The sequence below is a fragment of the Trifolium pratense genome, linkage group LG6 (genome assembly GCF_020283565.1).
Source record: "Trifolium pratense cultivar HEN17-A07 linkage group LG6, ARS_RC_1.1, whole genome shotgun sequence".
NCBI classification, from domain to species: domain Eukaryota; kingdom Viridiplantae; phylum Streptophyta; class Magnoliopsida; order Fabales; family Fabaceae; genus Trifolium; species Trifolium pratense.
Window position 1 is genome coordinate 10,076,440 of NC_060064.1, and position 70,641 is coordinate 10,147,080.

At 33.5% G+C, this 70,641-nt stretch overlaps 7 protein-coding genes and 1 pseudogene across 8 annotated transcripts; 7 read left to right on the forward strand and 1 right to left on the reverse strand.

Annotated features, from left to right (window-relative positions):
• The first annotated feature begins 2,200 nt into the window (after positions 1–2,200).
• On the forward strand, positions 2,201–3,583 carry LOC123891701. Its single transcript, XM_045941607.1, has one exon. It carries the CDS (start codon positions 2,201–2,203, stop codon positions 3,581–3,583), a length of 1,383 nt encoding a protein of 460 aa, XP_045797563.1.
• A 3,059-nt stretch (positions 3,584–6,642) lies between these two features.
• On the forward strand, positions 6,643–8,025 carry LOC123891703. Its single transcript, XM_045941608.1, has one exon. It carries the CDS (start codon positions 6,643–6,645, stop codon positions 8,023–8,025), a length of 1,383 nt encoding a protein of 460 aa, XP_045797564.1.
• A 3,059-nt stretch (positions 8,026–11,084) lies between these two features.
• Positions 11,085–12,467, forward strand: LOC123891705. Its single transcript, XM_045941610.1, has one exon. It carries the CDS (start codon positions 11,085–11,087, stop codon positions 12,465–12,467), a length of 1,383 nt encoding a protein of 460 aa, XP_045797566.1.
• A 4,179-nt stretch (positions 12,468–16,646) lies between these two features.
• On the forward strand, positions 16,647–20,017 carry LOC123892461 (probable jasmonic acid carboxyl methyltransferase 1). The gene is made up of 4 exons (XM_045942239.1): positions 16,647–16,721; positions 17,191–17,592; positions 17,709–17,963; positions 19,589–20,017. The coding sequence occupies exons 1-4, from the start codon at positions 16,647–16,649 to the stop codon at positions 19,952–19,954; spliced, it is 1,098 nt and encodes a 365-aa protein (XP_045798195.1). The 3' UTR covers positions 19,955–20,017.
• Positions 20,018–20,428: 411 nt separating this feature from the next.
• LOC123891706 lies at positions 20,429–22,093 on the forward strand (annotated as a pseudogene).
• A 4,742-nt stretch (positions 22,094–26,835) lies between these two features.
• LOC123889978 (xanthosine methyltransferase 2-like) lies at positions 26,836–31,027 on the forward strand. 2 transcript variants are annotated; one of them, XR_006802681.1, is made up of 5 exons: positions 26,836–27,074; positions 27,571–27,978; positions 29,322–29,576; positions 30,148–30,586; positions 30,711–31,027. XR_006802681.1 is itself a non-coding variant. In XM_045939511.1 (4 exons), exons 1-4 carry the CDS (start codon positions 27,000–27,002, stop codon positions 30,511–30,513), a joined length of 1,104 nt encoding a protein of 367 aa, XP_045795467.1. In that variant the 5' UTR covers positions 26,836–26,999; the 3' UTR covers positions 30,514–30,643. The 2 variants fall into 2 exon arrangements, 1 of the variants encoding a protein (XP_045795467.1); XM_045939511.1 differs by lacking the exon at positions 30,711–31,027 and having other exon boundaries at positions 30,148–30,643.
• Positions 31,028–32,147: 1,120 nt separating this feature from the next.
• Positions 32,148–37,750, forward strand: LOC123890232 (probable caffeine synthase MTL2). The gene is made up of 4 exons (XM_045939796.1): positions 32,148–32,314; positions 32,471–32,878; positions 33,323–33,577; positions 37,077–37,750. Exons 1-4 carry the CDS (start codon positions 32,240–32,242, stop codon positions 37,440–37,442), a joined length of 1,104 nt encoding a protein of 367 aa, XP_045795752.1. The 5' UTR covers positions 32,148–32,239; the 3' UTR covers positions 37,443–37,750.
• A 13,481-nt stretch (positions 37,751–51,231) lies between these two features.
• Positions 51,232–52,642, reverse strand: LOC123891194 (ethylene-responsive transcription factor LEP-like). Its single transcript, XM_045941037.1, has one exon. The coding sequence runs from the start codon at positions 52,411–52,413 to the stop codon at positions 51,589–51,591; it is 825 nt and encodes a 274-aa protein (XP_045796993.1). The 5' UTR covers positions 52,414–52,642; the 3' UTR covers positions 51,232–51,588.
• Between the last annotated feature and the right edge of the window lie 17,999 nt (positions 52,643–70,641).

Consider the following 70,641-nt stretch of genomic DNA (forward strand, 5'->3'; position numbering starts at 1 on the left):
ATATCTCTTTTTCTACTTAGCAATTGAGTCAATTCCTTTCTTCACCTACCATTACTCTCTATGAAACTGCTTGTAGAGTCCTTTTTATCTGAAAGGGACACCAGGTCGTGGCTTATTCTTTCCAAGACATTCAATTGCAACTTTAGGATTTGCAGATGCTGACTGGGCTAACTTTGCAGACACCAGAAGATCCACATCAGGATATTGTTTCTTCCTAGGGTCTTAGAAATTATGATTCTATATTTATATGTCTTACTTGAAATATATAATTATGTGCATTTTTTAACTTAAAGTTGCTTATAGCATTTCATTCATAATAATAAATTGAACACATGTAGGAGAGTAAATAGTCAATTTAGTCCCTAAACTATCATTCTATCACCAATCTAGTCCCTAAATTAGTAAAATCAACTAAAAAGTCACTAAACTCTACCCATCCATCAATTTAATCCCACAATAGAAAAAGCATAAAACCACTTAAACTAGTACATTCAACTTAAACCATAAAATAAACTTAACCACAATTTAAAGCATAATGCATTCTTGTAAAAAAAAAAAAAACATAACGCATTCATTCATTAACGGCGGTGATTGAGAGGTTTTAGTTGCAAGCAAAACGGCCACAGCCGGAGGGTTGAGAGCATGGTGGTTGGCGGCTAGTCCTTGGAAGTTTCCGTTGAAGGTTGAATGGAAGGAGAAAAGGTAGTTTTATTGTAGGGTTTTAGAGAATGAGTGATTTAAAAGAAAAGTTAAGTGTGAGGGACTAAATTGATGGATGTGAGTATATTAGGGACTTTTGGTTGCTTTTAATAGTTTAAAGACTAAATTGGTGAGAGAGTGATAATATAGGGACTAAATTGACTGTTTACTCACATGTAGGAATATAAATAAGAAGGGTTGTGCTAACATGTGCCCTAAGGGCACATTTTAAGGTTCATTTAATTAACTGATATCTCATTTAATTTACTTCAAAAATAGCAATAATCATCTTTATTAATTTAAAGATATGATTCACTATATTTATTACCCATTTTAAAAAATGCATAGGCAAAAATATGATACTTGCCAAATATGATGACGTGCTTGGTCAAAAAAAATTTCTACAAAACTTTTTTTTTTGTCAAACCTTTTTTTTTTTTTTTTTAAGTTGAAAAAATAATTAAATTATAGTAAGTATTATAAAATTCTAAAACATATTAGCAATTCAAAAGCTAAATCTGTGGCTATCCTTGCAAGAGACCTCATTGCGTTGCCTCTTAACGAACTCTACAGAAGTTCCTGTAAAATACATTAAAAAGTATTTAAGACACTAACAACCATTAATAATACTACATCTTGTTTGTTACTGTGAATGAGTAAACAACTCGTATAGAATCTAATTCATTGTACCAAAAAAAAAAAAAAAAAGAATCTAATTCAAAATCAACTATATCCATATGTAAATCTTTCACCCACCAATAAGGCTAATAACAAACCAAGCGCTTCCCCAAGTCCACATGACATAAACCCACTTAGTTTTTGCTAGCACAAATTGACACTCTGCTCGTCTCTTATATACAAGTGTCTATTCCCACTTTATTGAAATTTGACTAAAAATATGCATCTATGTTGTACTTGTATCAATTGGGAGCTGATTTCTGCCGTATGATATGATCATAATTTGGTTGCAGCTATGTTGTAGTACGTAGACCAAACCTGGTGTGCCGAATTCAAATTCAAATTATTTTTCAATATTGATATGACATTCATATGCCACATTTTTTGGGTATGTTACTAAGAGCATCTTCTTAAAGAGATGCTATTTTGGATATCATACATTACTAATAAATGGTACTTAAAATTGTTGTTTTGTAATTGTTCAAACCTAGTTTAGAAGTTAGTTTCATTTCAAGTTAGTTGGTTGTAACTAACTTGTTAGTTAGTAGTTGGTTAGTTGGTTACTTGTCTATCAAGTTAACCACCTATCTTTTGTTTTCTATAAGTAGGAGTTAGAATAAAGTGTAGACATCATCTCTTGTAAACTTTTCTGATATTCTCTAATCAATAAAACTCTTTTCTTTCTCCCTAAATTCTCTTCTTCTTCAATAACACAAAGTGTGTATGCTTGTTCTCCAACAAATTGGTATCTAGAGCCTTATGGTTCATTGTGTAGCATCACAAGATTCAGGTTCTTGGGTAAGATTGTCAACATTCAGAGGCAATGGCAAGTGGCAATGGTGGTTTACCCAACAATCTTCCAATTCTTGATGGAAAGAATTGGGAACGATGGAACAAGCAAATGAAATATTTGTTTAGATTTCAAGATACACTAGATGTGGTGATTAATGGTGTTGCAGCATTACCTACAAATGCAAATGCAGAGGCAAAAAACAATCACAAAGATTTGAAGAAGAAAAATTGCAAGACAATGTATGCAATTCAGGCTGCACTGAATTCAGCAAATTTTGATAAGATCTCTCATGCTGAAACATCTAAAGAAGCATGGGATATCTTGGTGAAGTATTATGATGGTGGAGAAAAAGTGAAAGCTGTGAAACTACAATCATTGAGGAGGCAGTATGAATTACTGCAAATGGACAACAATGAATCGATTGGATCTTATGCATCAAAGGTTCAAGCACTGGTTCACACCATGAAGAGTTGTGGTGAAGAAATATCTGAGAAGATGATTGTTGAAAAGGTAATGAGAACCTTAACCCCTAATTTTGATCATGTTATTGTTGCTATCCAAGAAGCTGGTACAGTAGCAGACATGAAATTAGAAGATTTGGTTGGTTCTTTAGAAGCACATGAATTGATGATTAATGAGAGAAAGGGTGTACAAGAATATGTGCAAGCGTTGAAAGCTCAAACATTCAAGAAGAATGGTGGCTACAAAGGAAAGAATAAGTCCAAGAATGCTTCACAAAACCAGCAGAAATTTGATGAAAAATCTGAATCCTTCAAGAAAGGAGGAGGAACATCAAATTCGAATCCAAAGAAAAAGGATAAAAGTCACATTCAATGTTACAATTGCCAGAAGTGGGGTCATTATGCATCTGAATGCAGATCAAAGAAGGCAAAAGACAGTGATGATGAAGCAAACTTGGTGGAAGAAAACTCATATGAAGGTAAAGGTGCTGTAACCTTCATGGCTGCTATGTCAGAAGATAAAATTGCTAGTGGAGCATGGTTCTTAGACACAGGGTGTTCCAATCATATGACTGGTCATAAAGACTGGCTGATCAAATTTGATGACACAAAGAAAAGCAAAGTGAAACTAGCATATGGTAGGTCCATACAAGCAGAAGGCACTGGGAACATGCTAATCAAGAGAAAGAATGGTAGTTCTGCCATAGTTGAAAATATCTTGTTTGTACCAGGTATGGATTGTAACTTGCTTAGTGTTGGTCAATTAATAGAGAAAGGCTTCTCAGTTAGTATAAAGAATGAAAACTTTGAACTCTATGATCCTGCAAACATGTTAGTATTGAGGTCACCTTTGGCTAAGAATAGAACTTTCAAAACTGTGATCAACAATGCTACAGTAGAATGCATGAAAGTTGTGTCAGAAGATAAACAAAATTGGTTGTGGCACTTGTGATTTGGCCATTTGAATTTTAAATATCTGAACCAGTTAGCAAGCAAGTAAATGGTAGCAGAACTGCCCAAAATTCAAATGCAAGATAAGATTTGTGAGGGTTGCTTAGCAGGCAAGCAAACCAGGAACGTTTTCAAAAAATCTTTACCATTAAGATCTACAAATGTTTTGGAAGTTGTACACTCAGATGTGTGTGGACCATTTGATGTAAAATCACTTGGTGGAAACAGGTACTTCATAACATTTGTGGATGAATTCAGCAGAAAAATGTGGGTTTACTTGATACAGTCAAAAGATGAGGCATTTGAGGTGTTCAAAAGATTCAAGGCTTTGGTAGAGAATCAATGCAGCAAGAGAATTAAGATTCTCAGAACTGATGGAGGAGGTGAGTATACTTCAAGGAGGTTTGAGTCATTTTGTGAAAAGAATGGCATTGAACATGAAGTCACAGCTCCATACACACCTCAGCACAATGGTTTGGCTGAGAGAAGGAACAGAACAATACTTGACATGGCTAGATGCATGGTGAAGCATAGAAATCTGCGTAAGTCATTCTGGGGTGAAGCTGTAAGTACTGCAGTGTATGTGTTAAACAGATGCCCTACAAAGAAACTCAAAGACAAAGTACTAGAAGAAGTATGGAGTGGCAAGAAGCCAAGTGTAAGTCACTTTAGAGTTTTCGGTGCATTGTGCTACAAGCATGTACCAGAAGCCAAGAGAAAGAAGCTGGATGATAGAAGTGAATCAATGATTCTAGTAGGCTATCATGTAACTGGAGCTTACAAACTGTACAATCCAACAACAAAGAAAATGATATACAACAGAGATGTCATTGTTGATGAAGCAAAGAGCTGTGATTGGATATCTGGCAGCAGTACAAGCAAGCCAGTGATAAGCTTAACTGAAGATGAAGCATCAGATGCAGCAGATGCTGAAGCTTCAGAAGCAGCAGATGCTGATGCTTCAAAAGCAGCAGATGCTGAAGCTTCAGAAGTTGGAACTAGAGCCAGATCATCAAGGGCAAGAAAAACTCCAGCCAGATTACAAGATTGTGATGTGGTAAATGATAATGAGGTAAATGAAGATGGTGATCTAGTACACTTTGCACTGCAAGCAGGAGCAGAACCTGTTAATCATATTGAAGCTCTGAATAACATGAAATGGAAGCAAGCTATGGAGGAAGAACTATGTGCCATTGAGAAGAATCATACATGGGAGATAGTCAAGTTACCATCAGGCAAGAAAGCAATAGCAGTAAAATGGGTGTTCAAATTGAAGCTCAACCTAGATGGCTCCATAGCAAAGCACAAAGCAAGATTGGTTGCAAGAGGTTTTCTGCAAAGAGAAGGGCTGGATTACTCAAAGGTTTACTCACCTGTTGCTAGAACTGAGACTGTAAGGCTGGTAGTAGCTATAGCAAATGCAAGAGATTGGCCTATGTACCATCTAGATGTCAAATCTGCTTTTCTAAATGGATCATTAGAAGAAGTAGTTTTTGTGACTCAACCTCCTGGTTTTGTGATAAAAGGTAAAGAAAACATGGTATACAGGTTGAAGAAAGCCCTATATGGTTTGAAGCAAGCTCCAAGAGCCTGGAACAAAAGAATTGATGGATTCCTTGTGAAACAAGGTTTCAGCAAATGCAAGTCAGAATATGGAGTTTATGTACAAAAGTCAACTTCAAGCATCATTCTTATATATTTGTATGTTGATGATCTCTTAGTAACTGGGAGCGACATAGCTAAGATTGAGAAGTTCAAAACTGTCATGATGACTGAATTTGAAATGACAGATTTGGGAGAAATATCTTACTTCTTAGGAATCGAATTTTTGAAAACTTCAAAAGGATTAATGCTACATCAAAGAAAGTATGCTGGTGAGATTTTGAAGAGATTTAATATGTCTGATTGTACCCATGCTATAACTCCAATGGAGACAAATCTTAAGCTGGAAAAGAATGAAAGTGAAGATGCAGTGGATCCTACAATGTTCAAACAGATTGTTGGTTCATTGAGTTATCTGTGCAATAGCAGGCCAGACATATGCTTTGCAGTTGGCTTGATTAGCAGATTTATGGAGGATCTTAGACAATCTCACATGAAAGCTGCTATGAGAATATTGAGGTACATAGCTAGCACACTAGATTTTGGAATTCTCTTTCCAAAGTCAGCAGTGAATGCAAAATCATAGATAATTTGCTATTCAGATGCTGATTGGTGTGGTGATAAAGTGGATAGAAGAAGTACCACTGGCTATTTCTTCAAGTATTTGAATGCTTCAGTTGCTTGGTGTTCAAGGAAGCAACCAGTAGTTGCACTTTCCTCGCGTGAAGCAGAATATATTGTTGGTTCTTATGCAGCATGTCAAGCCCTATGGATTAACTTAATGCTTAAGGAATTGAAGATCAATGTGAAGAAGCCAATTACACTGCAAATTGACAATCAATCTACAATAAACTTAGCTAAAAATCCAGTGCTGCATGGAAGAAGCAAACATATAGAAGCCAGATTTCACTTCTTGAGGGAGCAGGTGAATCAAGGTAGCTTAGAAGTAATTCATTGTGCTACTGGTTCACAAGTTGCAGATATTATGACTAAGAGTTTGAAGATTGACAGATTTTTGAACTTAAGGAATTCACTTGGTGTGTTCCAACTTAGATCATGATGTTGAACTTGTTGTATAGGTTTGAAAATTAAGGGAGCATGTTGTTTTGTAATTGTTCAAACCTAGTTAAGAAGTTAGTTTCATTTCAAGTTAGTTGGTTGTAACTAACTTGTTAGTTAGTAGTTGGTTAGTTGGTTACTTGTCTATCAAGTTAACCACCTATCTTTTGTTTTCTATAAGTAGGAGTTAGAATAAAGTGTAGACATCATCTCTTGTAAACTTTTCTCATATTCTCTAATCAATAAAACTCTTTTCTTTCTCCCTAAATTCTCTTCTTCTTCAATAACACAAAGTGTGTGTGCTTGTTCTCCAACAAATTGGTATCTAGAGCCTTATGGTTCATTGTGTAGCATCACAAGATTCAGGTTCTTGGGTAAGATTGTCAACATTCAGAGGCAATGGCAAGTGGCAATGGTGGTTTACCCAACAATCTTCCAATTCTTGATGGAAAGAATTGGGAACGATGGAACAAGCAAATGAAATATTTGTTTAGATTTCAAGATACACTAGATGTGGTGATTAATGGTGTTGCAGCATTACCTACAAATGCAAATGCAGAGGCAAAAAACAATCACAAAGATTTGAAGAAGAAAAATTGCAAGACAATGTATGCAATTCAGGCTGCACTGAATTCAGCAAATTTTGATAAGATCTCTCATGCTGAAACATCTAAAGAAGCATGGGATATCTTGGTGAAGTATTATGATGGTGGAGAAAAAGTGAAAGCTGTGAAACTACAATCATTGAGGAGGCAGTATGAATTACTGCAAATGGACAACAATGAATCGATTGGATCTTATGCATCAAAGGTTCAAGCACTGGTTCACACCATGAAGAGTTGTGGTGAAGAAATATCTGAGAAGATGATTGTTGAAAAGGTAATGAGAACCTTAACCCCTAATTTTGATCATGTTATTGTTGCTATCCAAGAAGCTGGTACAGTAGCAGACATGAAATTAGAAGATTTGGTTGGTTCTTTAGAAGCACATGAATTGATGATTAATGAGAGAAAGGGTGTACAAGAATATGTGCAAGCGTTGAAAGCTCAAACATTCAAGAAGAATGGTGGCTACAAAGGAAAGAATAAGTCCAAGAATGCTTCACAAAACCAGCAGAAATTTGATGAAAAATCTGAATCCTTCAAGAAAGGAGGAGGAACATCAAATTCGAATCCAAAGAAAAAGGATAAAAGTCACATTCAATGTTACAATTGCCAGAAGTGGGGTCATTATGCATCTGAATGCAGATCAAAGAAGGCAAAAGACAGTGATGATGAAGCAAACTTGGTGGAAGAAAACTCATATGAAGGTAAAGGTGCTGTAACCTTCATGGCTGCTATGTCAGAAGATAAAATTGCTAGTGGAGCATGGTTCTTAGACACAGGGTGTTCCAATCATATGACTGGTCATAAAGACTGGCTGATCAAATTTGATGACACAAAGAAAAGCAAAGTGAAACTAGCATATGGTAGGTCCATACAAGCAGAAGGCACTGGGAACATGCTAATCAAGAGAAAGAATGGTAGTTCTGCCATAGTTGAAAATATCTTGTTTGTACCAGGTATGGATTGTAACTTGCTTAGTGTTGGTCAATTAATAGAGAAAGGCTTCTCAGTTAGTATAAAGAATGAAAACTTTGAACTCTATGATCCTGCAAACATGTTAGTATTGAGGTCACCTTTGGCTAAGAATAGAACTTTCAAAACTGTGATCAACAATGCTACAATAGAATGCATGAAAGTTGTGTCAGAAGATAAACAAAATTGGTTGTGGCACTTGTGATTTGGCCATTTGAATTTTAAATATCTGAACCAGTTAGCAAGCAAGGAAATGGTAGCAGAACTGCCCAAAATTCAAATGCAAGATAAGATTTGTGAGGGTTGCTTAGCAGGCAAGCAAACCAGGAACGTTTTCAAAAAATCTTTACCATTAAGATCTACAAATGTTTTGGAAGTTGTACACTCAGATGTGTGTGGACCATTTGATGTAAAATCACTTGGTGGAAACAGGTACTTCATAACATTTGTGGATGAATTCAGCAGAAAAATGTGGGTTTACTTGATACAGTCAAAAGATGAGGCATTTGAGGTGTTCAAAAGATTCAAGGCTTTGGTAGAGAATCAATGCAGCAAGAGAATTAAGATTCTCAGAACTGATGGAGGAGGTGAGTATACTTCAAGGAGGTTTGAGTCATTTTGTGAAAAGAATGGCATTGAACATGAAGTCACAGCTCCATACACACCTCAGCACAATGGTTTGGCTGAGAGAAGGAACAGAACAATACTTGACATGGCTAGATGCATGGTGAAGCATAGAAATCTGCGTAAGTCATTCTGGGGTGAAGCTGTAAGTACTGCAGTGTATGTGTTAAACAGATGCCCTACAAAGAAACTCAAAGACAAAGTACTAGAAGAAGTATGGAGTGGCAAGAAGCCAAGTGTAAGTCACTTTAGAGTTTTCGGTGCATTGTGCTACAAGCATGTACCAGAAGCCAAGAGAAAGAAGCTGGATGATAGAAGTGAATCAATGATTCTAGTAGGCTATCATGTAACTGGAGCTTACAAACTGTACAATCCAACAACAAAGAAAATGATATACAACAGAGATGTCATTGTTGATGAAGCAAAGAGCTGTGATTGGATATCTGGCAGCAGTACAAGCAAGCCAGTGATAAGCTTAACTGAAGATGAAGCATCAGATGCAGCAGATGCTGAAGCTTCAGAAGCAGCAGATGCTGATGCTTCAAAAGCAGCAGATGCTGAAGCTTCAGAAGTTGGAACTAGAGCCAGATCATCAAGGGCAAGAAAAACTCCAGCCAGATTACAAGATTGTGATGTGGTAAATGATAATGAGGTAAATGAAGATGGTGATCTAGTACACTTTGCACTGCAAGCAGGAGCAGAACCTGTTAATCATATTGAAGCTCTGAATAACATGAAATGGAAGCAAGCTATGGAGGAAGAACTATGTGCCATTGAGAAGAATCATACATGGGAGATAGTCAAGTTACCATCAGGCAAGAAAGCAATAGCAGTAAAATGGGTGTTCAAATTGAAGCTCAACCTAGATGGCTCCATAGCAAAGCACAAAGCAAGATTGGTTGCAAGAGGTTTTCTGCAAAGAGAAGGGCTGGATTACTCAAAGGTTTACTCACCTGTTGCTAGAACTGAGACTGTAAGGCTGGTAGTAGCTATAGCAAATGCAAGAGATTGGCCTATGTACCATCTAGATGTCAAATCTGCTTTTCTAAATGGATCATTAGAAGAAGTAGTTTTTGTGACTCAACCTCCTGGTTTTGTGATAAAAGGTAAAGAAAACATGGTATACAGGTTGAAGAAAGCCCTATATGGTTTGAAGCAAGCTCCAAGAGCCTGGAACAAAAGAATTGATGGATTCCTTGTGAAACAAGGTTTCAGCAAATGCAAGTCAGAATATGGAGTTTATGTACAAAAGTCAACTTCAAGCATCATTCTTATATATTTGTATGTTGATGATCTCTTAGTAACTGGGAGCGACATAGCTAAGATTGAGAAGTTCAAAACTGTCATGATGACTGAATTTGAAATGACAGATTTGGGAGAAATATCTTACTTCTTAGGAATCGAATTTTTGAAAACTTCAAAAGGATTAATGCTACATCAAAGAAAGTATGCTGGTGAGATTTTGAAGAGATTTAATATGTCTGATTGTACCCATGCTATAACTCCAATGGAGACAAATCTTAAGCTGGAAAAGAATGAAAGTGAAGATGCAGTGGATCCTACAATGTTCAAACAGATTGTTGGTTCATTGAGTTATCTGTGCAATAGCAGGCCAGACATATGCTTTGCAGTTGGCTTGATTAGCAGATTTATGGAGGATCTTAGACAATCTCACATGAAAGCTGCTATGAGAATATTGAGGTACATAGCTAGCACACTAGATTTTGGAATTCTCTTTCCAAAGTCAGCAGTGAATGCAAAATCATAGATAATTTGCTATTCAGATGCTGATTGGTGTGGTGATAAAGTGGATAGAAGAAGTACCACTGGCTATTTCTTCAAGTATTTGAATGCTTCAGTTGCTTGGTGTTCAAGGAAGCAACCAGTAGTTGCACTTTCCTCGCGTGAAGCAGAATATATTGTTGGTTCTTATGCAGCATGTCAAGCCCTATGGATTAACTTAATGCTTAAGGAATTGAAGATCAATGTGAAGAAGCCAATTACACTGCAAATTGACAATCAATCTACAATAAACTTAGCTAAAAATCCAGTGCTGCATGGAAGAAGCAAACATATAGAAGCCAGATTTCACTTCTTGAGGGAGCAGGTGAATCAAGGTAGCTTAGAAGTAATTCATTGTGCTACTGGTTCACAAGTTGCAGATATTATGACTAAGAGTTTGAAGATTGACAGATTTTTGAACTTAAGGAATTCACTTGGTGTGTTCCAACTTAGATCATGATGTTGAACTTGTTGTATAGGTTTGAAAATTAAGGGAGCATGTTGTTTTGTAATTGTTCAAACCTAGTTAAGAAGTTAGTTTCATTTCAAGTTAGTTGGTTGTAACTAACTTGTTAGTTAGTAGTTGGTTAGTTGGTTACTTGTCTATCAAGTTAACCACCTATCTTTTGTTTTCTATAAGTAGGAGTTAGAATAAAGTGTAGACATCATCTCTTGTAAACTTTTCTCATATTCTCTAATCAATAAAACTCTTTTCTTTCTCCCTAAATTCTCTTCTTCTTCAATAACACAAAGTGTGTGTGCTTGTTCTCCAACAAATTGGTATCTAGAGCCTTATGGTTCATTGTGTAGCATCACAAGATTCAGGTTCTTGGGTAAGATTGTCAACATTCAGAGGCAATGGCAAGTGGCAATGGTGGTTTACCCAACAATCTTCCAATTCTTGATGGAAAGAATTGGGAACGATGGAACAAGCAAATGAAATATTTGTTTAGATTTCAAGATACACTAGATGTGGTGATTAATGGTGTTGCAGCATTACCTACAAATGCAAATGCAGAGGCAAAAAACAATCACAAAGATTTGAAGAAGAAAAATTGCAAGACAATGTATGCAATTCAGGCTGCACTGAATTCAGCAAATTTTGATAAGATCTCTCATGCTGAAACATCTAAAGAAGCATGGGATATCTTGGTGAAGTATTATGATGGTGGAGAAAAAGTGAAAGCTGTGAAACTACAATCATTGAGGAGGCAGTATGAATTACTGCAAATGGACAACAATGAATCGATTGGATCTTATGCATCAAAGGTTCAAGCACTGGTTCACACCATGAAGAGTTGTGGTGAAGAAATATCTGAGAAGATGATTGTTGAAAAGGTAATGAGAACCTTAACCCCTAATTTTGATCATGTTATTGTTGCTATCCAAGAAGCTGGTACAGTAGCAGACATGAAATTAGAAGATTTGGTTGGTTCTTTAGAAGCACATGAATTGATGATTAATGAGAGAAAGGGTGTACAAGAATATGTGCAAGCGTTGAAAGCTCAAACATTCAAGAAGAATGGTGGCTACAAAGGAAAGAATAAGTCCAAGAATGCTTCACAAAACCAGCAGAAATTTGATGAAAAATCTGAATCCTTCAAGAAAGGAGGAGGAACATCAAATTCGAATCCAAAGAAAAAGGATAAAAGTCACATTCAATGTTACAATTGCCAGAAGTGGGGTCATTATGCATCTGAATGCAGATCAAAGAAGGCAAAAGACAGTGATGATGAAGCAAACTTGGTGGAAGAAAACTCATATGAAGGTAAAGGTGCTGTAACCTTCATGGCTGCTATGTCAGAAGATAAAATTGCTAGTGGAGCATGGTTCTTAGACACAGGGTGTTCCAATCATATGACTGGTCATAAAGACTGGCTGATCAAATTTGATGACACAAAGAAAAGCAAAGTGAAACTAGCATATGGTAGGTCCATACAAGCAGAAGGCACTGGGAACATGCTAATCAAGAGAAAGAATGGTAGTTCTGCCATAGTTGAAAATATCTTGTTTGTACCAGGTATGGATTGTAACTTGCTTAGTGTTGGTCAATTAATAGAGAAAGGCTTCTCAGTTAGTATAAAGAATGAAAACTTTGAACTCTATGATCCTGCAAACATGTTAGTATTGAGGTCACCTTTGGCTAAGAATAGAACTTTCAAAACTGTGATCAACAATGCTACAATAGAATGCATGAAAGTTGTGTCAGAAGATAAACAAAATTGGTTGTGGCACTTGTGATTTGGCCATTTGAATTTTAAATATCTGAACCAGTTAGCAAGCAAGGAAATGGTAGCAGAACTGCCCAAAATTCAAATGCAAGATAAGATTTGTGAGGGTTGCTTAGCAGGCAAGCAAACCAGGAACGTTTTCAAAAAATCTTTACCATTAAGATCTACAAATGTTTTGGAAGTTGTACACTCAGATGTGTGTGGACCATTTGATGTAAAATCACTTGGTGGAAACAGGTACTTCATAACATTTGTGGATGAATTCAGCAGAAAAATGTGGGTTTACTTGATACAGTCAAAAGATGAGGCATTTGAGGTGTTCAAAAGATTCAAGGCTTTGGTAGAGAATCAATGCAGCAAGAGAATTAAGATTCTCAGAACTGATGGAGGAGGTGAGTATACTTCAAGGAGGTTTGAGTCATTTTGTGAAAAGAATGGCATTGAACATGAAGTCACAGCTCCATACACACCTCAGCACAATGGTTTGGCTGAGAGAAGGAACAGAACAATACTTGACATGGCTAGATGCATGGTGAAGCATAGAAATCTGCGTAAGTCATTCTGGGGTGAAGCTGTAAGTACTGCAGTGTATGTGTTAAACAGATGCCCTACAAAGAAACTCAAAGACAAAGTACTAGAAGAAGTATGGAGTGGCAAGAAGCCAAGTGTAAGTCACTTTAGAGTTTTCGGTGCATTGTGCTACAAGCATGTACCAGAAGCCAAGAGAAAGAAGCTGGATGATAGAAGTGAATCAATGATTCTAGTAGGCTATCATGTAACTGGAGCTTACAAACTGTACAATCCAACAACAAAGAAAATGATATACAATAGAGATGTCATTGTTGATGAAGCAAAGAGCTGTGATTGGATATCTGGCAGCAGTACAAGCAAGCCAGTGATAAGCTTAACTGAAGATGAAGCATCAGATGCAGCAGATGCTGAAGCTTCAGAAGCAGCAGATGCTGATGCTTCAAAAGCAGCAGATGCTGAAGCTTCAGAAGTTGGAACTAGAGCCAGATCATCAAGGGCAAGAAAAACTCCAGCCAGATTACAAGATTGTGATGTGGTAAATGATAATGAGGTAAATGAAGATGGTGATCTAGTACACTTTGCACTGCAAGCAGGAGCAGAACCTGTTAATCATATTGAAGCTCTGAATAACATGAAATGGAAGCAAGCTATGGAGGAAGAACTATGTGCCATTGAGAAGAATCATACATGGGAGATAGTCAAGTTACCATCAGGCAAGAAAGCAATAGCAGTAAAATGGGTGTTCAAATTGAAGCTCAACCTAGATGGCTCCATAGCAAAGCACAAAGCAAGATTGGTTGCAAGAGGTTTTCTGCAAAGAGAAGGGCTGGATTACTCAAAGGTTTACTCACCTGTTGCTAGAACTGAGACTGTAAGGCTGGTAGTAGCTATAGCAAATGCAAGAGATTGGCCTATGTACCATCTAGATGTCAAATCTGCTTTTCTAAATGGATCATTAGAAGAAGTAGTTTTTGTGACTCAACCTCCTGGTTTTGTGATAAAAGGTAAAGAAAACATGGTATACAGGTTGAAGAAAGCCCTATATGGTTTGAAGCAAGCTCCAAGAGCCTGGAACAAAAGAATTGATGGATTCCTTGTGAAACAAGGTTTCAGCAAATGCAAGTCAGAATATGGAGTTTATGTACAAAAGTCAACTTCAAGCATCATTCTTATATATTTGTATGTTGATGATCTCTTAGTAACTGGGAGCGACATAGCTAAGATTGAGAAGTTCAAAACTGTCATGATGACTGAATTTGAAATGACAGATTTGGGAGAAATATCTTACTTCTTAGGAATCGAATTTTTGAAAACTTCAAAAGGATTAATGCTACATCAAAGAAAGTATGCTGGTGAGATTTTGAAGAGATTTAATATGTCTGATTGTACCCATGCTATAACTCCAATGGAGACAAATCTTAAGCTGGAAAAGAATGAAAGTGAAGATGCAGTGGATCCTACAATGTTCAAACAGATTGTTGGTTCATTGAGTTATCTGTGCAATAGCAGGCCAGACATATGCTTTGCAGTTGGCTTGATTAGCAGATTTATGGAGGATCTTAGACAATCTCACATGAAAGCTGCTATGAGAATATTGAGGTACATAGCTAGCACACTAGATTTTGGAATTCTCTTTCCAAAGTCAGCAGTGAATGCAAAATCATAGATAATTTGCTATTCAGATGCTGATTGGTGTGGTGATAAAGTGGATAGAAGAAGTACCACTGGCTATTTCTTCAAGTATTTGAATGCTTCAGTTGCTTGGTGTTCAAGGAAGCAACCAGTAGTTGCACTTTCCTCGCGTGAAGCAGAATATATTGTTGGTTCTTATGCAGCATGTCAAGCCCTATGGATTAACTTAATGCTTAAGGAATTGAAGATCAATGTGAAGAAGCCAATTACACTGCAAATTGACAATCAATCTACAATAAACTTAGCTAAAAATCCAGTGCTGCATGGAAGAAGCAAACATATAGAAGCCAGATTTCACTTCTTGAGGGAGCAGGTGAATCAAGGTAGCTTAGAAGTAATTCATTGTGCTACTGGTTCACAAGTTGCAGATATTATGACTAAGAGTTTGAAGATTGACAGATTTTTGAACTTAAGGAATTCACTTGGTGTGTTCCAACTTAGATCATGATGTTGAACTTGTTGTATAGGTTTGAAAATTAAGGGAGCATGTTGTTTTGTAATTGTTCAAACCTAGTTAAGAAGTTAGTTTCATTTCAAGTTAGTTGGTTGTAACTAACTTGTTAGTTAGTAGTTGGTTAGTTGGTTACTTGTCTATCAAGTTAACCACCTATCTTTTGTTTTCTATAAGTAGGAGTTAGAATAAAGTGTAGACATCATCTCTTGTAAACTTTTCTCATATTCTCTAATCAATAAAACTCTTTTCTTTCTCCCTAAATTTTCTTCTTCTTCTTCAATAACACAAAGTGTGTGTGCTTGTTCTCCAACAAAAATATCATGTAATATTTATGCAACTCGTACATATTTTGCTTCAATGATGATACCACTTTTGGTATCTCACTATTAACAAGTAGTCCGTTCTATATTTATTTTTTTAACTTAAAATTGGTAATATTAAATTGATTATACGATACCTTAAATAATGTATCGTTTAAATAAGGTATCGTATCATCAAATTTGATATCTCTCTGTCACGTTATGAAACTCCAAAGATAAAAATAAATAAGTTACGGATCATTAGTCTATGAAACTCTCTTTAATACTCTTATTGAAATGCTCTAATTTGATGCATTTTAATGATTTTTTTTTTTTACGGAACATTTTAAATGAAATTATTGAGTTGGGATCCTCTCCATTTTCTATTCTTTCCATTTCTTCCATTACCAAAGTTTTTAAATATTTTTGGGTGTATAAATGATATTTGGACCCACTTAATGTCACACTTTTGTATTTATATTCTCAAAACTATATAATAATGGAAGAAATGGAAATAATTAGAAATGGAGAGGATCCTAACTCGAAATTATTGATTACACTATTATTTTACGTTACCAACATATCTTTTAAATTAATTTTTTTGACAACTTTAAATATATTTTTATGATCTGTTTGTTGTTTCAAATTATTCTTTTTTATGATCTGTTACCGTATTGATTCATTTTTATGATCTGATTCAAATTATTCATTAATGGATAACAAAATAACGTATTAATTTTCCTTTTTTGGAATAATGTATTAATTTTGTCAAAAAAATTTATAATGTATTAATTTTAATGAATAGAAATAGTAAACCAACATAGTGTGTCATAAGTGGTAGATACTTGGGTCCCTTAACCATTTGGTCCTCGGTTCGATCTCTGGCCGGATTAGTCTCTGCAGATGCGCGCGGAGGATACATTTGGTTTAAAAAAAAAAAAGTAATTTGTGGAGGGAAGACAACTGTTATGTGATTGTTAATTAGATGATAGTTTTTTTTGACAGCAATTAGATGAAAGTTTAACGGTCTATTTTTCTCTTATTTTATCAATTCATTCATTACCCGATCAATATTTTAATATGTATTATGACTCATTAATTCCATTGACTCTTGTTTTCATTTTGACTAAGTAATTCATTATTTATATATTAGTGTTTTCACTGTATTGTACATGTGTAGTATATTTCTACGTCCACTTCTTAATTCTTAACTATGGCAACAGAACAAGTCCTTCACATGAAGGGTGGCGTTGGAGAAACAAGCTATGCAAACAACTCCTTGTTACAGGTATTATCCACTTATACATAAATCACCATTTTCTTTACAGTTACTAAATTTGACATAGTATTAAAAATCTATAGATGCTTCACGTTGTTGTTGGAAAAGAAGCTTAAATGCTCAACTCTATATATTTTGGTTAGCATGTATAATTATAAGTTTCAAAAAGTCTAAAAAAAAACCGACTAAACATAGAGATTAACCAATCGTTAGTTAGTTCAGTGGTGATTGATGTTGGACTTGGTAAGAAAGACTACGGTTCGATCTTCCGCAACTATGATCAGGAGGGCCCTGAAACCACTTAATGACAAAACTGACCTTCGAACCAGATTAGACGGACCCAATAATGTGCTGAAAAAACGTATTTATCAAAACAATAACATGTATTTTTCAAAACGTATTTTCCAATAGTTCATATCATGCCTATTAATTATTTGGTATCTCATATTAACCTCATCAACTAATTAATTTTTTGCAGAAAAAAGTGATATTGCAAGTGAAAACCTTACTTGAAGAAAATATGATATCGATGGTGTCCAAGAAAATGAATATTTATTGTTTGAGAATAGCCGATTTAGGTTGCTCGTCTGGACCAAATGCACTTACGGTCATCTCTAATATCATGAACATCATCCATAAAATAAGCTTGGATTTAAACCATGCGATAACACCTGCATTTCAATTTTATCTCAATGATCTATATGGAAATGATTTCAATACCATCTTCAAGTTACTTCCTGATTTCTACCGACAAAAAAGAAGAGACAATGTTGGAGAGTGCTTCATAAGTGGAACACCAGGGAGTTTTTATGGAAGGCTCTTTCCGAATAATCACATCGACTTTTTTCATTCATCCTACAGTGTGCATTGGTTATCTCAGGTTAGAATTCACAAACCCTATTTGACAAATTTTATGAAAACAAGAAAATTATTTTATGTTGGATTACATTTACGAATGATTTAACTATATTCCGATGTTTTCTTTTATGTTGTTAGGCCCCGAAAGATTTGGCCAAGAATGCAGAACCACTTAACAAGGGAGACATTTACTTCTCAAAAACAAGCCCTCCATCGGTCTACGAAGCTTATTATAAGCAATTTGAAAAAGATTTCAAGTATTTTCTAAAGTCACGTTTTGAGGAATTAACATTGGATGGTATGATGGTACTAACATTCCTTGGCAGAGAAACTTCTAACTTTAACACTGCTCAAGGTGTAATTGGCATGGTACTCAAGGAAATGGTTAAAGAGGTAATGACGAGGTTTGATAATCAAAAGAAAGAATTACCGTAGATAACACTTCAAAATAAAAATCTTATTAGTTTTTAAACTTGTTTAGTATTTTATAATGAATATAATAACTTCAAAAAATTTAGACTCCCAAATTTCATGCTGAAAATTAAACAGCCTAAAAACAGTTTCATTTAGTTATAAATATAAAATATGACATTTAAATTTTAAGTTTTTTTTTTTTTTTTTTTTTTATTTAGCTGGAAAAGTCGAGGTCTCAAATTCTTAAGAATAAGTTCAATTCATGGCCTCAACAATATTTAGCTTTTTATTTATTTTTTCATAAAACCTGTTGTAATTTGATTTTTGGCTTAAATGCACTTTTGGTCACCCTATTTTCAAAAAAATAAAGTTTTGGTCCCCCTATTTTAAAAACCAACTTTTTAGTCCCTTGTTTTCATTTTTTTTGAGTTTTGATCCCCCATCCTATTTTGGGGTTAATTTTGTTGATGTGGCCTTGAAACTAATGATGTGGCAACATTCATGTGTACAAATTTAATATTCAACTGAAATAATAATTGTTAAATCTTATAAAATATGAAATTTGAAACCTTAATTATCAAACCTTCAACTACTAGAATTTTATTCACCGTCGGAGAGAATCCTTCCTTGTGGATTTCACTAATCCTATGGTTTCCGTTCAAACTCAACAATTTTTGGATTTTTAAAAACGAAAAGAAATTAGAGATGATTTTGTGTTTCAATAGAAATTACTCATACTCTTTAAACTATCTATGACTTTGGATGAGTTTGAATGAAAACCCAAAAATTGTTTTAAGTTTGAAGTTTAATTCTAGATTGGTTTTATATAAAGTTGTATGATGATGAAAGTTGAAGGTTCTTGAAACACAAAACTTTCTTTCAATATGCAATTGTTTGATATGAATCAAAGAGGATCATGTCCATGTTGTGATTGTTTGTTTTTTCTGTTTAATAAATTAGAGGTTGTGAATTTTTGGATTTTTTATTAGTGAACTTTCTTAGGTTTAATTAAATTATTTTATAAAATAAGTTTTATTGAATTAAAAACAAATAATGACATGGATATTAAATTTGTCCATGTGGACGCTGATATGCATTAGTGACAATGCCACATCAACAAAATTAGCCGTAAAATGGAATGGGGGATCAAAACTCAAAAAAAATTAAAATTGGGGGACTAAAAAGTTTGTTTTTAAAATAGGGGGACCAAAACTTTATTTTTTTAAAAATAGGGGGATCAAAAGTGCATTTAAGCCTTGATTTTTAATTTACAAAATGCCTCATAATAAAATTTGTTTTAGGTCTCTAATTATGTTAGACCGACCATGATAACTTATAAAATAAACATGTGAGGAAAACATGTGATTTGTTTTAGGTAAGAAAAACATATTTTACCCTTGTCCTTTTTAAGTTTAAAAGTTGCTCTTTTTAGTGACTATAAGATAACTTATGTCACCATATTCCCAATTTTTGTGACATTTATGTAATTTTGTTTAGTTAGTTTCTATAATTATTGATCCAACATATTATATGAAACTCTACTTATAATTTGATTATTTAACTTATAATTTGCCTTTTGTAATAAGATTCTTTATAATTGGCAGGGTTTGGTTGAAGAGGAGAAATTGGACTTATTTGATTTTCCTGTTTACTATCCTACTGTAGAGGAAGTTAGACAATTGATTGAGGAAGAAGGATCTTTTACCCTTCAAACATTGAAAACTTTTAAAATTGGTTGGGATGCAAACCTACAAGAAGATATTGTTGATTATGTTGTTGATAGCAAAATGAGAGGGGAGTTCATAGCCAAGTATATTAGAGCTGTTTATGAACCTCTTTTAATAGCTGAGTTTGGTGAAAATGTCATGGATGAATTGTTCTCAAGGTATGCAAAGATGATTTCTGAACTCATTGAGATAGAGAATTTGGAGTTTACTAATATTGTATTGTTTGTGACCAAGAATTCTTGAAGATGGTAAGATGAATGTTGGACTTTATCCAGAATAAGATGGTAAAATAAGGTTGTCATAGTTTGATATTTGTCGTTTTAATTTTTGTATGGTCTTATTATATGATTTTAGTTGTTTCTATTTTTAAAATAAACTTATTTTGTAGTATTTGGCTCCTCACTCCATCATTAATTAATATATGATATGACTTGCGTATATAAAAATATGAGAAATTCTTGCATTGTGTGAGTCATCACCTAAACATTAATGGTTACACACAACCAATCAAATGATTACAAGTAATTAATAGAGTAGTAATTAAAATAAATCTCTACAAATTAAATAAGGAAAGAAAAAAAAGTCTACTTTATAAAAAAAAATTATAACCGGTCATATTTTTTTCATTCCAACTAATCTTTTTCTTTTTTAATTTGCTACAAACTAATTAAGCTCTCTTTTTTAATTTTTTATTTCTTTTTTTTTGTTTACAATGACATGAGAATCGAACCCAGTACCTATAACGTATTACTTAAATCCCTCACTATTACACCAAATCCAGTAGCTTTAATTTTTTATTTATTTGTTCCGATTATTTGTATACTAATTTTTCTCCGTGTTTTGGATTTAGGGACTATACAAACTATTATGGCCCTGTTTTGTAAAAATAAAATAGTGGGTAGTTAAACAAGCCATAAGTTATAAGTTCAAAATTTGACATTACAAAACATAGATATATGAATATGCTGTAAGGCATGTGAATCATTTATATCAAAGGAGTTCGCAATTTAATTTAGATTTTGAAGCATGCATGGATCTACATGAAGAGGAGGTTGAATTTTTGAATGCATGGAATTCTTTACTTCTTGAGCATAATGTTTTGGAAGGTTCGTGGTTGCATACAATTTTTCAATTCAAGGAAAAATGGGCATGGGCTTATGTTCGGAAAACATTCACTGCAGGTATGAGATCTACTCAATTAAGTGAGAGCTTTAATGCTGATTTAAAAAAGCATTTGAAGTCAGATTTAAATTTGGTACAATTTTTTACACACTTTAAAAGGGTTGTCAATGGTAAACATAACAATGAGTCAGAAGCCGAATATGACTCAAAACATAAGTTGCCCAAATTGAAAATGAAGGCTCGTATGCTCATTCATGCCGGAGATGTTTACACTCCAAGAATTTTCCAGGAATTCCAAGAGGAATATGAACAATATCAAAATTGCTACATAAAGGATTTGCAAGGAGGTTTGTATGTTGTAACAAATTGTGATAATGCAAAGGAGAGGAAGGTAATTGGAAATCTTATGGAACAAAAAGTCTCTTGTGATTGTCGTAAATTTGAGACACATGGTATCTTATGTTGTCATGCTTTAAAAGTTTTAGATGTCATGAATATTAAGTCAATTCTTGAACACTACATGCATACTCAAGTGATGGACAAGAGATGCAAGATTGGGAAGGTATTGGAAAGGGAGGCATGTTGAATTAGACATAAAAGCTAATTTCATGATGCGATACAATGAGTTATGTCCTCAAATGATTAAATTGACCAACAAATCTTCAGAAACTCATGAAACTTACACATTTATGTCCAAAGTTTGTGAAGAGTCTAGGAAAATAATTGATGATATGTTAGCCAAAAAGCATGTGGATGGAGAGGTTCATGTATCCATATCAATTGGAAATGATCAAATTGATAATGTGGACACGGTTGGCATGGCAAGAGGCATAAAGGCACGAAATTGTTCACGGAAGGGTAAAAAACGATATTTATCTTGGGTTGAGAGATCAGCAAAAAAGACAAAGAGGTACTCATAATCACAAAAAAAGAAAAAGACACAATCGTTATCGGTAAGTTTTTTTTATTAATGTATTAAATTGTGTTTAACCATATCATATGTTTATCTTTTCTTATTTTATACTATTATATATGCAGCAGCAAACTACAATCCAAGAGACGCAATCAAGCCAAGTAGACAATGAAACTCAACATCAAGCTACCGTCCAAGCAACGCAATCACACCAACTTAATAATAGAACTCAGCATCAACCTACAGTCCAAGAGACGCAGTCACACCAAGTTAACAATGGAACTCAGCGTGAAGCTACAACCCAAATGACACAATTTGACACATTGGAATTTCAGTATTTCTGTTAGATATATAATGTCTAAGTATTTTGATGTATTTGTTATGAGACATATTTTGTAATATGACTATTTATGGAGTAATTTTTTATGGTTTAATAATTTTTTGAATTATCAGGAATTTAGGATGAGATACTCTTCTATTTATAATATGAGCATCTTCACCACCAAGTTAACAATTTGAATTATCAAGTTACATCAGTTTGTACTAGCAGATGGTGATTTTCTAGTATAACATATGGTAACAGTATGTATGTGTTTTAGATTGTCATTTTAGCACTTCTCTACATAAAAATAGTGAAAACCATGTTTTGTCCACATAACAGTGAGAAACACTCTGGGATAACACTGCAATTTATCATGTATACTGTCTAGTTTGTTTACAGCATAAATTGAATCAATATCTTTTTTCTTTTCTTTTTCGAATGGCACAAATTGAATCTATATCATTTCAACAAATTTCAAAGAAAGCATTTAAAAGTCAAACACCTTATATAAACTGTTTTAATTCAAATGCAGTGAGAAAATTCCCCACTTCATAGTTACAACAGATGTACTAATTTAAATGGATTGAAAAATTCTCTTTTTATATAATCAAAATCGGGAGAAGTTATTATACATAAGTGTAATCCTTATGCATGGTACATAAGTCAATAACATCCATTAGATTGAGCATCCAGATGTAATAATCCTAGCCAATTTCAACTCACACACTCACACCTAATCTCACACCCCCAAATTTCTCACGTACCCCCCAAATTACTCGCGCACCCCCAAATTTCTCGTGCACCCCCCCCCCCAAATTTCTCATGCACCCCCCAATTTCTCGCGCACCCCCAAATTTCTAGCGCACCCCCCAAAATTTTTCACGCACCCCCCAGATGACTTGTGCGCCCAATTTTTTTTTAACCCCCCATATTTCAAGCCTAAACCATTTTGCTATGGGAATGGTTTCAAAAATATACACTCCAAAACCATTAAGTGCATAAGATGGTTTTGAAGTACAACCTATAATTAGAATCATAATTGTTTTTTTTTTGTACAATTATAATCATTATTTAAAACCAGTTAAATGGTTTCAGATAGTTATACACTGAAACCATTTGTATTGTAAAATGGTTTTATGTGTGTTTTTATGGTTTTAAAAATTCTGGAAACCATTATGTTGGTTAAATGGTTTCAGATAGTTATACACTGAAACCATTTGTATTGTAAAATGGTTTTATGTGTGTTTATATGGTTTTAAAAATTCTGGAAACCATTATGTTGGTTAAATGGTTTCAAATCACAATTATTGTTTGTATTCTAATTATAGGGTTGTACTCTAAAACCATCTTATACACTTAATGGTTTTGGAGTGCATATCTCTGAAACCATTCCCACAACAAAATGGTTTAGGCTAGAAATGTGGAGGGGACAAAAAAAATAAAATTGGGGGGCAAAAGTCATATTGGGGGTGTGCGAGAAATTTGGGGGTGCATGAGAAATTTGGGGGTGCACAAGTAATTTGGGGGTGCATGAGAAATTTGGGGTGTGCTAGTAATTTGGGGGGTGCACAAGTAATTTGGGGGGTGCACTAAGTAACTTATGCATGGTGCATAAGGATAGCTTATGTATAATAACCAAATCTATTAAAATTCATCTTTGTTTCAACTCAAATGCAGTAAAAACTGCCAGAGTCGTGATGGTGAGATGGTGTGTGGAGAAGAATGGAGGAAGGATGCCGCTGTTGTGACGACGGCGAGCGGCGGCGAGGGGGAAGATGAAACAATGATTGTACAGAGAAAGAAGAAGAAGCAGCGCGTGTGTCAGAGGAAAACCGCCGCCTTATGACGCTGGGTTGCTTTGCAGCAGCTTCGACATGGTTGGGTTCTGCAATTGCGGCAAAACAGGCCGGCGAAACGGCGAATGCGAAATGACAAGATGTTGAGGTGGCTTGTGTGCTTGGTGGTCGATTGAGAAAAGGAGAGAAAAACCGCCGCCCTATGACGGCCGGAAGTGGGGGCAGTGACGGTGGCTGAGGTTGACAAAGTGAAGAAGGAAGAAGATGGAAAGACAACACAAAGATCACGCGCGTGTATTCAGTTTGTTTTGTGTTGTTTTTAATTTTTAATTATTTAATTAAAGTCATTAAATTCTAACCATCAGATTCAATTTTGCCACATGTCGTCAATCAATTAAAGGAAAAGGAAGAAAAGGAGCCATAGGAAAAGGAGCCAAGCTGCACTCCCACTCTCTACCTCCATAAATCTTCTCAACTCGTGATTAATTTTCCCTTACCTCTAAGTTGTGCAGAAAATTGATGGAATGACTTAAGAGTGTGTTTGGATGAGGGATTCTAGAAATTCAAGAGATTTTAAATACTAAGCAATTCAATTGAATTCCCTTGATTTTCAAATTCCAGTGTTTGGATAAAGTGTTGAAATTCCATCAATTGTAAAATTCTTTGTTTGGGTAATGTAATTGAATTTCCTTCATTTAATTTTATTTATTTATTTTAATAAAATCGACCCTAAACCCAAAAATTGGCCGAAAACCCGAAAAAATCGGTCAAAAACCATAAATTGGCTGAAAACCTAAAATCGACTATAAACCATAAAATCGGCCGAAAAACCTAAAATCGGCTGAAAACCATAAAATCGGCCGATAATCCGAAAAAATTGGCCGAAAAACCTAAAATCGGACAAAAACCCTAAAATCGACAGTAAACACAAAATCGGCTGAAAAACCTAATATCGACCAAAAGCCCTAAAATTGGCCGAAAAACTCTAAAATCGGCTGAAAACTCAAAAAATTAATCGAAAACCCAAAAATCGACCGTAAACCCAAAAAATCGACCGAAAAACCTAAAATCGGCGAAAAATCCAAAAATCGATTAAAACCCCAATATCGGCTGAAAAATGGGTTTATAGTCGATTTTAGGTTTTTCGGCCGATTTTGGGGTTTATAGCCGATTTCAGGATTTTTGGTCGATTTTAGGTTTTCCGCCGAGTTTTTTGGGTTTAGGGACGATTTTAGATTCTTCGGCCGATTTTTTTGATGTTGGCCGATTTTTGGTTTTTCGGCCGATTTTTTGGGTTTTCGGCCGATTTTAGGATTTATAGTCGATTTTAGGTTTTTTTGCCGATTTTTCGGGTTTCCGGCCGATTTTAGGGTTTATAGTCGATTTTTTGGATTTTGGCCAATTTTAGGTTTTCGGCCGATTTTTTGGGTTTTCGGCCGATTTTAGGGTTTATAGTTGATTTTTTGAATTTGGCCGATTTTAGGTTTTTTTGCCGATTTTAGGGTTTATAGTCGATTTTTTTTTTATTCTGGCCGATTTTAGGTTTTCGGCCGATTTTTTGGGTTTTCGGTCGATTTTTGGGTTTTCGGCCGATTTTTTGGATTTTCAGCCGATTATAGGGTTTATAGACGATTTTTGAAATTTTGTCCGATTTTAGGTTTTTCTGCCGATTTTTTGAGTTTTCGGCCGATTTTAGTGTTTATAGTCGATTTTTGGGCTTTTGGCCGATTATAGGTTTTTTCTGCCGATTTTTTGGATTTTCGGCCGATTTAGGGTTTATCGTAGATTTTATGTTTTTCGGCTAATTTTAGGTTTTACGATCAATTAATAATTTTTAAAAGTTTATGGATAAGAAGGAATTTCAAATTCTTTGGTTTTAGGTGTCATTTTGAAATTCTCTAAATTAAACTTGAACAAAATACTTCATAAATTTTCATCATTTTGAAAATTCTTCAAATTTTCATCCAAACAATGGAATTAATCTCAAATCATTTGAATTCCCTCAAAACATTACTTTACCTCAAAAAATTCCCTCATCCAAATCCTTCTATTTTCCTCTTAGCTCTCTACTCTTTCTCTTCTCTTCAAACCCTTTTTCTAGCTCTTGCTCTTGCTTCTTTTCAATCCTCCAAAAATAACCATTTCACTCACTTAGGTTTTTCACTTACATGACCAATTCCCTTTTAAACTGGGCTCACTAACCACACTCTCTCACTAATAGGCCAACACCTCCTACACACTTAGCCTAATTAATGAAATCCTAATTAACAAATACAATTAAACACGCGAGCAAGCCACTTAATTAAATAAAATGAAATAATACTAAAATAACACTAACAAAAAATCGGAGTGTTACAACTGTCTCCCACTTAAAGAATTTTCGTCCTCGAAAATTACCTGAATGAAATAGCTCCGGATAAGACTCATTCATCCAGCTATCCAAAAATAAACATAAAAAATTCTACATACTACCATTGCTTGACAAAACTAGTCTATTTTAGTCAACACAATTTCGTCTACCATTAACAAGAGATTAAGGATGATCATCAATTCCTCAATTTGTCAATAGATTGCCGATAATTATGATACCATCTTTACCAAATTGCAATACCGCTTCCTTAGCACGAAACATTTGTTGCGCATCATTCCACTATAAGTGCACCACCCCTTCAGCAAGTACAATCCAAGCCATTACACTCCAAAAGAAGTTGTCATCTCTGCCTACAAACTTCACTAATGTCCATGAGTTCTTAATTTTCATTGCACAAATGTTTGAAACTAAGTTTTATAGTCCTATAATATTTTTTTTTATGCATCAGCGACAAAATTGACATATTTTGTTACACTGGTTAGTGATCAAAACACTTGTCCTATAACATTTTTTTACACAAGACACTTGTCAATAATTGGGTCACTCTGTTCCCATCACGCCCAACATGGCCAATACTATAATCCTATCATTCCTAAATCTAATCTCATCTACAATACTCCCAAAATTGGTTTTAATCTCTCTCTCTTTTATCTTTCAGAGTTCTAACCAGATCCAAAAACAATCCTTTTCAACTTCAATATAGGTCAGACAACAATCCTTCAATATAGTTCAAATCATAGTTAATTACTTTTATCCTTCAATATATGACAATAGAACGAATCCTTCGAATGAAAGGTGGTGTGGGAGAAACAAGCTATGCAAATAACTCCTTATTACAGGTATTATCTTCATTTTCTATTTTAACTTTATTGTATTTATCCTGTGCCAATTTCGGTGGGCTAAGTCTATTCAAAAAAAAAAAAAACTTTGGCTTTAAATTGGGCCTCCACAAGTGGGCGGTGGGATTGACTCCCTTGAATTAGTCGGTCCTAAAGCCGAATACCAATTTTCTTTTAAAAAAAATTATTGTATTTATCCTCACCATTACCACTCCCTAAAGACCAAGAGAGTTGCATATGTTATAGATTTTCATCGATACATGCATTCTTATATTTTCATTGCACAAATGTGTGAAACTGCACTTTGCCTGTAGCTTTGCAATCTTTGATCTAAGTTTATTGAATAATTGATGTATCTAGTTTATTTATAGTTTATAGATCAATTTGTAAGCCTTGTGCTTCAGTTCTTGTTTTTAATAATTTTACCTTAAACTATTTTCATTTTTTTCGTCATGCCTTAATATTCATGATAACGATCTATCTAAATTTAATGCAGAGAAAAGTAATAATGAAAGTGAAGACCATAATGGAAGAGAATTTGAAACTTTTTATGTCCAACATAACTTCTGATGATTGTTGGAAAATAGTCGATTTAGGTTGCTCTTCAGGACCAAATACACTTATAGCCATCTATAATATCCTGAACATCATCTATAAAATTTGTTTGAAGTTAAATCACGGGACACCTATGTTTCAAATTTATGTCAATGATTTGTTTGAAAATGATTTCAATACCATTTTCAAGTTACTCCCTGATTTCTACCAAATTATACAACAAGAACGAGGACACAATGTTGGAGCATGTTTCATAAATGCAACACCAGGAAATTTTTATGGACGACTCTTTCCCAATAATTATATTAACATTTTTCATTCCTCTTATTGTCTCCATTGGCTATCACAGGTAAGTACCACTAAATCAAGTTTAGTTCTTTAATTTCAGCATGCTTTACCACTTCCATTTTTATCTATAATTGAATACCTTATATATATATATATATATATATATAAATAGAATATCTAATTTTCACTCGATACCTTAAGATATTGAATACACGATTCATTTTATTTATATGTTGTTTGACATGCATTTTTCTATCTGGAATAATGCTAGCAACACACTCTTTAACAAACACACTCCAACACACTCTCTTTTATTGATTGAAATTCACATGGGTCCCATAAAAAAATGTGGACCCATATAACTTTTATGGGACCCATATAAATTTTAACCAATAGAAGATAGTGTGTTAGAGTGTGTTTGTTAAAGAGTGTGTTGCTAGCACTCCTCTTTCTATCTGATGTGAGATTTCTTACTAACATTGACACTCCAACAATTTTCTTCAAGTGTGAATCACTCACCATTCATAAAAATCGTCGACTCATATAACACTATTGGGTCAATAAAAGCCTAAAATAACACTGAAAAATACAAACATGGATTTGGAACCTTTCCAATTTTCCCTCATGTTTGTTATGTCAAAATGGTAATCCACACTTTCTATTGATCATGCTCATGAGCTTATATAAGCCAAGCACCACATATAAGCCAATGAGCCAAAGTACAACATTTGTATTGAGCTTAAACACATGAGGCCCAATACCTAACAATGTTTTCCCTCCTTTTGTTTAATCAAATGGTTGGTGTTGGTTGATTCTCTCTCTTCCTTCATATATCAACTATCGGATTAAGCAAAATGAGAGAAAAAGGAGGAAAAATTGGAGATGATCAAAATCCATACAAACACCACTCCAAAGTCAGTTTCAACTGCATTTCATACTCCAAACTTCTCAAGTTCTCCTTGAACGCGTGTTAGACACCGCTTAACGATGTCCAATACAAATACAAAATATTATTTGTGTTGGACACTCATTAAGAGGAATTCTAACATAGGCACAAACCTAAATAAAAAATATTTGGGCACACACAATTGAAAAAATTTAAATATAAAATAATTTAATCACATCATTTCATTATCTTTTCTATTAATTTTTTAAAATTTGTGTGTGCGCGTGCCTAAAAATATAATATTTAGGCTTATGCGTAAGAAGAATACCTTCACCCATAAGACATGTCTTAGACACATGTCCTTAAGATCAAAGAAATTTTTCCAGTAAGCTGCCTTACATATGAAATTTCCTTTACATATTTTAATTTATTTCTTTAATTTTATTTCAAAAAAAATAATTTGTTTCTTTAATTTAACTTTTCTCCTTTTAATTTGTTCTTTAATTTGACGGTATTAGGCACCGAAAGATTCAACCACGGAAGCAGAGCCACTGAACAAAGGAAATATTTGTGTAACAAAAACAAGTCCTCCATCAGTATATAATGCATATTTTGAGCAATTTCAAATAGATTTCAAACATTTTTTAAAGTCACGCTTTAAGGAACTAGCATCGGGTGGCTTGATGGTATTAACTTTCCTTAGCAGGGAAACAAAGTATGAAATCACTTCTTGCGAGGTACTTAGCACGGTTCTTAATGAGATGGTACAAGAGGTAAGTAAGGTTTATATGAACTTATGAAAATAATAATCTTATTAATGGCATTGTGATATTTTCTATAAGTGAAATGCTTACCTGTGTTCGGGGACACTTGTTAAGATGTCACTCCCTAGCTTGTCATGTGGCTGAAGTGAAAATACTCCTCTTGTTAAGCATATTAATAAATACATTTTACTTTGGACTTTATGATTTCAATACCTTAAAAATGTAAAAAGATTTTTTTGTGTTTGATTTTTTTTTTAGTATGTTTAATTAGTACTCCAAAGGCACACGTTAGCATAACTTTTTATTTTATAAAAAATTATCAAATTTTATTTTTAGTCCTTGTATTCATTATTTATCCCATATACAGCCGTGTTTTTAAAACTTATAAAGTGACTAAAAGTATTTTGTTTTTTGTCAACAAAAAAAAAAAGTATTTTGTTTTTGTAGTTTTGCAATGAGCAAAAAATTGATACATGGACTAAAAATGAAATTTGAGATATTTATATGAATTAAAATAAAATACTTAACGTTTTCTTTAACATGTGATTTGTCTTTTATAAGATTCCTTTTTTATTTGTAGGGTTTGGTTGAAGAGACAAAGTTGGACTTGTTTAATTTGCCTATATATTATCCTACAATAAAAGAAGTTAGACAAGTGATTAAGGAAGAAGGGTCTTTTACCCTTCAAACATTGAAGACTTTTAAGATAGGATGGGATGCAAACCTTCAAGAAGATAGAGTTGATTTTGTTGTTGATAACAATATGAGAGGAAAGTTCATAGCCAAATATCATAGAGCTATTTTTGAACCTCTTTTAGTTGTAGAGTTTGGTGAAAATATATTGGATGAAATCTTCTCAAGGTTTGCAAAGTTGGTTGCACAACTTATGGAGTTAGAGAGACTAGAATATACTAATATTGTATTGTTCATGACCAAGGATCTTTAAAAAATAAAATATCTTGGATAAGGATTTGCTTATAGGAACCTTCTCTCACGGTTAATCCCATGTCGAAGCTATGGTTGGTGATGTACATTAAGTATCTTCATGAATGACATGTTTACTATTTTCTCTTTCATATAATCAAGTGTTCAATTTTGTTTTAATGATTCGACTAATCTAGTTTTTTTTTTTTTTTGTCTTAGATGAAGTGGTAATTTACTGGAATTAAACTCACATATAAATGTGAGATCCCGGGTCATGACTTCCGGCCTAATAATTTCGACATTTTGTCAGTTGAGCTAGGACTTATGGGACGACTGATATAGGTTCTACTACACATTTTATTGTTATTGACATTACACACATGTTATTGTTAATGCCATATTAGAGTGGTGTGAAAAATGGTCCAAATGTCATATTATATAAGTGTCATCATATGAGAGTGGTCTTATTTGAGTGTGTATTTCTGGATCCTACCGTGTATAGGATTCTAATATAGTTGTAATTGGGTTGTTTTATCCTAAGGACGGTGTGGTTGATAGTCTCCTTATATAATTTTAGACAGTGTCGATCGCGAAATGTCTTAAAAAGAGCAATCTAGTCTGCGACTCATTCTCACAATTGGTAGTTGAAAAATTATTTTAAACGGTTTTAAATCCGGTAACAAGGAACTCCTCTTCCTCACCACTTGACCAACTATCTATCATAATTGAAGGAAGACCCGACTACTCGATCCAACCAAACATTTTCGAAACAGAAACTATTGTTACCTCTTCTAGATACCTTCTCACAAGTTAGTTAGTGGTTGGGATTCCCCAGAAAAAAATTACACGTGAGAGAATCTACTTCCATATAGATAAATCATTGAGTGTCATTTGATAATAGTTTCTCGAAAGCCTTTTTTTTTACGGACGAAAGCCTCATATTAATTAATCATTATTTTATTCTTTAAAGGTAGAAATTATTGGAAAATATTATAAAAAATAAAAGAAAAAGAAACAATGCATGTTACCAATAATAAATTAGTCCATGTGATAAATGTGTTAGGCCTCCGAAGTAAATGATGAAAAGTTTAAATCATAACTTGTATATGAAAGAAATAAAATTTGGTGGAAAGAGATAACTCACTATTATGCCATATAAATTTTCTGACAGAGATTTTTTTTTGGTTACATTTCTGATAGAGATTAATCGGTAGTAGAAATTAATAAAATATAACAAAAATTAATAAAATGTTGTGAGTATGTTTCCTCATTATTGGATAACATTAAAGTTATTTCTTGGATTTGGTTTAGTGGTCGGACAGGTCATTACCCTTCTTTGTCTTTTTCCAATTGATCTATTGATCCTTTCGTATGTCTCCAAAAAATACTATAATTTATTTTGTATTGTAAGGGATTGAGTACCCCTTATATTCACTTATAATATTATTTTGCTTATAAAAAAAATGTTGTCAGTTTCCTTTTTCATATCTCTCGTAAGAAGTTCACGCAGCGTGTGGAATGAACAGTAGTGTAGCAATAAATGAATGGAAAAGAATCAAGGCTAGCTTTGGTTCTTATCCTTCTGACCCTACTCAAGCTAAATAGTGGCTATATAGTTATCAGAAGAAAAAAACAATAGTGGCTATATATCTTCTATAAATATGTATATGTAAAACTTAATTAGCATTTCTCATCATTAATTAATTAATTAATTAATTAGTACAAAGTTGTTTGTGGTAGTATTTGTCATGGCAATGGAGCGAGTTCTTCGTATGAAGGGTGGCGCGGGAGAAACAAGCTATGTAAAAAACTCCTTAATTCCGGTATATATTATCCTCTCTTTGTTATTTGCTTTTCAACCCAACCACTACATTAAAATTATATTGTTTTAAGTTAACAAATTTGACATATATAATGTACGTACCTATCATGATTATTCTATATATGTGATATAATGATCCAAACTAAATTTTATGCAGAAAAAAGCAATTATGAAAGTGAAAGCTTTACTTGATGAGAACTTGAAACTGATGATATCGGACACAACTTTTAATAGTTGTTGGAAAGTAGTCGATTTAGGTTGTTCTTCAGGACCAAATACACTTATGGTCGTCTCAAATATCATGAATGTCATTGATAAAATTAGCTTAAGCTTAAATCATGGGCCACCCGTATTCCAGATATACCTCAATGATCTATTTCAAAATGATTTCCATACTATCTTCAAATTACTACCTGATTTCCACCAAAGCATAAAAAAAGAAAGAGGGGACAATGCTGGAGAATGCTTCACAAATGCAACACCGGGAAGCTTTTATGGAAGATTGTTTCCAAATAATTATATCAACATTTTTCATTCTTCCTATTGTGTTCATTGGCTATCACAAGTAAGTATATCACCAAAGCAATTAATTTTAAATAATCAATTATAGGAAGAAAAAAAAAATGACCTATAGGACAGGCCCGTGGCCCGACGACCCAACAGCTAAGCAACTTAAGTAAGGGTTTTAAGCCTCAAAAAGACCCTAAAATAAATTAAATTTAGTATTATAAATATATAAATGACATGAACCTATTTACAAGAATTTTCTTAGATCAATTGATTAGGATGAAAGTCTCATATTTTAGAACGTGGGTTTTTCTTTTAATGACAAATTGTTAGTATGTTAATTGTTAGTTTTTTTACACCTAAATTTTCCAGACCAAAATATTATTTTTTTATAATAATATATTTTTTTAATGATTAAACAAACACACCCTTTACATTTTATGTTTAAATAATTGCTAACTTTTAATTTAACTTTTGTCATTTCATTCTTTTATGGCATTAGGCGCCAAAATATTCGACAAAGAAAGGAGAACCACTCATCAAGGGAAATATTTACATAACAAGAATATGTCCTCCATCAGTATATGATGTATATGTTGAGCATTTTAGAAGAGATTTCAAGAAATTTCTAAAGGCACGATCTGAGGAACTAGCATTGGGTGGTGTGATGATACTAACTTTAATCGGAAGAGAAAAGAATGGTGAAATTACTTCCTATGAGGTACTAGGCATGGTACTCAAGGAGATGGTCCAAGAGGTAAAAAATTAAAAATGATCCATATATATGATTCATAATTAATCAACATGAAAGCTTAAACACTTGAAAATATATAGTACACACAATACTTTTTAGATGAATCTAACAATACAACCACTAAACCATATCAAGGACCATACGTACGATGGTTGGTGGATGATTAGAAAGTAAAGTGATAAGAAGGTCATAAGTTCGATTTATGTCCTTAATAAAAATTAGCAACGGTCATATATATATATATATATATATATATATATATATATATATATATATATATATATATATATATATATATATATATATATATATATATATATATATATATATCCTAGATAGTTGTCCAATTGCCTATCTAAATCATAATTCACTTAAACCAATGAAAACCTTTCATTTAGCCACATCACCCACTTACATATCCATTTAATGTATGGTACTAATTATTATTATTATTATTATTATTATTATTATTATTATTATTATTGTTTTGGACTACTATTCATTTTAATTTTTTTTTTGTTAATTTTATTATATTTGTGTATTTTATTATTTTTTTTTCAAAATAGTTAATACTTTTGCTAATAATCTTTTTTCTAATCTTTGTGTATATAGGGAGTTGGTCGATTGTTAAATCTATTTACTGATGATTTTGGTATGCAAATTCTTCGTTACGTTCTTTTGTTGATCCAAATAAAAATCAATTTGAAGTGTTAGTGAAAATAAAATAATAAAATTTACTCATGATTGGTATGCTCTGCGTAATTTTTATCATATTCGATTTTAAGTACAAGTTAAGTTGGTTTATCTTTCCCCAATATGTTTCAACATCTAATTTTTTCCATTGTCAATTACATATCATTATTTCCAGTTATTTTAAAGAATGAGTTAAATATTTTACTAACCAATATTAATGAAAAAGATACCAAGTTAACTTCAAATGTGGTCAGGGACGGATCTGGGGGTGGCAAGGAGTGGCCAAGGCCCCCCCTCCTCCTTTCTTACATATACATATGTTAATGTTATATTCAACTCAATCTCAATCCTAATTCTACATATACTTGATATTAGTATATTATAAATTAAAAAATTCGGCCGAGAGGAAAGAGCTAACTTTGTATACTCCACATATTTTTCGACAGAGATTAATCACTGTTAAATGACGGTGGAAAATTCATACATATAATATGGTAACAAAAAGAAAATACATCGACGATGTAAACAAAAATAATCTATATAAATAAATTCGTTAATTTTATTATTTTACTATTTTTTGGCCCCGGTATGATAAGCTTCTGAATCCGTCTCTGAATGTGGTCTATAAATAAGTTTTTTTAAATGTATAAGTAAGTATTTGATATTTATATCACATTTAGATAACTTCTATTGTTACTATTATTTTGATAATACCTATATTTCAATTTTAAATTTACTACTTATACAAATCTATATATATAAATCCTAGATAGTTGTGGAATTGCCTATCTAAACCCTAATCCACAAACCAATGAAAACCTTTCATTTAGCCACATCATCCACTTACATCCATTTAATGTGGGGTACTAATTGTAATTATTATTATTATTATTATTATTATTATTATTATTATTATTATTATTATTATTATTATTATGGGTTATTATTCATTTTAAATTTTTTTGTTCATTTTATTATTTTGTGTATTTTATTGTCTTTTTTTCAAAAAAATTAATGTTTTTGCTAATAATCTTTTGTCCAATCTTTATAAATATAAGGAGTTGGTCGATTGTCAGGACTACTTTCTAATGTTAGTAAAAAAAATAGATAAAATAAATTTTACTAATGGTTGTTATGCCCTGTATGATTTTTATCATATTCGATATTTGAGTATGAGTTAAGTTGGTTTATCTTTGCTCCAATAAGTTTCAAATTAATATAAATGTCAAATTCGATAACACAGTAGTTTTTTTGTAAGAGATAATGAAGTAGTTTATCCAACTCAGAATCCTCCAATGAGATTTATAATATAAATAAAAACTTATGTTTCAACATCGATTTTTTTCCATGGTCAATTATATGTTATCATTTCCATAGTTATTTTGAAGAATGAGTTAAAGATATTGCTAATCAATGTTAATGAAGAAGATACCAAAGTAACTTCAAATGTGATGTATAAATAAGTTTTTTAAATGTATAAACATCTATATATATAATTCCTAGATAGTTGTGCAACCACTAATCTAACCATAATCCACGCCAGTCACTTATATCCAATTAAACCACTCAATAATGTCACATCACTTCTACTTACATCATTGTCATCCCTATACACTTTTTCATATGCCTACATTTATATACCTATGACTTTTCATTATACACCTACTCAACTAATAATAATAGGTTTTACTAAATTATACGCACTAATTAATCTTTTATACTATATATTGAATTATAGTGTCCAATTAAGAATCAAATGCACAGTGTATGAGTATGACCACAAACCGTTTTCATAGCGACATGACAATTTATGGATTACCAACTTATTTTGGTAGATGCAATAAGATCCATTGTAATCTTTTCGAAATGTATACACATCTTTAATATCTATCTTATATTTACATCACTTTTTTATTATTATTATTTTGTTGTTGATGCTATTATTATAATTTTCATAATACTTATTGTTTCAATTTATACGAATGATTTTTCAACATTACAATATAAAATATCGCTTAATACCCGTGCATCGCACGGGTGTGGGACTAGTAATTTTTTGATGTTAAAACAATGCATAAGACCCGTGCACGTACATCAAATGATCTTCTTAATCATTTCCCTCTCTTATGTGAAGTCCAATTACTATATAAAAAGGCCATAATAGGCCAAATTGCCTCTTGAATTAAGATTTCCCCTATAATTACTCTCTTGTAACTTGTAAGTAATTGGTATAGACTTTGTGAACTCTTCTTCTTATTCATTTGTCTTTTATAATAATAAAATAAAATAAAAACAAGGTTGAATTATTCTCTTTTAAAATACTCCCCATTTTTTTGTTTGATTTTTAGTACAAATATTTTTAATCTTTATTTTTAAAATACTCCATTTTTTATTTGATTTTATTTATAATCACGTTACTTTTACAATTATCCACATTGCCATTTTGTCTTTTTGTATTTTTTGTGGGGTGTAAACCATTTATACTTCGCGCACAACTGTAGAGACTAATCTCTCGAGCCTTATAGTATCTAAATGAATGGCAAACTCTCCTAAGAGTCACTGTTACATGCCCACGTCAGGAATCAAACCTAGGACCTTGATTAAGCAAAAAGAAACTCGAATCATCTCATCTAAGTATTCTTGGGTGTTTTTTGTTTCTTTCTCTATATAGTATTTATGCTTTCAATTAATCAGCATATTAGTGAATGATTTAGATACCATAATAAAATTTAGTTTTTTTTTTACTTTTTTGTTTTCCTTTGTATATTGTATATATGTGATTCCCTTGTAATTATTTGTAGCCTTGCAGGGTTTGGTTGAAGAAGCAAAATTGGATTTGTTTAATCTTCCTATATATCATCCTACTATAGAGGAAGTCAAACAAGTGATCAAGAATGAAGGATCCTTTACCCTTCAAACATTGAAGACTTTTAAAATTGGTTGGGATGCAAACCTACAAGAAGATATTGTTGATTATGTTGTTGATAGCAAAATGAGAGGAGAGTTCATAGCCAAGTACCACAGAGCTTGTTTTGAATCTCTTTTATTAGCTGACTTTGGTGAAAATATCATGGAAGAATTGTTCTCAAGGTTTGGAAAGCTAATTGCACAATTCATTGAGTTAAAGTCACCGGATTTTTTCAATATTGTGTTGTTCATGACCAAGTGTCCTTAATGAAGGTCAAGTGAATGTTCTGACATTAATATTAACTAGAATAAGGAATAAATATATTTCTAAGGTAAGCAAGGAATAAGGAATGAAGGTACTTCAAAGTAAAATAATTCTCAGTGCTGGAGAATCTCTTATTTAATAAGATTTCAACGAGGAATCATTAGAATGTGAATGTCAATGAGAAATTTATTATGCTTCTTTAAATAAAGGAAAATGTTAAACGGTATCGCCGGGTACTAGTTAACCATATAAATAAGGAAATTCTATCTTAGAAATTGTGCATTCAATATATTAAAATTGTAAAAAATTATCTTATCAACATTAACTTTTTCTTTTATTTCTATTTTTGGTATGTTTAACTAGTATCTGGTGTTTAGCATACCCATTATATTGATTTGATTATATTTTCAATAAAGCAATGTCTCTTCAACAAATCTTTAAACAAATTATATCGGTTTGATTCTTTTATTATTATTTGTAAAACAAAGGAATGATCCAAACACAATTACGAACACTCGAAATATTTTTTCCCAATAAATATATTTTCGCACATGCCGATCGGGGATCGATCCTAAAACCAACTAGTTATGTTGTCCACACAAAGGTGTGTCTAGTTGATAAACAAAATGCACCCTGTGTCAAATCTCATACAATCTTTTCGAGTAGAGATCATCTCCATTTTTTAAAATAAATGTACACCACTAACACTATAGTTTTAGTGTATAAATACTCCAATAATGCCATTAATTCTAAAAAACGTGCATTTATATATATATATATATATATATATATATATATATATATATATATATATATATATATATATATATATATATATATATATATATATATCACTTATTTACTTCAAAATTATAATAATGAACATTTTCATTTTTATAAGAAATGGAGATTTTGTCAAAAAGAAAAAAAGAAATGGAGATAATCTTTACTCTTTTGGGTTTAACATCTAAAGATTTAAAACAAAATCTTTTGAGTTTAATTGTTGTGCACCGTCGGTGTAATTTTTTTTTTACATATACATCCATTGACGCGTTGCCACATCATTTAATGAATGTGACACATCATGTGTTTTTAATTACCATACATGATGTGTCGGTATATTATTGAACGCATGTGCAAAATAACTTTACACCGACGGTGCATATAAATTAAATTCAAATCTTTTTATCTTTGTTTTAAACGACCATCAAATTTAAACTTTGATGTTAAAGATCGACCATTCAATAGAAATTTTTACCTTTGTGTTGGTGGTTTGATTATACTTTCAGTACACCAATGTCTCTTCAACAAAAGTTGGGTTATTATTTATGAAGAACGATAAGGGACTAATTGTTGATTGGCTTAAGATGTTTGGCTTAAATGCAATTTTAGTCTATTTTCAAGTTTTGGTCCTCATATTTTAAAATTCAATTTTTTGGTTCCCTATTTCAATTTTTTTGATTTTTTATCCACCACTTCAATTTGGAGTCGCTTTTGATGATGTGGTCAAATCAATTATGATGTGGAAATTAAAATGACATATAGATAAATCAAAGTACACATGTCATTATTATTTAATTTAATTTTTTAAAAAATATTACAAAATATTTACATTCATTAAAGTGTTATTTATCCCAATAAACCTATTATATAATACATTAAATATTTTGTAGTATATTCATTATTGAAATTGAATTAAATAATGACATGTTTAATTATTTAACTCACATATTATTTGCCACATTATTAAAATTGACTTTCAATTGGAGTGTAAGACTTAAAGTAAACAAAATTGAAATAGGGGACGAAAAAGTTGGTTTTTAAAATATGGAAATCAAAAACTTTAATAAATTAAAAATAAGGGGAGCAAAAATGCATTTAAACCAGGATTTTTTTAATGCATTTTGATTTTTCATACATTAGTATTTTTCGTTTTAATTTTTTTGTTTTTTTGAAACATTAGTTGTTAACTTGTTATTTTAAGCTCATAGAATTTTATATTAGGATTTTCATGTGTTAAAAAAAAACTATGTGGCAATTATTTTAGTAAAACAAAGGTACTAAACAGATCACCAAATTTGTCAGAAAAAAAAAAAAACAGATCAACAAATCAATTTAATATTTTCTGAGAAAAGGCGGTCGTTAAATTTAGAGATTTACTTTTGCCACCCTACCGGTTACTCGTACGCCCTACTATTTTCCAATTTTACCCTCCGCGACTTGGGTAGCGGATGTTATAAAAATCAGAAATTTTGAAAAATAACTTCCGCTACTTTAGTAGCGGACGTTATAAAGGTAGGATGTTTTGAGGGGTGTCCACGACCTAAGTAGTGGACAAGGGTATTGTGGTAATTTCATAAGGTGCGCCCCAAAATCAGTAGGGTGGCAAAAAAAAAATCTCTTAATTTTATACACCACTTTATTGGGCCTAATAGAAAGCTAAAGAATCGAGTTTCCACAATAAAGCCCACTTCTGGCCGATACAATTTTAATGACACAAGTTTCTAATTTCTTTTAGCACCTTACCAATTTTCTCACGCGCCCTATAATATTACCAAAATATTTGGTTTTTTTTTTCTTTATATTTTTTATAGCATCTGTTACTTAAGTAGCAGAATTCTAAAAATATAAATGAAAAAGGCTGGCAAGAAGTACATAGGGTGCCAAAAAAAGATCTCATCTTTTATTCCGCACTAGTTTGACTATTGACCATTTATGTTATCTATTTCTTGATCTTCCTCTTTTTTTGGTTTAAGAATGTGTATATCAACAATATCGCATGGAATCAGCCACATCTGAATTGTTTGATTAATTTTTGCCCGTCGAATTTAAAATATCAAAACTTCAAATTTAGCATTACCAGCATTATAAACCAAAAAAAGAGGAAGATCAAGTCGGCATGTTGATAGGCAGCCACCTAGGAAGGTCTATTAAGTACGATGACACTAATAATTACAGCCCCTGGAGGAAGTATATGCGTTTAAGGGTTGCGATTAACACACAAGAGCCTCTGAAGAAGGAGTGGAGTTTCGACCTTGAATCAGGTGTCGAAGTTAAGGTATTCTTTAAATATGAAAAGCTGGGTAATTTCTGTTTTGTTTGTGGAATTATGGGACATACTGAAAGCTCCTGCAGCAAGAAATATGAGCCTACCTATGCTGCAACTGAGAAACAGTGGGGTAATTTTTTAAGAGCTGAGAATAGTAATCCAGGTGGAAGCGCTGTACCAAACAAATGGTTGAGAGGGGGTCAGAACATCGCTGCTGCAGGTCAAACTGTTTCAATCAACAACAACTGGAAGCACTCTTTATTTGGCCGTGTTAAAGTGGTGTGTGACCCGAAGACCAAGAAGATGTCTTTTCTCATGGCAAAGACTGATGCTGAAATTTCTGCTCGTACCTCAGAGACACAATGGGTCCCGATTATCTTCAATGACCAGAACAAACAAGCTGCAGAAGGTTCAAACAATAATAGTGTGCCAAGGAAGCAAGACAATAATATGATAATAGTTGAAAATGTTAGAGCTGTGCAGGAAATCAGAGAAAACGGAAGATCTTTCTTTTCCAAAGCTCCAGTCTTGCTTGAGCCAACAGGTCCTGTCTGCTACATGCCAATTCAGACTCGAAACAGACAGGTTCAGGGTAACACCAACAACCAGCTAGCTATTCTGCATACTGAAATCACTAACCCGGGCACTCAAACTGAAGGTCAGTCTAGTCAAATGGCAAAGAATGAAGGAACAGGAGGTATACCAAAGAAAAGATTGCGGCTGGAAGGAGGTCTAGAGGACAGGTATGAAGGTATCGGTGATACAAATATGCAAGAAGAAGAACCCAAAACAGCGAAAGAAGGAGATGGCCTGACCACTGTTCATGACAATCCTTTATTTTCTGCAAACACTGTAAAGGCAGGACCTGCTAAGCAGGCCTGCCTCAAAAAATGAGTTGTATAAGTTGGAACTGTCGGGGTTTAGGGAGCCCGAGTGCAGTTCCAAACCTTAAGTACCTAGTCCGGATATATAAACCGGCTATAATAATCTTGTATGAAACTATGTCAAATGCTAATAAAATTGAAGAGTTGAAATATATGTTGGGTTTTGAATCTTACTTTACTGTTGATAGAGAAGGAAGAGGTGGTGGAATAGCTGTAATGTGGAAAAATTCTTTAAAGTGCCAAATTATGAACTACTCTCTAAACCATGTTGACATTGAGGTGATTGATGACTCGCGGGGAATGTGGAGATTAACTGGTTTCTATGGATTCCCTGAAGGAGGTCGAAGAAGAGATTCATGGAATTTTCTCCGCCACTTAGCTAGCACTTCTCAACTTCCATGGTGCATTATTGGTGACTTTAACGACATTCTCTCGTCCGATGAAAAGAAAGGACGTACTGACAGACCAGATTGGCTCATCAATGGTTTTCGTGATGCCGTCGTGGATGCTGGCCTTATTGACATAGAGCTGGTTGGTTACCCCTTCACTTGGTTTAAAAGCCTTGGTACTGAAAGAGCAGTTGAAGAAAAACTTGATAGAGCCATGGCGAATATTGAGTGGTGCAATTTGTTCACACACGCTGCTTTGGAATGCCTCACAACAACAGCCTCTGATCACTATCCTCTACATCTAAGCTGGGTTCAAAGAGATACTGACAACAGACCCCCAAAAAAGTTCAAATTCGAAAATTCTTGGCTGCTAGAACCAAATTTCAAGCAATTTATGCATCAAACGTGGAATTCAGCTGAAGGACCGTTGGTAACGCAAAAGTTGAATAATTGCGCTACAAGTTTAACTAAATGGAGTGCAGCAAATTGTCAAAAAACACGGAAGGAGATAGAAAAGTACAGGCGTAAGTTAGAAGTGGTGAGAGCTCATGTAGATGCTACAAATCTGCATTATTATAATGAATTACGCCAGCGACTTGATTTTCTCCTAGTCAAGGATGATATGTTTTGGAGACAAAGAGCTAAAACTTTTTGGTATCGCGAAGGTGATCTCAATACGCGTTACTTTCATGCTACTGCTACAACCCGAAAGAACAAGAACCGGATTGTACGGCTAGAGGATGTTCACGGTAATGTCTGCAATTCTGTTGAAGACATTAAAGGTATAGCAAAAGACTATTTCATGAATCTGTTTCAGCAGCAAAATGGAGAGCGCATGCCTGTTATCAATGCGGTTACTTCAAATATTTCCGCGGAAGATAATAACGACCTCACTGCACCTTTCTCTATTGTTGAATTTAAAGATGCTGTTTTTTCAATGGAAGCAGATAAGTGTCCAGGACCAGACGGTTTCAATCCTGGTTTTTACCACAATTTTTGGGATCTTTGTGGTAATGAAATTTTTGAGGCTGGATGCTCGTGGTTAGAGTGTGGCGCTTTTCCCCCAAGCCTTAACTCAACAAATATCGCACTTATTCCAAAAGGTGATTCGCAAGCATCCATGAAGGATTGGAGGCCAATCTCTTTGTGCAATGTTCTTTATAAAATTGTTGCGAAGGTTCTTGCAAATAGGCTGAAACCAATTCTTGAAAAGTGTATCTCTGAAAACCAATCAGCTTTTGTCCCAGGAAGATCAATTCTTGATAATGCAACGGCTGCCATTGAAATCATCCACTATATGAAGGCTAAAACAAAAGGTAAGAAGGGTGAGGTAGCGCTTAAGCTGGACATTAGCAAGGCTTATGACCGTATCGATTGGGAATACTTAAAAGACATCATGGCAAAGATGGGTTTCTCTCAACAGTGGATCGGGTGGATCATGTTATGTGTTGAAACAGTTGACTACTCAATCATTGTCAACGGCAACCTGGTGGGACCTGTTGTTCCTGGTAGAGGCTTACGTCAAGGCGACCCTTTATCGCCATATCTCTTTATAATATGTGCAGAAGGGCTTTCAGCTCTAATTCGCCAAGCTGAGAACAGAGGAGATTTACATGGTATCAAGGTATGCAGGCGAGCACCTATTATCTCTCATCTTCTCTTCGCAGATGATTGCTTCCTTTTCTTTAAGGCAACGGTTCATGAGGCTATTGTGTTAAAGAATATCCTATCAGTTTATGAAGCGGCATCCGGTCAAGCTATCAATCTCCAAAAGTCTGAGTTCTACTGTAGTAGAAATGTACACGCTGATTTGCGTGAAGAAATTGCTCATCAGCTTGGTGTGACTCAAGTCCTAGGCACCGGAAAGTATCTTGGCCTTCCATCCATGATTGGTAGAAGCAAAAAGTCAACGTTTAAATTTATAAAGGACAGAATTTGGAAGAAAATCAACTCTTGGAGTAGTAGACATCTCTCTCAAGCAGGCAGAGAAGTCATGATTAAATCTATCTTGCAATCTATTCCAACGTATGTGATGATCATTTTTCTACTCCCTAAAACCTTACTGGATGATATAGAAAAGATGCTCAATTCTTTTTGGTGGGGTCATAGTGGTAACAACGGTCGCGGTTTACACTGGCTCTCTTGGGAACGACTCTCGGTGAGCAAAGATTATGGTGGTATGGGCTTCAAAAACCTTCAAGCTTTCAATATGGCCATGCTAGGCAAACAAGCTTGGAATTTACTTACAAGACCAAGCAACTTAGTCACAAAATTACTCAAAGCTAAATATTTTCCAAATTGTGATTTCTTCGAGTCAAGCATCGGGCATAACCCAAGCTATGTCTGGAGGAGTATATGGAGCTCTAAGTCACTAGTCAAAGGGGGGTGTCGGTGGATTATTGGCACCGGCGAGCATATAAATATATGGGAGCAAGAATGGCTCAAGGAAGGCATGCCACTTACTACACCTTATGACATGCAACGGTTTGGTGATATTACAAAAGTAAAGGATCTCATGTTGATCAACTCTAAAACATGGGATTTTGACAAGATCCGTGGTATTTTTGACAATATTACTCTAAGACGGATTATGCAGACTCCTCTTTATGCTTCTGTTCGTGATGACAAGCTAGTATGGAAGTTGGAACAAGACGGGTTTTATTCTGTTCGCAGTGCTTACAAACAATGTGTTAATGATGCAGGTTATCAAGACAGACATGGTGTTGCAGGTCAATGGAATAACATCTGGCATGCCAAAATTCCTCCAAAAGTGAAGAACCTCATTTGGCGCATTGGTCGGGATGTTTTACCAACACGCAAGAAGCTTAATAGTCGTGGAGTACAATGTCCAATGCATTGTGTTGTCTGTAACGATGGAGATGAAGATAGTACGCATGTATTGTTCTCATGTACAAGAAGCATTCAGTGCTGGCAGCAAGCAGGTTTGTGGGCTCATATCAGTACAGGTCTGGGTGCTAATAACAATATTGCAGAAAATTTGTTCTCAATTTTGCACCGGTTGAATAAAGACCAGCAAGAATTGTTTTGTGTATTAGTGTGGAGTATATGGAAGCGCAGGAATAACAAAGTGTGGGAAGATGTCACTGATTCTGACCAAACTGTGGTTGAACGTGCAAAACATTTAATCACGTCCTGGCGAAATGCACAACAGATCCGTCAATCAGCCCATATAACTCAGCCGAGTCCTCAACAAACGGTCTGGACCAAGCCAAGACATGGAAGATACAAGTGTAATGTAGATGCGTCCTTTTCGCTAGACCGCAACAAGGTGGGAATTGGTATGTGTTTAAGGGATGATCATGGCAGGTTTGTGGCTGCGAGAACAGAGTGGATAGAACCTATAGTCGACGTGGAGATTGGTGAAGCCATAGGCTTGCTGTATGCACTCAAGTGGGTAGAAGGAATGCAGCTATATGACACTGATTTTGAAATGGACTGCAAAAAGATAGTCGACAGCCTTCACAGTAAAAGAACCTATCTCTCTGATCTTGGTGCTATTTTAATGGATTGTAGAAATATTCTAGCTTCTAATCTTGTGAACTCTGATGTTAAGTTCATTAGGAGACAAGCAAATGAAGTTGCTCATAGGCTTGCCGGGGCGGCTACATCCTTAGCTAGTTTCCATAATTTTATCACTATACCATCTTGTATTTACAATATTATTATTAATGAAATGAGATAAGCTTTTTTCCGTCAAAAAAAAAAAAAAAAGCATTATAAACCAAAAAAATTCAAATTTTTGTTAAGCAATGCTATAGCATCTTAGGCCCTTTATATTTTTTATGTATCAAGCTAGTTTGTTGTATAATTTGTTACACAAGTTAGTTAGTTGGTTAGGCCTTATGTTAGACTTGAGTCAATCATTGTAATCCCTATATAAGGGCACCTATTGATTTGTAGAATGCAATGAAAACATTTCCCTTTCTCTACAATTGGTATCTAGAGCCAAGAATCATTTTTTCCCTTTCTTCTTGCAACTAACTGTAGTTAGTTACAACAAGTTGTTGCAACCGTTTTCTTTCATCTTCTTCCCTCACCTTCATCGTTTCTATGGAGGAAAATCAAGGTTTTGTTCAGCCATTCATCCCTAAATTTGAAGTCTATTATGATCATTGGGCTATGCTTATGGAGAATTTACTTCGTTCTAAAGAACTTTGGACACAAATTGAGCATGGAATCGTAGTTGCGCCTGCAAATCCAACAGCTGAGCACACAAGATTGGCAAACGAAAGCAATATTCGTGACTTGAAGGTGAAGAATTACTTGTTCCAAGCAATTGATCGCACGATCTTGGAAACCATTCTTGAACGCAACACAGCTCGTGACATCTGGGAATCAATGCGTAGAAAGTATCAACGATCTACCAGAGTGAAACGTGCACAACTTCAAACCTTGAGGAGAGAATTTGAAGTTTTAACAATGAAAGATAATGAATCAGTTGAAGAGTATTTTGCACGCACTCTCAGGCATCTGTGATTGAAAAGGTATTGAGATCAATGTCTTCAAAATTCAATTATGTAGTTTGTGCTATAGAGGAATCACATGATATAACTACAATGTCTATAGATGAAATTCAGAGTAGTTTAATTGTTCATGAAAAAAGAATGAAGCCTAATCTTGATAAAGAAGAAGAACAAGCCCTGAAAGTATCTAACTATGGTGGTAGAGGTGCTAATCGTGGAAGAGGTGGTAGATCTAGCTCTAGGGAAAGGGGGAGAGGAAGACAAATTAGTAAAGAAAATATAGAATGCTTTAGATGTCATAAATTGGGACACTATCAGAGTGAATGCCCAAATTGGGAAGATGCAAATCCCAATTTTGTAGAATTTGATGACAAAGAAGAGATCTTGCTTATGGCACAAGGAACTGATGAATCCAATGACAAGAAAGCAGTGTGGTACTTGGACTCAGGATGTAGCAATCATATGGTTGGAAACAAAGAATGGTTGTTTGACTTTGATGTCATCTTCAGAGAATCAGTGAAGCTTGGTGATGATTCAAAAATGGCTGTGATGGGAAAAGGAAATCTCAAACTGAACATCAATGGAATGGTACAAGCCAGAACTGATGTTTACTTTTTGCCTGGTTTAAAGAATAATCTTCTTAGCATTGGTCAATTGCAACAAAAGAATGTCACTATCATCTTTGAAAAGGATCAATGCATAGTGTTTCATGACAAATGAGGACTGATCATTACTTCCAACATGTCTGCAAATAGGATGTTCATAATTCAAGCATCTGTAATCAGCCATATGTGCTTGAAAATTGTCAAAGAAAGTCAAACACACCTTTGGCACTACAGATATGCACATCTTAGCTTTAAAGGATTAAACACCCTGGTGAAGAAAGATATGGTAAAAGGTTTGCCAACCTTGCAAGAAACATATGAAGTTTGTAGTGACTATGCAACAGGCAAACAAAGCAGAGATACCATTCCAAAGAGCACCAACTGGAGAGCTAGTGAAAAGCTACAACTTGTCCACTCTGACATATGTGGACCAATCAATTCAGCTTCAAATGGTGGTAGCAGGCATTTCATCAACTTCACTGGTGACTTTAGTAGAAGAACATGGACATACCCTTTAGCTGCAAAATTTAATGCTTTTGAAACTTTTAAGAAATTCAAAGCATTAGTTGAAAAAGAGTCCAACTGCAATATTCAAACTTTGAGAACAGATAAGAATGGAGAGTTCACCTCACATGAATTTAATGAATTTTGCAGCACTAATGGCATCAAAAGGCAGTTAACTGCAGCATATACACCTCAACAGAATGGTGTGTCAGAGAGGAACAATAAGACTCTACTCAATATGGTTAGAAGCATGCTCAATGGAAGGAATGTACCAAAAAGATTTTGGCCAGAAGCAGTCATTTGGGCAACATATATCATGAACAAGTGCCCTACCTTGTCTGTCAAAGATATAAAACCTGAAGAAGCTTGGAGTGGAGTCAAACCATTTGTGCACTATTTCAAAGTTTTTGGATGTCTGGCCTATGCTCATGTACCAGATGCTCTGAGAAAGAAGCTAGACCGTAAAGCAAGCAAGTGTATTAACTTAGGCATAAGTGAAGAATCTAAGGCCTATAAACTGTATGATCCAATTCAAAAGAAGATCATAATCAGTAGAGATGTGAAATTTGATGAATCAAAAGGTTGGATTTGGAATAAGAAGAGCCAGAAATCTCAGGGCCAAATTGAAGTTGCACACAGCAATGATGAGGAAAACATAATAGAAGGTGAAGTAGCAGAAGACAATATAAGTGAAAGTGATTCACAAGAAGGTGAAATAGCAGATGAACAAGTTGAGGATACTGATGGACCAGATGAAGACACCGAGTCACTTGTTACAAAGTTAGGTCCAAGAATAAGAAAATGACCTGTATGGACTCATGATTATGTCACAAAGATGGAGAATGCTGAAAATAGTGACTTGCAAAACTTATTTATATTCAGTGTTCAAAGTGACCCTACCACCTATGATGAAGCAGCCAAACACAAAGTATGGAGAGATGCCATGGATCAGGAAATATTGTCTATTGAAAAGAATGACACATGGGAATTGTTTGATCTACCAACTAGAAGCAAGAAAATATGTGTGAAATGGATTTATAAAACCAAGTTCAATGAAAATGGGGAAGTTGAAAAGTACAAGGCAAGATTGGTAGCAAAAGGATACAGTCAACAACATGGTATAGATTATAATGAAGTTTTAGGACTGTAATTGCTCTTGCAGCCAGCAAAGGTTGGAATATCTTTCAATTAGATGTGAAGAGTGCTTTCTTACATGATGTGTTAATTGAAAATGTGTATATTGATCAACCTCATGGTTATCAGAAAGAAGGAAATGACAAGGTATACAAACTCAAAAAAACTCTATATGGCCTGAAGCAAGCTCCCAGAGCTTGGTATAGTAAGATTGAATCTTACTTTGTGCAAGAAAAATTTGAAAAATGCTCTCATGAACATACCTTATATTGTTAGTCTATATGTAGACGATCTCATATACACCGGTAATAATGAAGAGATGTTTGAAAGTTTTAAAGAATCCATGAAAAGCAAGTTTGCAATGACTGATTTAGGAAAAATGAGATACTTCCTTGGAGTAGAAATAAAACAATGTGACAGTGGAATGGAAAATTGTAACAAGGTGTGTAGTACCATTGTGTCAGATAACAGACTCATGAAGGATGAAAATGGAAAGACTGTTTATGCAACTGTGTATAGGCAATTGATTGGAAGCCTAATGTATCTTTTTGCTACTAGGCCAGATCTTGCATTCTCTGTGTGTCTGATTGCTAGATATATGGAGAGACCTACATAAATTCACTTAGCTGCAGCAAAAAGGGTACTTAGATACCTTCAAGGCACCCTGAATTTTGGTATTTTGTATAAAAGAAGCAATGACTGTGAACTTAAGGGCTGGACTGACTCTGATTATGCAGGAGACATAGATGATAGAAAAAGTACTTCAGGCTATGTGTATATGTATGGAAATGGAGTTGTATCCTGGTTATATAAGAAACAAGCTATTGTCACTTTATCTACCACTGAAGTTGAGTATGTTGTTGCAGCATCTTGTGCCTGCCAAAGTGTATGGTTGAGAAGAATTTTGGAGCAGCTTAAGCAAACACAGATGACTGGAACCACAATTTTCTGTGACAATACCTCTTCCATCAAACTTTCAAAGAATCCAGTTATGTTTGGTAGGTGTAAACACATAGATGTTAGATATTGTTTTCTCAGAGATTTGAACAAGGATGGAACTGTGGAGATGAGTTTATGCTCATCACATGATCAAATAGCAGACATAATGACCAAAGCATTGAAACTAGAGACATTTTGCAAATTGAGGACAAGGCTTGGAATGTGTGACTTGATTGAAGTTAATTACTTGATCATTTGTTTGTAATATGTTCTTTAAGCAAGTACAGATTAGGAGAGGTTGTTAAGCAATGCTATAGCATCTTAGGCCCTTTATATTTTTGATGTATCAAGCTAGTTAGTTTGATAGTTTGTTACACAAGTTAGTTAGTTGGTTAGGCCTTTTGTTAGACTTGAGTCAATCATTGTAATTCCTATATAAGGGCACCTATTGATTTGTGAAATGCAATGAAAACTTTTCCCTTTCTCTACAATTTTACCACATCTTAACTGTACGATTAGGGATAACAATGGATATAGTATAGGTAGGGTACTATAGTACACATCCCCATACTCGCAATTTGAAAAAATACTCGTTCTCATCCCCATACCCGCATGGGTAGCAACCTTGTACCCGTCCCCATACTCTATGGGTACCTAAATACCCATATCTGTAGCCGTTACTCGCATTTTTTGTGAAAAATAAATTGATCAACTATAAAATATCATATATTTTAATAGAATTAAAAAATTCAAAGATTTTAATCTTGAGTAATCAAAATTATAAATAAAATCATTACTAACCTCATGCTAAAATTCATATCTTTGTTGGCATATTCACATCATGTTTGCATTATCTTATAAATAAACATTTTTATGTAAAATGTATAAGAGTTTACTAGAGTTTTATTTTTTTTTTAAATATATATATATATATATATATATATATATATATATATATATATATATATACACTATTATATAATAATACAAATAAAATAAATAAATATTACGTGGATATGGGGCGGGGTGGATACTGAGGTCTCGTACCCGCACCCATATACCCGCTTATTTTTATGGATAATTACTCATACACGTGCCCGTACCTAAAATACGGATTTTTATTCTACCCGTTATGAATATTTTTTGTGGGTGCCCGTTAGGGATGAGTCAAATTGTCATCCCTAATAAAGATCCATATGTGGACAATTTTGTGGAGTGATGAGTTGTGAGTCCACATAACCCAAATCCATCTATAACCAAAAAAAAAAAAAAAACCAAATCCATCTTTTTCATTAAGTATCCCTAGTAGCTGTGTGAGAATGCCTTGCTACTTTTCCAATAAATTAATTTATATTTTATTATTAAATAATTTACTAAATAATTTAACTTCAATTATGTCATTTTTCAATTATAAATCACCAGTTATCAGCTATAAACTAATTTTTTAACGGTAAATTAACTTTTCAACTGACAACTGTCTTATAACTTAATTTTACCAAATACAAACTTAGAGAAGAAACTCTTATTGTTCTGCTTCCCCTAAATTTCGTAAAATAATTCAACATTTTATCTTTTCTTTAACTCTTTCTATGACGTCAGTAACATATCATATGATCATATCTATCATATACCTCAAATTTTTCCCCCTCCCATAACATTTAGGTGTTTGTGTCCACCAAACATTTTTCATATAGAAGCCACTAATTTTTTTATAATTAGAAATGTATTTTAAATAATTTATACCATCCCAAAATGTACCATAAAAATAATGAACAAGAAATTAATTTAGTAGCTATAGTGGGAGAAAAATATATAGTTCCATAAAACTATGTATAATATAACAAGATATAGGACACTTTTGACCAAAAAGAGACACAATACTTTTGACCAAAAAAGAAGATAGAGTTCACTCTAGTTTAGATGTAACAAAATCAACATCTTGTACCCCTTGCACTTGTCTCCATGGAGACAGCATACAAAACTCACCGAACACTTATTATACATAATAAGACAATGTCCTCATTGGCTAATATCGTGGAACATATCCACTACATGCACAAATGAAAACAACAAACCAACATACACACTATAGTACTCACACACAAAAACCAAAAACACTCGAACATAAATAAAAAAAACGTTAAATATTGATCTAACTCGATCAGAAGAAAAAAGACGAGCTCCCAAAATCAAAAGTACTACCATTAACAGAACCTGCTAATGTTGTAGTATTATTACTCTCTGCACCTCCCATATTTGTACCAAACATTTGATTATTATTATAACAATCCATATTCTGCTCCCATGATGAAGAATAATAATACCCATTATCATGATCATGATCATGATCACCACCGTTGAATCCATAGTTACCCTGATCATAACACGTGGAGCTTGTAATATCCGGTGGCAAAGGAGGAAGCTCTACACTGCTAGTAGTACTATTACTACCAAGGTTAAAATAGGAATTTCCGTTATTAATACTAGCCTCCAATGTAGGAAGAGGAACTTGAGGAGAATGATTATATTTATTTAAATAATTAATATTTTCCTCATTGTAACCGTAATTAACGGAGGAAGTTATGATTGAAACCGGGTCAAGACAAGGAACCGGGTCGGGTTGAAGAACAAAAGAAAGATCATGAAAAGTTTGAGGTTGTTGTTGTTGTTGTTGGTCAGGGGAGAGTATTGGAGTAACGGAAGAACCTGGAGGAGTATCAGCGTAAACAAAATTGGTTCTGGCACGTGATCCACGCATGCCACGTGCCGCTCTATCGTAAGCTAAAGCAGCTTCTTCAGCAGTGTCGAATGTTCCTAACCAGTGTCTTTCTTTCGTAGAAGGATCTCGAATCTCTGCCGCGTAACGTCCCCATGGCCTTCTTCGTACTCCGAGGTATCGTCCTCCCCATGCCGTTTGTTGTTCTTGTGTCGTTGTTTCGCTTGTTGTTCCTGTCGTTTGTTTCTTCTTTCCTTTCAAAGGGCTCATATTGCAATGTAATAACGAGTTAATCGGTCATTGGACTGGATACTGAGTCTTAAAAAAAAACAATGGAGTTGTAGGTGGTGTTGTTATGAGAAAGAAAAGAAAATGAAGATTGTGGGAAAGATATATACTATAGCAAGCAATTATGTAAATGCAATGTAGCAGTTTTTTATAGGAGTGGTTTTGTAAGTGTGTTTGTGTTGTTTCCTTTCGCTTTCGTTTCTTTGTTTTTTGTTATGGGAGTTTGCATGTGAATCCAGGCTTTAAATAAGAGAGGATTTGGTTGTTTAAATTCTCTTTTTTACCCTTGTGTTTTTCTTTTTTTTCCATCTTTAGCCTTGTGCTTCTTAGAATGAGTGTTGACACGTGCTGTTTTTTTTTGTTTATTAGCTACAAACTTTTCTAAGGTGTATAATGTAAGCTTTACCATTCCTTTATTTAGATCTTCTTCAATTTTTCTCTTATATATTTGTCATGTTGCAGTAATTTTAATTATCTATTTATTTTATGTTTTCCTTTCTTTTTAATTGTTTGTTTGCTCGTTGCGGTTTATCAATCATGGAATTAAAAAAATAATAGATATGACTTAGTTAAAACGACATTAGAGAAAACTCCTAGAATAATTTAATTTAGTAGTGAAAAGATAGGTCTTGAATTTGAGAGTCCCGCATTCTAGCCTCCCTAATACTCTTAGAGGTAAATGTGATTACCTTTATAAGCATTCTAATAGCCCTATAAATTCTTCACTACTTTAAACTGAGACATCATCCTCTCACCTTAAATTTACTATCAAAAACAAAAAAACAAAAAAAAAAATAGGTCATGAGAGGATCTATTTTCTTTGTCCTAGATTGTAAAAGATTTGAACATCTTAAATAACAAAACAATTACGGTTTTAATTTTATCTTTTGTTGTCTTGTTGCCATTTTATATATGGAGTAAATTATTAAGTTTTGGGAGAAGAAATGGTTGTGATACTTCTTTTAAAAATTATGTAAGCTTTCTCATAACTCTGCGTGTTCACAATAATTGAGTAATCTAATGATCTATCTCAAAAAGGGAAAAAAGAACAATCAAAGGATTACTGAGCAACAGAATCCATCACTGACTCTTCAAATATTTTATTACGTAAAATACTAGTTTTTATATTATAAAAAAAATATAGTTTAGTTTTTTATTTATATATATACTCATAATTATAGTTTCATATGATGGGAGAAAGGGGATATCTAAAAATAAATAATTAATATATAGTTTTTATTTGTGAAGAAGAAAATACAATAATAATTAAATAATTAATTAGTGGGTGGCATAATTAGAAATCTAAATGGACCACGATAAGCATGTTCTCCTAGATACCCCATTTCATGATTATTCTCTAATCAAATTAGTTAAACTTAAATAAACTTCAATATTGTGTCCATAATGGGGAATAAGTCCCATATAGTCCAAAGTTCTGCATGTGATTTTTTATCAAATCAAGGGATTGTACATGAACGAGGAACTAATCACACATACAATTCTATATAATTTCATTTAATCTACAATGTCTTTTCTCATTAAATTTGATGATGATTATTTCAAAGGAAAAAGGTTCATATGACTTGATCAGTTCCACATTCTAATGATCATTACAGGTGGGAGGAGCTCCATGCCTTTTTTGATGATTAGGCTATAAGCTAAGATCTTTTAGAATAAACTATACTTAGATTGATTATTAGTAATTATGTGGGTGCTACGTCCAATCTGCTCATTACTCTTCATTTGGCTGCATGCTGATGCATACCTTTATCATGTATGTATCATGTAAACAGAATTCTAATTTTGTTTAGTAAAAAAACTTTAATTTTTCCTCTTCAAACTAGGGATCGGTTTTGAGACACAAATTCTTCCAATCCAAAATTAAAATTACGAGCAGTTCATTTTGGTTTTAGATGACTACTTAAAAATTCAATCCGATCCGATTAAATTTTGTGTGGCTTAATTTGGATCGATTTTTTGATATACAAATTACAAATTTTAATTGTTTTAATTAAATATTTATATAATAAAGACATGATAAAATAATATATTTGATGTAAAATATAACATATAATATATTAAAAATTAATATAACAATTATCAATTAATTATTGAGCGGCGTAACATTACTCAAATGTTACACCGGTGTAATTTGATCCCTCTCCTATATATATATATATATTATAAAAACTATCATTTATATTTTTTTGTTGATGCTGTTATCATTTATTTTTGAAACATATGAAATAGTTAAAAAAAAAAAGATTAAATTGAACTAATAAATATTATTAAAAATAAATAAAATTTGACAAGAAAAAAATTAAAAATTAAAAACTAACAAATAACAAATAATAGTTAATATATGCCATATAGTTAGGATGATTAGGGGATGCCAACATAGGTGGGATGTCCTTGTATATCTTATCTGAGTCATCACTGTTGCTTAAGAAAAAATTTAATGCAATATATCATACTAATAAAAAGTTAAATAAGTATTTAAGTCAAAAAAAAAAAGTTAAATAAGTATTGACAAAAAATTGAATGTGGTTTGGTTCACATTTACACTATTCTCCTCTTCTATGATAAAATTTACACTTCTCTCCCCTCTTATAAAAAATATTTTAGAGAAAATTGCACTCCCCTTCCTTAAAAAAAGTTTGAATTTCATTCACCTCCCTCTTATATTAAAACCTACATTTTCCTCTCTTAACAAAACTCCATTAATATAGTTAAACTTCAAATGCATATATATTTCAAAATGCAAGTTCAACTAGGGGGTAATACAGAGAATCTTCACATTGCAGAGGGTAATCTCAAAAAAAAAAAAATTACAGGGGGATAACGCAAAAGTCACGTATTTTGTAGGGGGATAAAAACCTATTTACCTTTTTTTTTAGGGTAAATATGTTTTTATCCCTTGAAAAGTATGGAGTTTCAGTTTACCCCCTGCAAAAAAAATATTTGAATTACCCTCCCTATAATGTGAAAATTCTCTGGTTTACCCTCCCATTATTTTGCCTCCTATAATATTAGCGAGTTTTGGTTTAACCCTAACTGATCATGTCACGTCATCATTTTTGTAGAATCTTAAGCCAATATTTTCCATGAATAAGGTAAACCAGATAATTTTCACATTACAGGGGGTAATTCAAAAAAAAATTGCAGAGGTAAACGAAAATTCCCCTACTTTACGGGGTGTAGAAACCTATTTACCCATTTTGTGTTTATCACATCATTAGCATATGATTTTTTTTTTTTACAAATCATTAGCATATGATGTTAAATGTTGTTATTATAACTTATGAAACAATACAAATTAAAATATAAATCTCGAATAAACTACTAAAGTTATTAATAAAATTTTCAACGAAAGGAAAATTGATTTTTTAAATGAAGTCTTAAAGTTTTTTGACATAATATAACTGCTTAAAGTTAATTGTTATCACAAAAATATTTATTTATTTATTTATTTTTGACAAAAAAACTATTTATTTATCTTAAAATGGACTAAAGTGTATATTTTAACAAAGAGATATTATGAGTGAAATTCAAACTTCTTTTGAAGATGGAAGGCGTAAATTACTTTATAATTTTTTCTTCTTATTTTTTTTTTGACAATAATTTTTTCTTCTTATTAATAATATTCTAATTGCTATACCAGGGGAATAATATTCTAATTGAAATATATACTACTTATACTTTGATCCATGCTCTTGATCAGAGTATATTACTTGTACCTTGTACGTTAATTGGTTCATTTTTTTTTTTTGTTCATCTATTTCATTATATCCCTTTTCTTATTTAAAAAAAAAGTTGTTTTGACTGTAATTCAACATAGTATTTTAACTGTCCAATTTACCCAACCATGCACAAATAATTAATGTGATCCTATTCACTTAAATAGTAGTTACTCCATATTGATTGTCAAAAAAATTAGTAGTTACTCCATATTGATTGTCAGTTAGAAAAATAAATTTTTTTGGTTACAAAATAAATCTTTTTAATGGATATATTCATGAATATAAGATGATATTGAATGTCATTTCTCATAAATTTCGGTTACACTAAACCTGTCATTTTTTCTAGTCATTTCCCGAAAGTTAATAAAATCAGTTGCGATATATTCCATCAGTTCTAAAATAACTGTCGTATTTGATTATTGTACATTTACAATGTATAATTTTGATCATTAATATCTTTAGTTGTATATCATTAAAAATTATGAATAGTTGATATATTGAAAGTATTCATCGAAACAAATATGATAAAATCTTATATGTTAATATTTATCTTTATATATTAGTAATAAAATATAATCAAAATAATTTATATGAATTATGCAATTATTTTGAGACGGATACAGTATTTATTACATTAATGAAATCAAGGGTCTGTTAGGATTTAATTTATTTTTGAGCTTATGAAAGTACTTATGCAAATAAATAAACTTTTATGTTAATTCATAAGTTTTCACTAATAAAAATTGTATCTTTATAAAATGGTTTTTCATAAAACTAGCTTAAAAAATTTATAATAATACATAAAAGTTTATTTATTTGCTTAAGTTATTGTCCATAAACTCAAAAATAAAACAATTTAGACGGCCCTAATTCCACTCTGAATTTTTAACTGTGGCTTACTCTCTCTGTGACATTTATAAATAAAATTTCACTTAATAATTAAAGTTAATTCTTTAGTACTCAACTTACATTTTGAGTATTGTGTAAAAAAAAACTTGCACTTTGAGTATTGATATATTTAAGCAAAATTTATTTAAAATATAAACTAATATGAAAATATGACCTAATAATAGGGTGTTTGACGGTGTAACTAGAATTATACTCCTTTCGTACCATAATATATGTCATTTTGGGGGAAAAATTTGTCCCACAATATATGTCGCTTTATATTACCAATGAAGCATTTAATGTTATTTTTTCTATTATACCCTTAATTATTTATTACTCTCTTTTCTTTCAATTCTTCAATTTATTTTTTCCATACCATAAATGAAGGACAATTTTGTAAATCAACTCATAATCTCTCTTTTTAATACAACATTAATTATCTTTTTTAATATGTGTAAAAGTGTTAAAAGCGATATATAGTGTAGTACGGAGGGAATATATACATTTCAGGGGTGACAAATTTTCAAGGGAATTCAAGCAGTTCATTACATTATTAATGTTGCAGTTTAACTTATAATAATAGAGTGTTTAAAGAAGATCATTACTCACCCATGTGCGATTGCGACCAATTTGAGTCATAAAGTCAAATGATAAGTTCCACAGTGTTCACTTCTTTTCATCAACAAAGTTCACTTTTTTAGTGTTCATATTTAATTGGTACTTAATATATTTTCGCGAATGGTTTCGGAAAGTACCATGCCTAATTGCCTATCTTTAAATTTTGTATAGGAGTACTTTGGAGAAGAGGGAGAGAAGAGCATTGAGGAGAGAGGACAGGAAAATGTGGGGAAATTTTGTTGGGATTGATTGCAATGTAAGTCCCACATTGCTAATGAAGAAAAAGAAGGAGGTTAAAAAATAGTTATTGAAAGTCCCACATCGCTTAGAATTGTGAAGCAAGGAGGAAATCAAAGCTATATAATAGACCTAAGTTCTTTGTTTATAATTGCACCAGTCAGTAGCACTTTAAGCTTATATCTGACTTTTTTGTTTTTCTCTTGTACTCTTGTATTAGAAGGTTGAGAGATGTAGTTAGGTATTTGCTTTGGAGAGTGTGGGTGTATTGGGGGCCAAGGGAAGGTTGAGGGTAGTCTATGTGTTGTAACAATTTTCACATAGTGTTTATTCTCTGGTTGTCGGTTTTGACAACGACCGTGGTTTTTTCTCCGGTTTTGGAGTTTCCACGTTATATTCTTGTGTTGTTGATTGCGTTTATTTATTTTCTCTATGCCGGTTTTTCCCAACAACTGGTATCAGAGCTCTTGGTTTGATTCAGGAGGAGGGAGTTCCGCTGTGAAGTTTAGGCTAGAGAAAATTGATGTTTGGCTTGTGGAAAATCAAGTCAAGGATGTGGTGATGCAATCTGGGTTACACAAGGTCAGCCTGGAGAGGCGGTGGTAATAATACTCAACATCAGTCTGGAGAGGCGGTGCTAAGAATACTCGGGTTACGTCTGAAACAACAACTTATTATGAGGATGCGGAGGTGCCAGTGGAAGTTGAGAATCGGTGGAGTGTTGAGTCATATGGACTTTGGAAGCTCCTATCACATGTGTTTGAAGAAGAAATACTTTTGAATCCATAGAGCTAGTTGAAGGTGGAGTTGTTCATCTTGGAGACGGGAAAGCTTGTAAGGTTCAAGGTATGGGTGAGTTTCTTTTAATACGATGTGAGGTATTTTCTTTAACTTTGATGCATAGATAGTTCTACTATTATTGGTTATGCATCTGTTACTAGTGCTGATTCTCATGTTTTGGTTAAGTTGTGGATCTTCGGGTGGGTACTTGTTAGTGACATGAGTTTAGTTGGACTAGTGAAACAAGGTTTACTAGGTGATATAACTAAACTTGAATTGTTGGAGCCTAACAATGGTCTGAAGATGGTTTCAAAACAGTTTGAAGTTGTTCAAGTGGCACATGGGCATCGTTTGACATGGATGCAAGGTGTGTGATGATAGCGTGCGGGCATTGGTTGGCATTGATGCAAGGTACGCGGTTATCTCGATGGCTGATGAACTTCCGGAGAAAGCCAACATGGAAGTTGCACCATAAATTTTCAGCGAGGTTTCGAGATGAAATTCTTGGGATGGCTTGGTTCCAAGTGAAGAAAAATCTTGGGATTGTTTAGTTTCAAGTGAAGAAAATTCTTGGGATGGTTTAGTTCCAAGTGGAGTATACTCTTTATGGTGGAGTATGATAATTTAATTTGTCGGTATAGACAATGAGAATTATGATTGTCGGTGAAGACAATGATTGTCGGTATAGACAATGGAAGCAGAAGATAATGATTGTCGGTGTAGACAATGAAGATTGAAGACCATTACAATCAAGGTGGAGATTGTTGGGATTGATTGCAATGTAAGTCCCACATTGCTAATGAAGAAAAAGAAGGAGGTTAAAAAATAGCTATTGAAAGTCCCACATCGCTTAGAATTGTGAAGCAAGGAGGAAATCAAAGCTATATAATGGACCTAAGTTCTTTGTTTATAATTGCACCGGTTAGTAGCACTTTAAGCTTATATCTGACTTTTTTGTTTTTCTCTTGTACTCTTGTATTAGAGGGTTGAGAGATGTAGTTAGGTATTTGCTTTGGAGAGTGTGGGTGTATTGGGGGCCAATGGAAGGTTGAGGGTAGTCTATGTGTTGTAACAATTTTCACATAGTGTTTATTCTCTGGTTGTCGGTTTTGACAACGGCCGTGGTTTTTTCTCCGGTTTTGGAGTTTCCACGTTATATTCTTGTGTTGTTGATTGCGTTTATTTATTTTCTCTATGCCGGTTTTTCCCAACAAATTTTACATCATGATATGTTGTGATATATGATGACAAATCGTCACACTCTCTAATCCATGCCTATTTTAGCAACATTAGATACATTTTAGTAGGTTTTTAGCAATAAATATAAGAGAAATCTAACCATAAGCTTGATTACTTGTTTTGCAAGAAAACAGGAAAAATTGCAGGAAATTGCTGATTTTCACTACGCTGGGGGCGTAGCCCATCACGCGCCGCGTGATACCTGACCACGCGCGGCGTGAAGCTTTGTTCAGGAATTAGATTGCTCTCTGACTTGATCACGCGCGGCGTAGCACTGACCACGCGCGGCGTGAAGATGGCAGAGCTGAAGATCAGAGACCTCTGATTGGATCACGCGCGGCGTGATACCTGACCACGCGCGGCGTAGTTGAAGAAAGTGCAATCACGCGCGGCGTGATAGATCTCACGCACAGCGTGGTGGCAGTCAGTATATATGGAAAAGTCAGTTTTCTGGATCTGGGTTGGAAAATTCTGCGAAAATTGGACTACATTCTGGTCTTGGAACTTGAAGATCGTGATTCACACTCCAGCGGAGAGCTCCAAGCGCATCAGATCATGGATTCACAAGCCGTGGCGATGAAGCGAAGAAGGGTACGAAGAACGATGAGGAGCTAAACTCCCTCGGAGGTAGAATCTAGGTAGTTTAGGATGTAGTTCATCTGAATGTAACCTGCAATTGTGTAAGATCATACTCTCTTTATAGTATTCATTCAATTCAAGTCTGTTTCTAATGCTTTACAATCCTTCATTAGTGTTGTAATGATTTTGAGTTAAGTCACGTGCGAGAGTATTGATTTAATGTCTGAACTGAATTGAATTGAGCGCTCGAGTGTCTCCGGTCGAGAGATTGAGGCATAGAGTGTAGCAAACGATTGACGCGCGTTAATATCATTCGTTGTAGGTAGCTTCCGCCCGAGAGATCGGGGGAGTATCGACAACGAATAGAGTGGATTTTGACAAGAGATTGCGATTCACTATTTTGTCGATCTAGTTGTGAACACTTGAGTAGATCTTATGACATTGTAGGTTGCATGCGGTTAGCTATAGACTAGATGATTCCGATGATTCTACCTCGCTTTTTCCACTATATCAAAGCACATTTTCTAGCAATTCATTACTCAACATACCCCCAATTTATGTGTATTTTCTGTATAATGTCTATGAACACCGTTCGACTAGTTTGATCACACAATCCCTGTGGATCGATATTTTATTACTACGTGATTTTCGTGCACTTGCGAAATTTATCATCAAGTTTTTGGCGCCGTTGCCGGGGATTGTGATTGATTCGACAAGGCGATAATGTTCATATTTTCTGTGTTTTCTTTATTTTTCTATTTTATATTTTCTACCGGAACGTTCTACTTGTGTGCTTCCTTGTGCATGTGGAGAACAGGTCCAATTGAGCTGGAATTCGATTCTGAGATTGAGAAAGCAGCACGAGCAAATCGTAAAGTGGAAGGAAGACATGTTTGAATCATACAATCAAGAGGCACTTTTAACTAGTTGCAAGTTCAATAATGTGTTTCTACAAATCATTACCAAACAATTAGAAGCTCAATGTATGGTGCAAGCAACCTTTCAAAATAATCCTCATGTCAACACCTTCAATCTTGGAGTGAAGAATCACATGGATTGTTCTTATGGAGCTAATCTGAATCAAGCATTTCCTCAAGATCAACATTTTGAAGATCACCTTGAATCTTTTGAAGATACTCTTATCTTGGCCATGAAGATGACTCAAAGCAATTTTGAGGTGATGAAGGCAAACCAAGAGGTGTCAAGCGAACGTCATGAAGCCTCCATCAAACATCTCGAAAACCAAATGGGTCAACTAGTAAGTCAAGTCTCTTCTCTACAAACTCAAAGTGGTTTTTGTGGAAACACCACGGATCCTCGTAATGAAAGTTGTAATTCCATTAATTTGAAAAGTAGAGAAGTTTCATCACAAAAAGTAGTGGAGAATCCTAAGAATGATGAGAGTAAAAATGGTGTAGTTGAAAAGATGAAGGATGGTGTAGTTGAAAATAGAAGAGAAAATAAGAAAGAAGAAAAAAATAAGGAAGAAAAAGCTTATGAGGGTGAAGTTGAAAAGAGAGTGGAGAATGAGTCTAGTGCCAAGAAAGGCAAGAAACCTCTTGTGAAGGATTCCAAGTTTCAAGTTCCTTCACCATATGCTAGAATGCCTTATCCTAGGATGAAGAGGGTCAAGAACCAAGACCTTGAAGTTTGTGGAGTGGTATCCGAATGTTTCAGAGTGGAAGTGCTAGAGGAAGTGGTAATAGATGAGAAAGAAGAAGAGTGGGATCATGAGATTGAAATATTTCTTCAAAACTTTGATAACCCCCTAGAAGAGGAGAAAAAGCCAAAGGAAATAAAAAAGCCACCGGAATTGAAAGAACTTCCTCCTAAATGGAAGTATGTGTTTTTGGGTGGCGACTCTAGGAAACCCGTGATCATAAGTGATTTGCTCACTCCACTAGAAGAGAATGACTTGTTAAAAGAAGCGGAGAAAGTGAATGACGACCTAGGATGGGACTTGGATGGTGTGGTTCCTATCTATTGTTTGCACAAGATGGCCAAAGAAGAAGAGCTCGATCCGGTTGTAAATCCTCAAAAGTCTTCCACTTCAACATTGAAAGCTTCGGTGAGGAAAGGCTCTAAGAAATCTCCATCACGGTCTAGTAAGAAGGAAAGAACCAATTTGAAGACCAAAGGGGAAGATCTCAAGAGTGATTCGGGAAGTGTGAAATCATTACTATTTGATATTAATATTGCTCCTTTGAATGAAGAAAACAAGAGGAGCCGGGTTGAATCAAAGTTGAAGTATCCTCCCTAAACTTGTGATGATGAAGCGTCAAGCTAATGACGAGAAAGAAGCGCTTCATGGGAGGCAACCCATGAGTTTACGGTCCTTTCTTCCTTTTCACTCTTATGCTACTTTATGAATAATTGTTTGATGTTGCTTGGATATTGGCTGGATGTTTTATTTGTGTACTCTGAATTTGAATCTTCTTTTGTTTAATTGTGGAATGGTTTTTACCTTTAGAGTTCGTTTCAATACTTTGGCATGTTCTTTCTAGTTACTTGAGTATCAATTACTTGATTTTCTCCGTGTGTGATATGTGAAACTTGCAGTGCAATAGCTTGTTGCACTCATGTGATCAAGAGGCAAAGGAAGGGAACGCACACTTTTTGACCGGTTCTTTGATTCGACCCAACCGAGAGGTATTGAGCCAAACACTCCTTTTTCTTCTATGTGTGATATCCACTCATGTATTGTCTCTCGATTTTGCTTGTCATCTTTTTATTTGATTGGTACTTTTGTAGCACACACGAGGCATGTTCCTTGGTACCTTTGAGCCTTTCTATCCACCCTTACTTGTAATTATCCTTTGCTTAACCAATTTGAGCTGAAAAAGAAAATGTTATTTTGCAAAACCTTAAGAAATTTTTGATGAAAAAAAGGAATGACTTTCTTGGAGGTTAGGCACCTAATTAGTGGTTGATGCGCATTGCTCACCACTAAGTTTGGGGTTGCTCTTTGGAATTAGCAACAAATAAAGTTTGGGGTGAGGGTACTAGAGAACTTACAAAAACAAAAAGTTTTGATTTGAAAATTTTCAAAAATTGCAAGGCAAAGTAGAAGAGAAAAGAAAGAAAAAGAAAAAGAAAATGAAAAAAAAAAGATGTATGAATGTGAAAAAAAAATATAGAAAAGAAGTGATAGCCTTGAATTCAAAGAATTGCAAAACTTTGATGATGATTTGGAAATGTTCTCTAGTCCACTATGTTTCAAAAGAAAAGGGGTTTGGTTTATGAAAATGTTTTTTTTTGACTAATAGGGGGATCTAACTCCAAGTTTTTCTACTACTTATCCCAAAAGGTCACCATCCACCCTAGCCAAGCCACGTTATAACCCTAAAAGACCTCTAATGTGTGTGCACAAAATGAACCGAATGAATTCTTAGATTACTTGCAAAATTATTGTTGACTTGCATTGATGTGTTGATTTGAGTGAATCACCCAAACTGAAGAGTGCATGTGAGTAGTGTGATGAAATCATAGAGCCTTGGTCGAAAAGTGTGAACTACTTGAAAATGTCTTGCGGGAACGAGTGTGCAATTGAGCATTGTTTGCAGGTGGATCATTGATCATCAGGTGATTCTCACGTATGTATGATTCGAGTGAATTTAAGGAAAATGCCAAGGTCTTGACACAAAAGCTTGAGGTAAAAGTTGTTTCCTTGAGGACAAGGAAAGGTTTAAGTTTGGGGTTGTGATGACAAATCGTCACACTCTCTAATCCATGCCTATTTTAGCAACATTAGATACATTTTAGTAGGTTTTTAGCAATAAATATAAGAGAAATCTAACCATAAGCTTGATTACTTGTTTTGCAAGAAAACAGGAAAAATTGCAGGAAATTGCTGATTTTCACTACGCTGGGGGCGTAGCCCATCACGCGCCGCGTGATACCTGACCACGCGCGGCGTGAAGCTTTGTTCAGGAATTAGATTGCTCTCTGACTTGATCACGCGCGGCGTAGCACTGACCACGCGCGGCGTGAAGATGGCAGAGCTGAAGATCAGAGACCTCAGATTTGATCACGCGCGGCGTGATACCTGACCACGCGCGGCGTAGTTGAAGAAAGTGCAATCACGCGCGGCGTGATAGATCTCACGCGCAGCGTGGTGGCAGTCAGTATATATGGAAAAGTCAGTTTTCTGGATCTGGGTTGGAAAATTCTGCGAAAATTGGACTACATTCTGGTCTTGGAACTTGAAGATCGTGATTCACACTCCAGCGGAGAGCTCCAAGCGCATCAGATCATGGATTCACAAGCCGTGGCGATGAAGCGAGGAAGGGTACGAAGAACGATGAGGAGCTAAACTCCCTCGGAGGTAGAATCTAGGTAGTTTAGGATGTAGTTCATCTGAATGTAACCTGCAATTGTGTAAGATCATACTCTCTTTATAGTATTCATTCAATTCAAGTCTGTTTCTAATGCTTTACAATCCTTCATTAGTGTTGTAATGATTTTGAGTTAAGTCACGTGCGAGAGTATTGATTTAATGTCTGAACTGAATTGAATTGAGCGCTCGAGTGTCTCCGGTCGAGAGATTGAGGCATAGAGTGTAGCAAACGATTGACGCGCGTTAATATCATTCGTTGTAGGTAGCTTCCGCCCGAGAGATCGGGGGAGTATCGACAACGAATAGAGTGGATTTTGACAAGAGATTGCGATTCACTATTTTGTCGATCTAGTTGTGAACACTTGAGTAGATCTTATGACATTGTAGGTTGCATGCGGTTAGCTATAGACTAGATGATTCCGATGATTCTACCTCGCTTTTTCCACTATATCAAAGCACATTTTCTAGCAATTCATTACTCAACATACCCCCAATTTATGTGTATTTTCTGTATAATGTCTATGAACACCGTTCGACTAGTTTGATCACACAATCCCTGTGGATCGATATTTTATTACTACGTGATTTTCGTGCACTTGCGAAATTTATCATCAATATATCAAATGACCTGATTGATGTTGAGCAGTGAACCGTTAAGGTTAAAGTTGGTAGAATGTATCTATAAATAATCTTATGTTTAAGTCAGTATGTGAATATTAAATGAAAAGTTTTAGGGTTTGAATTGCATACTTTCAAGTGTTACGGGAGACACATTTTGTAGAGAGGGTATATATTGAGGTTGTTAAAGGATTGAAGTTAGGCTAGCTATTATGTGGCGCGGTATCCTTCGGTCTTCAAATATCATGTTTAAATGTCGTGGCATAGTCACGATTCAACGGGATCTGATGTTTGCCGTTGAGGCTGAGGAATGTACCGTTCAACGTTTTATCTTTGAGCATTGTGTTTTTGAGACCAGATTGACGAAGATGAGCCTTGAGTCAGTTGGGTCCGTTCAGGATACACTATATTTGAGTTTTTTTATAATATATTTGAGATAATGGTTTTAAGAATAATGATAAATAAATATTTGTCAATAGTAAATTTTCGAAATATTGAAACATGGAGTGAATTCAAATAATTTAACTATAATTTTCCTTGTGGTGATTTTATATTATGAAGAAAAACAAACTCATCAAAGTCTCGTGCCCTACCAAAGCACTCTCTCGTATGCTAAACCTTAAAATAAAAAAACAAATTTTACTAATTGAAAAGGATACTACGTACACCAAGTCATTCTTTTTTGGTTACAACTACCAAAATGATTCTAAGTTTTCATGGTTTTCCTCATAGTATTCAATATTGATTTATCATATTGCAAGATAAAATAGTAATATTATCAGAATTATTGAAAAAAGGTGTATCGAGTAATTTGAAAAAAAGTTTTAGGGGTAAAAAAATATGAAAAATTAACATGTGTCTTGAGGACATTTTTTAATGTACTGTAGATAACAATTTTGTATTGGAAATTATGAATTTTCCATATTTAAAAGTCAAGAATTATTTTGTTCAAGGTAAAATTACTATATAAAGTATCTTTTAGCATGTGTCATTAGGGTACATGTTAGCATGATCTTAACATAAATTTAATGGGTATTTGCACTCCTTCGATTCTTACTATATATATATATATATATATATATATATATATATATATATATATATATATATATATATATATATATATATATATATGCTTAAATGTAATTTTGTCCCCCCTGTTTTGATTAAATCGGAATTTTACTCCCCCTGTTTTAAAACGCGGATTTTTACCCCCTGTTTTTATAATTTTTTGGATTTTGCCCCCTTAAAATTCTGCTTTCGAGTCACAACTTCAAAGTTTCACACACAACTCAATTTGGATCATTAATTCACCAAACAGATACCTAAATGACCGTAATCAGGTTATCTTTCCATAGAATCAAACACCACTGAATTTGAAGTTACAGAGAGAGATTAATTACCGTTTTAGTGAAGATATGTCCCCCAAAATTCTGTAAAAACTCTGCTTTCGAGTCACAACTTCAAAGCTTCGCATACAACTCAATTTGAATCAATAATTCACCAAACAGATACCAAAATGACCGTAATCGAGTTATCTTTCCACATAATCAAATCTCACTAAATTTGAAGTTACAAAGAGAGATTAATTACCATTTTAGTGAAGGTCTGTCTAATTATTAATTTTGCAAAAATCTACTTCTGACTTTCAAATTCAACACCGTCTACCAAACACATCGTAACTCCAAATTTGAGGAAATTTAAATGAAAACAAGGGTAATTTTGTTAGATTTTCGGACATGTAAATAATATTAAAAAATGAGCTACAGGGTGAGAGACATGACGAAAATACCAGTAGTAGTTCCATACAATAATTAATTTGGACAGATCTTCACTAAAATGATAATTAATCTCTCTCTGTAACTCCAAATTTAGTGGAGTTTGATTCTGTGTAAAACTAACTCGATTGCGGTCATTTCGGTACCCGTTTGGTGAATTAAGGATCCAAATGAAATTCAGTGCAAAGTTTTGAAGTTGTGACTCGAAAGCAGATTTTGTGCAGACTTTTGGGGGACATACCTTCACTAAAACGGTAATTAATCTCTCTTTGTAACTCCAAATATAGTGGGGTTTGATTCTGTTGAAAGATAACTTGATTACGATCATTTCGGTATACGTTTGGTGAATTATTGATCCAAATTGAGTTGTGTGAGAAGTTTTTAAGTTGTGACTCGAAAGCAGAATTTTAAGGGGGACAAAATCCAAAAAATTATAAAAAAGGGGGTAAAAGTCCACGTTTTAAAACAGGAAGTGTAAAATTCCGATTTAATCAAAACAGGGGGTAAAACTACATTTAAGCCATATATATATATATATATATATATATATATATATATATATATATATATATATATATATGTATATATATTAACGACAAATATATTATTATTAATAATCAGGTCTCTGCACAAGACGAACATAAACCGATAAAAAATTAAATACAAAATAAATACGCCGTATATAAATGGTACACCAATGAAAATAAGAAAAATCACAGATAATAAGAAAAATTATTGAAGTGATAATTTATGTTAGTGTCTATTAGTTTTACATATTAACCTTTATAATTATTAATATCATTAGAGTGAAAAAATGTATTTATATTTTTGTGAAGAATTGACATCATTAATTCTTGTGAAATTTTAAAACATGTTTTATATTAAGGGACAATTTTTTAAAATAAAGGACATTATAGGGAGTTATTAGTAACATAGAAAGTACAAGTATAATCGACAAAATGTTCTTAATTTAACCTTGAAATATATGGCAATTAGGGAGTATGGTGAATACAAGTATAATTCGAATTAAAAAGTTAATGAGTTTAAATTAAAATTAACTTGTTCGAAAAAATTTGATTTTGAAATTTTGACTAAATTATTTATTTATTTTGAACAAGTTAAATGACTAAAATATTTATTGATCATATTTTATTTATTTTTTGACTTAATTTTGTATTATAAGAGGTCTTTTCTTTACTAAACTCTTTTCCTATTTTAAGTTTAGAAAGGAAATGAAATAAGGCAAAGCCGTGTTGGGCACCATGTGAGAAAGACAATAGGGTGTACCTTTCTTGAGGAAAACAATAAACTAGCCAATTCTTAATTAATTAACGAAAATTAATTGTTGCACCTGGTAATGGATCTTTGACCAAATGTCTCATACCTAAGAATGTTACATGAAGTAATTTGAAAATATTGCATGAAAGTAAAGAAGGAGAATATCCCAACACGTGCGATTGGTTGGCATGAGAAGTTAAGAAATTTGAACACTTTAAATAAATTTTTTTGTTAAGAATTTGATTTGATTATTGACTTTTATGTGTAGCAAAATTTTGATTGGAATTTGGAAGGGAACGATATCTTGTGTGTCAAATAAAATTCTCTAAACATTTTTTTTAATAAATTAAGAATATCTTTTTTTTGAACAAAAAATTAAGAATATCTAGACATAAATTCTCTAAAGATTAATATTAAACAATGTAAATATTTTGTTGTTATAACAAAGTTATAACATTTTAGTAAAAAAAAAAAGTTATAATATTGTGTCAAAAAAAAATTATAACATTAATGGATTGTATTCAATCTATCCATTTGATAATATGGATGCATCTAATCCATCCAACATTTTTTTTTCTAAAGGATAATCATAGTTCTCATGAGAAAGTGAAAAACGAAAGGCGAGAATAGATCTGCACCGTTGATTTTATACACTTTGAGAGGATAAATTAATAGCTTCGGTCATTCAACTTATCCACTTTGAGAGTGAAATTTCTAGTCACTAGGCTAGTTAACCAAAATAAAAAACCTTAAATATTAAGGTTTATAAAAAAGATTTAGACTTATTTAATGACACACTTTTATATTTATATTAATTTTAAAAGTATACTTTAATTTTCGGCTTTAATTATAAGAAAGTTTCCACTTTATAGATTTATTGGATAAATAATGTATTTGATCTAAAATCATTACTTATTCAATGAATAAAAAAGTAAAAATTTGCTTATAATTAAAGCTATAATTGAAGAAAATTAAAAGAATATTAAATGGAGGACTCAACAACAACAAAACCTAGCCGCCGCACAACAACAATTCTTCTTGCCTTCTCTTCCTGTTTATTTTCTAAAGAGGGGTGATTTAGGGTCAATTTTGATCCAAAATCACCCCTCTTGATCGTTTTATATTTACTTTTATTTAAATAAGTGAAATTTCATATAAATTAGAGTTTTTCTGTTTTATTTTGTGATTTCTTTGCCTCAGTCCATCCCGTCTTCGTGCGGTGTTTGTTTGATCTCCGTCTTTGTGTGGTGCTTGTCTGCTTTCTTGTTTTTTGCGGCGTTCGTTTGGTTCAGATTGACAGATCAACTTTGGTCAACTATTGATTCAATCAATGACAAGGTCATCAACGATGAAGATCCGAATACATGGGTATTTCGGTTACTTTTATTTTGTCACATTATTTGTAGGCTTAAGCATGTCGTTTTATGCTATTAACTTGGATGCTGTGAGTTTGTTCGCAGATTCATCCTTTACGTTTTTAACGACATTGAATATGTGCTTGTAACTGATGTATCTATCAATTTGAATGAATAAATATTTTATTTTAGTAAAAAAATATATTAAATGGAACTCCTTTTTGCAAACCCATGTTGATGAAAAAAGGATAACTGAGATTCTTCCTTATGGATTTGGACTTCAGTATTAATCGGTCATTATTTAAGGTTCGTGTCTGATAATGGCCAATTTGTCTTCTGCATATTATTAGTAGCTCATCCAAAAGCATCTTTGTAATTGTCCCACATCCGCAAAATATGATGGTCGTAGTCAAAGAGCAATTTTCCTATCGGCACAACCCCAAATTTTTTATATATAGACACACTCACGTTAATATAAAAATTAAATTATAAATAATTTAATCACATTAATTAATATCAATTAATTCTTTTATTTTTAAATTTTATTTAAGTTATGTGTGTGCCTAAATTGAAATAGTTTGTAGTTGTGTCTGTAGAAGTGTTTCTCCGTAGTCAATCATTTCATATAAAAATCATATATTAAAGTTGTAACACATGGAAGACTATACTTTCCACATAAATTTTTGGTACAATTTAAGTGTGAGCTATTTTTTTTGAAAGATTATAAGTGTGAACTAGTGGTATTAGTCTTAGATTTATTTAAA

Coding starts and splice junctions, on each gene's coding strand:
- LOC123891701 (XM_045941607.1), top strand. CDS start 2,201: ATGGCAAGTGGCAATGGTGGTTTACCCAACAATCTTCCAATTCTTGAT.
- LOC123891703 (XM_045941608.1), top strand. CDS start 6,643: ATGGCAAGTGGCAATGGTGGTTTACCCAACAATCTTCCAATTCTTGAT.
- LOC123891705 (XM_045941610.1), top strand. CDS start 11,085: ATGGCAAGTGGCAATGGTGGTTTACCCAACAATCTTCCAATTCTTGAT.
- LOC123892461 (XM_045942239.1), top strand. CDS start 16,647: ATGGCAACAGAACAAGTCCTTCACATGAAGGGTGGCGTTGGAGAAACA. Junction 17,593..17,708: donor GTGTGCATTGGTTATCTCAG/GTTAGAATTCAC, acceptor TTATGTTGTTAG/GCCCCGAAAGATTTGGCCAA. Junction 17,964..19,588: donor TCAAGGAAATGGTTAAAGAG/GTAATGACGAGG, acceptor TATAATTGGCAG/GGTTTGGTTGAAGAGGAGAA.
- LOC123889978 (XM_045939511.1), top strand. CDS start 27,000: ATGACAATAGAACGAATCCTTCGAATGAAAGGTGGTGTGGGAGAAACA. Junction 27,979..29,321: donor GTCTCCATTGGCTATCACAG/GTAAGTACCACT, acceptor TGACGGTATTAG/GCACCGAAAGATTCAACCAC. Junction 29,577..30,147: donor TTAATGAGATGGTACAAGAG/GTAAGTAAGGTT, acceptor TTTTATTTGTAG/GGTTTGGTTGAAGAGACAAA.
- LOC123890232 (XM_045939796.1), top strand. CDS start 32,240: ATGGCAATGGAGCGAGTTCTTCGTATGAAGGGTGGCGCGGGAGAAACA. Junction 32,315..32,470: donor TAAAAAACTCCTTAATTCCG/GTATATATTATC, acceptor AATTTTATGCAG/AAAAAAGCAATTATGAAAGT. Junction 33,578..37,076: donor TCAAGGAGATGGTCCAAGAG/GTAAAAAATTAA, acceptor GTAGCCTTGCAG/GGTTTGGTTGAAGAAGCAAA.
- LOC123891194 (XM_045941037.1), bottom strand. CDS start 52,413: ATGAGCCCTTTGAAAGGAAAGAAGAAACAAACGACAGGAACAACAAGC.